Source organism: Rana temporaria, chromosome 1 (genome assembly GCF_905171775.1).
Source record: "Rana temporaria chromosome 1, aRanTem1.1, whole genome shotgun sequence".
Taxonomy (NCBI): domain Eukaryota; kingdom Metazoa; phylum Chordata; class Amphibia; order Anura; family Ranidae; genus Rana; species Rana temporaria.
In genome coordinates, this window is record NC_053489.1 from 616,647,390 (window position 1) to 616,719,478 (window position 72,089).

The following is a 72,089-nucleotide window of genomic DNA, read 5'->3' on the forward strand; positions in this document are numbered from 1 at the left end:
AACCTCGGCCACCCCCCTGGTCTTCTGGGTGGCCTTCCTGCCTGCAGCTGAGGCTTGTGGCCTGGGAGGAGGGGAGAGAGAGACCCTTGGGGGGAGCCCTGTTGGGGGAGGAGTGGGAGGGGCTACCCCTGATGGAGGCCTGACTGCTGCCAGCCACAGGGGCAGCCACAGGGGGAGCCACAGGGGGAGCATCATCCAAAGCCAAAAGGATTTCCCTGGCAAGGTCCATCTGATCATCCCCAACCCCCCCCCCTCCTCATCCTCCTCCCCCTCAACGTCCTCATGATGTGAGGTGTGGCCACTTCCCTCCCCTGAGGACTCCTGCCCTTCTTGGGGCTCTTCTGCAGCCTGTTGTCCGGGGGTTGGTGCAGACTGGCCTGATGGCCCAGCAACCTCCTGGCCATCTGTAGATGACACAAAACATACACAGGTTGGAGGATCCACACACTTGGCACATATTCCCTCCCCCCCCCCCACACATGCTACTCACCAGATAGAAAGAAAAAAAACGTACCTGTCCTCACGGCCTCCTCGGAGTCAAAGCCAGGCAGGCCCACCACTTGTTGGCTGTGGAAGCACCGGGCCACTGCCCACTCCTCCTCAGTCAGCCTGACGAGGCAAGGTGGTCCTCTGCCAGTGCCCGTGGCATGCGCTGTAATCTTGGCCACCTTCTCACGGACCAGGCTCCTGAGATCATTGATCTTCTTAGCGATCCCACTGGGGGTCCTCGTCTCCCCCCCCCCGCATTGATCTCATCAGTAATCTGCTGAAGAATCGCCTTCTTCCTGGCCGGGGTGGTGTCCCGGCTCTCGGGGCCATGCAAATATCGCCCAAATCGGGTGATGGCCCTAGCGAGGATTTGCTTCTCACGCACCGAGAAGTTCAGCTTTCTCCTCTTGGGTGCCATAACACCACACAACAATCAGCACCAAACACACACAAAAATCAGACAGAACAAACAAACACAAAAATACACAGAAAAAACAGAGACAAAAAGACACAGAACAAACAAACAAAAAAAATACACAGAACAAACAAACAAACACAAAAATCACACAGCAAAAAAAACAAAAACAAAAAACTGACAGCTAATACAGACTCCAAAAACCACACAGAAAAAACAGACACAAAAAACACTCAGAACAAATAAACACCTAATACAAACTCCTCTAACACTATCCAATAACTCTTACCTACTACACTCCTACAAAAACCAACACACAGCCACAGACAACAGAGCAAAAGCACCTTGCTTCAGGAAAGGGAACACAGGGATGTACTTTTGCAAAGGAAGGGCGTTTGTGTGGGGCTATTTATACACAGGGCGTATCTCACTAAGTCTGCTTGGCCTATTTCCTATCTCACTGATTGCGCCGAGCCGAGTTCTGATCATGCCCAGTGAGGTGCAGATTCGTGCGCGCATGCGCAGTACGGCGGCCCTTCATTTGCATGGGGTCACGGCTCATTTTAATGGAGCACGCCCACTTCCTTCCCACCTTCAATTACCCCACCTTACGCCTCAGAATTTACGTTACGCTGGCGCAAATTTGAGCGCAAATACTCTGTGGATACGGCACTTACGCCACAAAATTCAGCCGCCGTAACTTAAATGACATGCGTTACGCCGATCTAAATATGCGCCGCTCTACGTGAATCTGGCCCTATGGTTTTATCCCATTTAACATATGGTGGAAACTACAAGAGAGGAAAGAGAAGGACCCGATATCCAGATCTTAAAGGGGAGTAAGGAGGTTTACTGCCTTGAGAGATTAAAGGGTCACTAAAGGAAAAAAAATGTTTTGCTGAAATGACTGTTTACAGGGTATAGAGACATAATAGTTAACTGATTCCTTTTAAAAACGATTAAAAATTGATAAAAATCAATCATATAATGTGCCTCTAGATGCAAAAACGAAACTGAAACTAGTTTAGTCTTTGCATGTTATTTTATGCCTCTGTGCTGGACAGTGCCATAGAGAGTCATGGCTAGGAAATGAAACTAAACTCTCCCATGACTTTTTTCATAAAGAGCCAGACAACCAGGAAGTGTGGAGATCAGAGCAGTTTTACAGCAACATCAGAGCAAAAACGAGCAACAAGGACATGAAACCAGGACTGCAGTAAGGTAAAGGAAGCTATTTAGCTAAAAAAAAAAAAAAAATTCCTTTAGTGACCCTTTAAGACCTGTTGCATGACACTGAGGAGCACATGATTAATGTGTTGGAGGTGAGCAGGCATTTTATCTGGCGATGGATGAGCACTAGTCACAAGAAAGCCTCAGACTTCAAACAAACTTTTCCGTGGATTTTTGTTCAAAGGGTGTTGTCCGTGAACTTGGTATGCATACACACGGCAGGACTTCTTCAGCCAACAAACATGAACATAGTGACGTAATTGACGTACTACGTGGTTTTTCTGCTCTTTAGTGCCACCCTTTGGTCAACTCCTGCTATTGCTGGTTGGTCTTTTGCATTGGTTCTGAGCATGCGTGTTTGTACTTTGGACTTATGTCTGATGGACTTCTGTACACACGATCAGACTTTGCTCCATCAGACTTTTGTTGCCGGAAAGTTTGTCTGTTTGCAGAGCGAACATTTGTCCGATGAAAAAATAAAAAGTTTGTCCGATGGAGTATACACACGGTCAGATTTTCTGAAAAACCTGGTCATTTTGAAGTTTGTTGTCAAAAAGTCAGAACGTGTGTATGGGCCTGAAGAATTGGAGGAATTTTTGTATACACGGAGTACTGGGTGCTGGACTGTTTATTATTTATATTTCAATGTAATCTTATTCAACTTTATTTTATAATTTATGCATGGACTTTGTAATTGTGTTTTATATGAGGAGTGTTGCATATCACTGTATTTGATGATTATGTTTGAACCCTAGTCCAAACCCATGTGAGTGAGCCCACCAAGATGTTATCACTGTACTGGGACAATCATCTGAGGTTTGGGCATGTCCTATTTTGCAGCCACACGTATAGAATCCCCTTGTATATGTCTGGTTGCTGGGTGGATAATGGCACAGCCACAGATGATTAACCAATTACAGTGACAGCTTCCTGACGGGCTTGCCCACATGGGTTGGGATTAGGATCCAAACATGCCCAAGCTCATCATCTCTACTCATAATCAGTAGCAAACTCAGACTACCTGACCTCTCACAGCACGCAATCACATAGCTCCCATCTGTCCCTGATTTTGAGGGACTGTCCCTGATTTCGAGTAATGTCCCTCTGTCCTCCTCATTTGTCCCTCATTTTGGTCTGATCTACATAGATGCATATAAAATGCACTTTTTATCTATCAAAAAGTGTTTTCCAGTGCTAAACCTTTCATCTGATTTCTACATTTCTGCATTTGTAAGTTCTAGAAGTATAAAGGAATAGTAGTGGTAAAAAAAAGCACTTGTGGGTTTAACCAATCTTGTTTTTATGTACAATTCTCCTTTAAGTTGGCGTGACAAGGGGTGTGTCCTATGGCTGCATACTTTTGCTGATAGGTGTCCCTCATTCCCATCTTAAAAAGTTGGGAGGTATGCAATCATTGCCCTCCCTTTTACAGCTCAGAAACAGTCATAAAGGGGACTTTTAAACTGTTCATGGCCAACCTAAGAGTCCCTAATATAGGGTGACCAGACATGCCTGGTTTCCGGGGACAGTCCCCTGATTGAAAACACTGTCCCCAGACCAGCTCTGTCCCTGGTTTTGTCCCTGGATTGGATTTGAACAGGGGCTGGGGCGATTTCAAAGACAGTCAGTGCAGAATTAAAAAAAAAAAAACAGAATTACTCCCCCCCGCTCCACCGCACCTACTAGCTTAGGGGGTGTATTTTTTCCCATTATCTGTGGCCCTTTCTGATGATCATGTGCTGGTCAGAGTGGAGGGAATATTTCTTCAGTTTCGGGTGCATGCACATTCAGCTTCGCTCGCATGTTCATCTGCCTTGGCTCAAGTCCCGGCCAGCCGCCTGCCTGCTTATCTCCTTGCCTTCCCTGGCGGAGTGATCTTTCTCCACTCCCCACCCAGTAGTAGCCGGGGCCCGGAGAGTAAGACTTGACAGGCTGTGAGGCGGGGGGGCAGAGAGTCGCTGATTGCCGCCATTACTAGTAAAAAAAAAAAAAATATGTCCCCGGATTTCATTTAAAAAATCTGGTCACCTTACCCTAAGGCCTCGTACAGACGGGCAAACATGTACGATGAAAACGTCCGCCGGACCGTTTTCAGCGTACATGTCCGCCTGGAGATTTCTGTATGATGGCTGTACACACCATCATACAGAAATCCGCGCGTACACGATACGCGGCGACGAGGTCGCGGCCCTGGCAGTTCAATGCTTCCACGCCAGGGATGGCGGCCGCTCGGACATGTACGGTAAGTCTGTATAGACGACCGAACATGTCCGACGGACAGGATTCCAGCGGGCATGTTTCTAAACAAGTTTAGAAACATTTGCCCGCTCGAAAAAGGCCCGGCGGGCAAATGTACGCTGGAATCCTGTCCACTCGGCTGTACAGACGACCGAACATGTCTGCTGAAACTGGTCCGCGGACCAGTTTCAGCAAACATGTTCGGTCGTGTGTACGGGGCCTAATACGAATCTCTGGATTTTTGGAATCTTAACCCAATGGCCACCAATTTCATTGGAAGATGACACAACAGGAATGCTTGCCTCCTCTCTTTGTCTGCTGCCATGGAAAGTCCAGTCTCTGCCCACTGCTAGCCTGATCCAACTGCACACACTGGAAAGCACACAACACGTGAACGTTTCCATTTAGAGAGCGGATAGTAATAGGGAGTAGAAGTAGGGAATGAAGCCTATAGGGAAATATATGTGCTGGGAGCTGAAAGAAAAGTTTAGGTGAGGGCATACATTGACCTTTTCCACTTGGGTGCCATTGATTGCCATGAGATGGTGATGAAGGGTTAGGGAGTTGCCTTTGTTTATCTACAAAGCCATGCACCACTAGCTCAGTGATGGCATAGTGATTATATGAAAAACAAAATGGGCCAGATTCACGTACACTCGCGCAAAACGTATGACATTTACGTTACGCCACCGCAAGTTTTACAGGCAAGTGCTTTATTCTCAAAGAACTTGCCTGTAAAGTTGCGGCGGCGTAGCGTAAATCCCCCGGCGCAAGCCCGCGTAATTCAAATGAGCCAGGTAGGGGGCGTAGAGCATTTAAATTAGGCGCGTTCCCACACCGAACGTACTGCGCATGCGCCGTCCCTAAAATTTCCCGACGTGCATTGCGCTAAATGACGTCGCAAGGACGTCATTGGTTTCGACGTGAACGTAAATGGCGTCCAGCCCCATTCACGGACGAGTTACGCAAACGACGTAAAATTTTCAAATTGCAACGTGGGAACGACGGCCATACTTAACATTGGATACGCCACCTAGGGGGCATGTTTATCTTTACGCCGCGTATCTTACGGAAACGGCGTAAATTTACTGCGACGGGCAAGCGTACGTTCGTGAATCGGCGTAACGACTCATTTGCATATTCTACGCCGACCTCAATTAAAGCGCCACCTAGCGGCCAGTGTAAATATTGCACCCTAAGATACGACGGCGCAGGCCGTCGTATCTTAGGCATGTTTAAGTGTATCTCAGTTTGAGAATACACTTAAACATACAACGGGCTTAGATTCGGAGTTACGTCGGCGTATCTCTTTGTGAATCTGGCCCAATGTGCTTTTTTCCCCCACCATAACAGTGGTATGACATTAGCCCTCCAGGTTGCCATAATAGATTGAATTTTACAGAAAATGACAGCAGCTGCAGATTGAAATGTAAAGGTAAAATTTAAAATAACATGAAATTACAATATGGCTTGTGGAGCAATTGTATACTATGTATTAATTCTATTAGCTATATTTTTCCCCCATAAACTTAGAGCACAACTTTAAGGTGGAAATATGTAAGGTTTGCTGTCTAGGAGGTTCTTTCACTCACAGTTCTGAGGTTGTTTCGCAGATTTTTGACATGCAAGACTACCTAGTCCACCACAGGAGGGCACCAAACACCCAACATTAAATATGAAACAACCTTTTCCCTGGACTGGACGATTATAATACTTGTGTATAATGGTGGCCATAGACAGGTAGGCCCGCATTCACAAAGCACTTACGCCAACGTATCTCGAGATACGCCCCGTAAGTGTAAATATGCACCGTGCCCATAAACTAAGATACGCCTGAAAATAGGCTTCATCCGACCGACGTAACTTTCCTACGCCGGCGTATCGTGGGCGCATATTTACGCTGGCCGCAAGTGGCGCTCCCATTGATTTTCTATGCGCATATGCAAATGAGGGAGCTACGACGATTCACGAACGTAGTTGCGCCCGGCGCATAATATACGCGGTTTGCGTAAGTCGTACGTCCGGCGTAAAGTTAAGCCCCATATATGAGGTGCAACTCATGCTAAAGTATGGACCAGGGAACACAGCCGTCGTATTTTATGTTGTTTATGTAGTACGTGAATAGGGCTGGGCGTAGGTTACGTTCACGCCGTAGGCCAGGGGTCTCAAACTGGTTTCCCTCCAGCTGTTGTGAAACTACAAGTCCCATCATGCCTCTGCTTGAGGGAGTCATGCTTGTAACTGTCAGCCTTGCAATGCCTCATGGGACTTGTAGTTTCGCAACAGCTGGAGGGCCGCCAGTTTGAGACCCCTCCCTATCTTAGGGAGTAGTTCCGACGTGATTCTGAGCATGTGCACAAGGATGCATCCACAGGACGGCGCATGCGCCATTCATATCTTTATGGCGCTCGGCCCATCATTTGCATGGGGTCACGCCTCATTAGCATGGCTCACGCCCACTTCCACCTACGCCGGATTACGCAGAGGAAACCCAGCACAGTTTGGGAGGCAAGTGCTTTGTGAATTCTGTGCTTGCCTCTGCGCTGCGTCGGCGTAGCGTATATTAGATACGCTACGGCGGCATAAATATGCGCCATTGTATGTGAATCCGGGCCGTAGATTTTATGTATAATTGTATTGTCAAGCAGTTTTCTTTGATTGACAATAGGCAGTAATTAAAATTGTTCAATGAGATCAGACCATATACTTGAAATCAATCAAAAACTATTTTGGAATATTATAATAAATCTCTTTTGGCCATACTTCTCATGTGGGTCACATGAGTGCACTTAGTCATGTGACCCATATTCAGCTGACAGATGGCTAAAGTCTGCTGTCAGATGATGTTGTAGAGTTGGCCCAGGCTTTGAAGGAAACCCAACAATAATGTTGGGATTTGCCCAGATGCCTAACCAGCAGCTGGGCTCAGTCTCTCAGCACATTAAAAGCCTCAGCCCAATGCTACAGTGAGCACTGGAAGAGCCGGGAGCCGCTGACAGACAGTCATTGCTCTCTGTTAAGTGAAGGCCGAGAGTGATCAGCAGTCATCTGATTGCTCAATTCTCAGTCTTTGAGGCAATGGGGGACTGATGCTGCATCCACATAGCTATGTATGTTTTGGTTGTTGTGTGTGTGTGTTTTTTTTTTTTTTTTAAGAGCCTACTGACCCATTCCGATGCTATGTGATATATTCTAATCTACAAAAAAAAAAAAGACGGTATCTATATAATATTGTAAATGTACCCTAGTTTTTATTCCTTCATGGCCAACACCGCGCCATTTTAACCGGCAATTGAATGGTCATTAAACATTGTACACAACTGAAATTAATACCACACCAGCTACTTTCTGGCCGGCGCTGCTTTAAATTTAGAGGGTAGTTTGAGGGTTAGTTGACTCAGACTGTATGTTTTTCACTAAATTTGGGCCTCTGTTCTAGCCACGACTGTACTGTGAGTGACCACTATTGTTGTCTGGGGTGTCGTTATCACTCCAGGCCAAGGGTGGCAGCAGTCAGGTCAAGGTGTTTTGGGTGTTCCCCTTTAGCAGCCAATCAGAGGGAGTTGATCGTCCTGCTGTGCATGCTGGGGAGGAGTACTTAACCACTTCAGCCCCGGACCATATTGCTGGTCAAAGACCAGGCCACTTTTTGCAGTCTGCAAAACTGACAGGATCAAATAGAAACAAAGGGGGGCCACACAAGCAGGACAACCCATGCAACGCCCTACATCAGGGGGTGCCCAACCTTTTGAAGAGCAAGGGCCACTTAAGCGGCTTGGTAACTGGTCGCGGGCTACACTCCGCATATGCAGAATGGACACATGCCACTGGACTCTATGGGTCCTTCGATCCACCCCTTCTGTGTTTTTTTTTTTTCGTGGATCGGATTAAAGGTAGGCGGGTGTAAATGGACACAAGTCTGTTCACATTTGCAGCTCCATAGAGGTGAATGGAGGGTCTAACAGATCATGTGAAAGGGGCCTACACACTGATGCGGTGGTTTACCGACATTGTGAGTGCAGAGCCGTGCACTTGTGGCTTTCCTGCACTTTGACATGGACTTCTATTATGGCTCAACCAGCCATCCCAGAGCAGCAGGTCACGGGCCACTGGTTGGGCACCCCTGCCCTACACAAAGGAATGGGATGCTGTTGGGATGAAATTTACAAGCCTTCTATGTACAATGGTAAACTTTGCCAGAGAAGGGGAGTAAGACAGAAACATCCCTATCCCAGGATTGGAATAAATGCTTATAGAGCGCCGAATGCGAGTTGTGAAACTCGCGTCTAAGCGCTTAACAAGCTGGGAGTATTCAATTCCCAGGAGCTAAGAGACTAGGACATCTAAGTGAAAGAGGTGAATAAGCAAGACGTAAAAAGAAATATATAGGATGCCCTCCAACTTTATCTTGCACAACAGGCAAGGAAGAAGTTTCAGTGTAACATAAGGAAATGATTCCGGACGGCTGCACTTCCAAAAAAAATTGTTATTGAAGTTTCAGATGATAAGTGGAGCAGAAGACAAAGCGGTAGACGCATTTCGTGCCAATGTTGGCACTTTTTTGATCTCACGGAATCACCTGGGCATCCCCAGCTAATATCCATTTCATAGTCCAGGACACAACCCTGTCCAGTGTCCTGTTGAATCTGGATACCAAGAAATCCACAACTGGCATTCCCCGGTACAGGCAAACCTCTGCAACACTATCAACAATCTTTTGACACTTGTTCCTAGTTGACAGGATATTGAGTTGAAAAGCTCTGAAAAGAAACTGGGCATATCAGAACAGCACTGACCTAAGCACTTTAAATTTGTATGCAGTCAGGCAGGGCCTTGCACTACATGGGTATAAAGGTAAACCATAAGAAAATTGTGTATGGCCAGCTTAAAGCAGAGTTCATCACGTGTGTGTGTGTGTGGGGGGGTAAGTCAGCAGCTACTAAAACTAGCTGCTTGCTAGTACTTACTCTCCCCCTCACCCCAAAAGTGCCAATTGTTCAAGAGGGGCAGGGAACAAGTCCTTAAAGCAGAACTTACCTTTTGAATGGAGCTCTGCTTTAAGCCAAGTGCTCTAGACAGTCAACTTCCAAATTTTTTATAAGACCTACATTATTTGCAGGACTTTTTTTTTTTTGGTCAGCTTCTAAGCAGATTGCTCTCCAAGAAGCACATTGGTCATAGCCCATGCCCTCAACCACAGAACTGGGGAAAACACCTTGACACTCAGGGATCCATATAAAGCCCAATAGGCAAGAACACAAACTGGTAAAGCTGGACGGGGGGGGGGGGGGTCATCAGTGTGTAGGTAGGAATTCTTTATATCTACTGACCCCAGAAATACCCCAATAAAGAAAACCACCAAAAGAGGTAGACTCCATTTCTGAACATGTGTACTTTCAAGACCCTTGGACATCAAGAATAGGCTAGATGTCTTCATTTGGCTTGGGAAGTAACAACAGAATGAAAGAGATCATGTAGGGCCGAAACAACTAATCGATTATGAAAATAGTTGTCAACTATTTTCATAATCGATTAATCGGCCAGTTGATTAGTTGGCCTGCATATAGTATGCATTATTTGTTTACAGATCAGGAACTACAGTGCAGCACACGTACAGATCAGTACACCATGTCACTAAGTGCCTGAGAATTTGTGAAAGTGTGAGGAGCAGTGCCTCATGTGACATGTAGTCCTGGAAGTGAGTGGTTCTAAAGGCAGGTTTTTACCTTGCTATAGCGGGCGCTCTATACTATACTTTGCAGCTTGCTATTGAGGCACTCTGAAGGCAGGAGGAGCCAGAAGCATCGGCGAGGGACCCCAGAAGTGGAGGATCTGGGCTGCTCTGTGCAAAACCATTACACAGAGTAGGTAATATGACAAGTTTGTTTAAAAGTCACTTTAAAGACTCTGCAGGGAAGATCAGCATCTGAACCCAGAGAAAGTGGAGGTAATAGAAGGCATTACAACTACTGTAGTTGGTTATTTATATTTACCACTTTGTATAGATATGTAAATATAAAAAAAAGCAATTCATTCTTAAATATCAACTAAATTGTACACCACACTTTAAGATTATCAGATTAGTTGATTAATCTAAATAATAATTGGCTAACTAATCGATTATGAAAATAGTTGCAGCCCTGTCATGCAACATCTTCCAGCAGAAAAACAACCTGGGACATCAGCTTTTACAGAAGTGCAAAAAAAAAAAAAACACATGGGGCCAGATTCAGATAGGTCAGCGGATCTTTAGATCCGCGTAACCCATCTGATTTACGTTACACCGGCGCAAGTTTGAGGCAAGTGCTTTATTTAGAAAGCACTTGCCTCTAAAGTTGCGGCGGATCGTAAATCCCCCGGCAGAATTTAAATTCTGCGGCTAGGAGGCGTGTAAAATTTAAATCAGGAGCGTCCCCGCGCCGAACGAACTGCGCATGTGCCATCCGTAAAATATCCCAGTGCACATGCTCGAATTTCCGCCGCAAGGACGTCATTGGTTTCGATGTGAGCGCAACTTACATCCAGCTCTTTTCTGAATCGACTTACGCAAACATAAAATTTCAAAACTCGCTGTGGGAACGACTGCCATACTTAACATAGGATACCCCTCACATAGCAGGGGTAACTATACGCCAGAAAAAGCCGAGCGCAAACAATGTTAAAAAAATGCACCGGGCAGTCGTTCGTTTCTGAATCGGTATTTGCATATTCGTTGCGTAAAAACCGAAGCGCCACCTATCGGCCGGCCTGGAATTGCTGCCTAAGATCCGACGGCGCAAGTCACTTACACCTGTCGGATCTTAGGGGGATCTATGCGGCACCTGATTCTATGAATCAGGCGCATAGATCCGACGGAACTCAGAGATACGACATCGTATCTCTATCTGAATCTGCCCCAGTGCGTGTAGAAGATATCCTTGAGCACATAAAAGAGTAATCTTTCCATGTTCAGACACAAACTCCTTCAGTTAGAATTTGCCTCCAGATCCAGAACTTGCTTCTCAGTTCCATAAGAACTAGACTCTAAAGTCTTTTAAATAAAGTCAAGGCTTGCTGCTTACAAAAAGGAATATTTCCTGAATTTATAAGGCAGCACCAGTTTAACTTGGTACCTTCTTTAGTTTCACTAACCAGCAATTGAACCATAGGATCCTTCTTACACAGACAAATATGCTCAACCAGAATAGTTAACATATGGAGCTTCCAATATGTCCAAGGAAATTTACGGAGAAATCAGAGGCTCTCAAACATTTCCAGAAAGCAAGATTGCCTGGATCCCTTTTTCTGGAACAAAGCATACTTTGCTCAAACTCCCACTGGGAAGAGTATGCATATACAGACACCATTTCCCCTTAGCACACTGTAGAATGGGAATCCTGCTGAGCCTTTGTATTTTGTCAGCCGGGAGGAAGCCCCACCATCAGAATACACAGATCAGCAAGTCCAGCTAAAGCCTAGTACACATGGACCAAATGCTTGGCAGCATGGGCTGGTTCAATAGAGTTTCGAGTGAACTGCAGCCAGTCAGACAGAGGCTTGTTGATGGGCAGACCTTTTTCAGTCATACCTTATCAGCTTTAAACCAATGAGGTGGATGCTCTGCAGTGACAGAACTTAATAGCAATTGCTTAGCCCTGCTGGGTAAAAAAAATAAAAATTGCGCAGCACTTAAAGCTTAGTACAAACTGTTGGCGCCATTTAAACCAATAAGGCAGGCATCATTTTTAATTTTGAGAAGGTTATGGAATCGCTATACCATCTTTTTTTGCACTTAGTGTATATATTGTATACACCGTTTCACTTACAAAATCTCAATTTCAGAACACCAAGCAAATCCCATTCTCATAAGGAAAGTTGGGCAAAGCCAGCCTATACATTACTTTCAGTACAGAGCATTAGCATACACACAAAATAAATGCAGACATTTGTAAGAACAAAAAAGGACAGCAATTGTTTTATTTATCAAAATTTGTTACAGGTGAGTTGGTAAACATGAAAAGTATACAACTGCCATGTACAAAAATGAACATTTACAATGTTTGTACATTGATTACAAGATTTTAAAAATTCTGTCTAGCTATATGCATTGCCAGCTTTACGGTGAGAAAATATATACACAATGCTGCCAACTATGTACAACGAGGTTTGGTTACAAAATTGCATTTAAAAGTAATCATGCAGAGTATTCGTATGTTATGAAGCCCTCATTTAATGGACCTGCACAGGGTTATTTTAGAAGGTTTCATTTTTAGGCACTAGTTGTGCCGATTGGACAAGTCCCTGGAGCCATGCAGACAAATGCACAAGATGAAACACTGGTACAGAAAGTAAGATATCAGGACCAATATATTAATGCTGTATAGATCCAATATTAGATATTTGCAACAGGTGTGCTTTTTGATAGGTGTAAGAAAGTCTAAAATGTTTGCTCTAGGGCAAGGATATGCAATTAGCGGACCTCCAGCTGTTGCAAAACTACAAGTCCCATCATGCCTCTGCCTTTGGTAGTCATGCTTGTGGCTGTCAGTCTTGCTGGGCCTCATGGGACTTGTAGTTCTGAAACAGCTGGAGGTCCGCTAATTGCATATCCATGCTCTAGGGCAGTGGTCATCAACCCTGTCCTCAGGGCCCACTAACAGGCCAGGTTTGCAAGATAACTGAAATACATCACAGGTGATATCATTTGCTGCTCAGTGATTGCAGTATTCTAGTCTGCATCTCCCCAAGGTAATACATAAAACCTGGCCTGTTAGTGGGTCCTAAGGACAGGGTTGATGACCACTGCTCTAGGGCATGTATTGCAAATGCTGGTGACACTTATTTTGTAGTAAACTTTACCTTCTAAATGAGCGGGTGCCCCGATATCTGCTTTTTTGCCTTGCTTGCCTTCACAGGGCTGCAGCTGTACACTAGGCCCTGTCACATACATTTTTCCTGCGTTTTACCTTGCAAGGGGAGGAAAAATAAATAAAAAAAAAGGTTTCCCCTTAAATACAATGGGACCATTCACACCATTCCATTACTGGTGCAGTGCGTTTTGACGAGTCCTGCATGCTGCACCTTTGTTGTGGTTTTGAAAACGGCACCAAGAATGCAGCTTCCCATTGAAAGGAATGCAAATTGTGGTAAAATCGCACTACAATGAGTCAGGTGCAGGCAACTGAAAAACACATCAGAAACAGCAAAATCGTGGTAAAAATGCATATGCCAGCAGCACTAATCTGTATTTCGATTGCAGAAAGTCACCACCTGGACACAATAGCTCAGCAGGGAGGATTCCGCTATACACAGCAAGCGATGATGGGGAATTGGGTACATTTTTGTTCAACACGCTGGTTATAAATAAAAAAAAAAAAATTGATATGCACAGTGCTTGTTCCAACTGGAAACACCGCAGGGGTCATCTTTGGACAAGGCAAAAGGTTTTGGGAGCAAAACACAAAACAAACTAACATGCAGCCAACATTGATTGACTGGGAAGCCAGGAAGGGGTCAGTGATAAATACATTGAATAGCAAATACAGTTATGGAGAGCCTGCAGTGCAGTCACAGAAGGAATCAATCAGGTTCATGTGCATGTTTATGCCACAATCGTTGTATGGGACTTTAATGTGGCAAGTCTTTAGCTACCACCTTTCGAGCCATAGGTTTTTGTTTTAGATGGGGGGGCGGAGAGAATCGACACAACCATACTACTCCGTCCAAACAGTCCGAAACCTTACTTTTCTTAACCATTGGGAACTACATAGGAATGTAATGTGTTCCTGTGCGATTCACATGCAATTTCAGCACATTCATTCTGAATAGGCCAAAACTGCACAGAAATAGTGCTTGCACCATTTTGGAGATGCGCTGCAATCGGATTGCATGGTCCTTCACTACCATGAGATTTAGTTAGGGGGGAAAACCTATTGCAGATTGAAAGGGCAGCATGTTCTGAAGGCGATGCATGAAACTGCACAAAACTTTGTTGTTCAGCACCCTTCTAGTGTAAACGGGCCCATAAAAGGATAGGCGTTTTGAAGACAGGTGGAGCGATACCAATATTTAAATATAAATAAAAAAATTTAAAAAAAAGAGAAACCCCCACACATTTAGAACATCTCTGCATTTCCTAAAATGTTTAAAGCTAAACAGGTTTACACAGAATGCAATCCCCAAAAAATGCTGCGTGTCATGCCTTGCTGTATGCAGTTTTAATCAAATAATTTGTGAACCTTACGTAGAGATCCTGCCAAAAAACAGCAATTCCTGTTTCAAGCCAACACTGAGCCACTACCCCACAATTAGCAGTGTTGCATGAGCCTTTAGATGGCTACTGGGCTGCACATAAAAAAAAAAAAAAAAAAAAAAAATAGCCCAATGGCCAACTGTACTAGGAAGCATGGGAGGCTGGCAGCATTGCCTTGCAAAGGCAGAGACTTGTTGGCAGCAACAAAAATGGCGATACTAAGCAGGATCTCCAGGTAAGCTTTGAAACAGATTACGAATCTGTTTAAAGCCCAATTCCAAGCTTACCTTCACAGGTTTCCCAACATGCAAACAATAAAGCTCCTCGAGAGGACTTCACAATTATGCAATCACTCCCATATTCTACAAATCATTTATATGCCAGAGGAAATCCAGCTCCTGTTGTACTTCCTGGCCACTTCGGCTGCAAGTAGAAAAGGAGAGCCGGTAACGCTGTAGTCCTTACTCAAAGTTTATTGGCTACATCATATCATAAAACAGTTGACGCGTTTCAGCAAGAGCCTTATGCCTCGTACACAATCCGATTATCATACGACGTCTTGTTCGCATTTTGTTGCAGAAAACGAATATCAAATACAATGGTGCAAAATGGGCTCTATGAAAAGTAAGCTTTGTCTACAATTCTGGAAAAACCTTCCAGTGAGCATAGCTACGCATCTGAAATTATGTCAAATATGTGACCCCTGTGCCGCTCTGGTTTATTTTCGTGTTTCCGATCATGCGTGGCGTTAGTCGCATACCCATAGCAGACGCATACTGTACCAATTAAACGATTGTTGTACGATGGGCCGTCGTCCAAGCAAAGTTTTCTTGTTTGTCGCTTCTGATTTTGTTGGACGGACTGCCGCAATTGGTTGTTGAAAGCTGTGTAATAACGATCAGCTTATCGAAGATCCGAAAGATTTTTTATCATCCGATAATCGGATCGCGAATATGAGGCATTAGTTGTAGCACGAAGGCTCTCGCCAAAAACACATGAGCCGTTTTATGATGCTCTGATGTAGCCAATAAACTTGGAATAAGGACTACAGTGTTGCCGGCTCTCATTTTCTGCATCCAGAGTGGCAGGACACTGAGCCTCGGCACCTGTGTTGTGGAACACACACCGAGATTAGGTAGTCTCCTGTCGTGAGTGCTACACTCCCCTTACCGGCACTTCGGCTACAAGTTTTTCAGGTCTCAAACCCCAGAGCTATGATTTCTGTCCCCCAACCAGTCACAAAATAGCCAAATTCAGTTTGGTTAATGGAGAGGGAGAATTTGCAACCATAGCGCTGGGGTCTAAGGTCCCTGGCTTGAATAGGAGCAGTAAGGTATGAAAGCATTTGCAGAGCTTTCAGCAAGCTTTGTCGACGTTTTTCAAATACCAATCAGCTCCAGTTTGTAAATGTTCTACACAGATCCCAATGGAAGAGCCGATTGCCACTTTACAACAAGCTAGCAGGATTTAGCACTTCTTGAAAGCCTGCTAGCAGCTTGATTAAAGTGGCAAACAGCTATCCCCTTAGGATCTGTGTTCAACTTTTACAAACTGGAGCCGATTGGTATTTGAAAAAACTTTGACCAAGCATGCTAAAAGCTCTGCGAATGCTTTGTCAAAGCTCGCTCTTCACACTGCTCCAATGCAAGCTGAAATCTGTAAAACAGGCCAAAGACCTAATATCATACAGCCAGTACAAGATCAGCTGGTCTTGCAAAATGTAGTTTTTATGCAACAGGAAACATGCCTGCATGGCAGTGATGCCCTCCTGAGGAATGAGAATGTTTGTCAGCTGGTGAATGAGTTCAGCTTTAATTGTATACAGTGAAACATTACAAACATTCTGAAATACAGGTTTTAGATTTACATAAATTTCAAGGCCAACGGAAGCTGAAATCTGGCCACACAACACTAAATAGCATTTATAACCATAACTCAAAAAATTATTAAACAGAATAAAAGTCCAAGTAAAACCAAAAACTTAAATGCCATTTTCATGAGCTCCAGGAACTGTGCCACCTTAGACCAGTGAATCCAGCACAATAGTACAATGTTTCCAGTAAATAATTGGCCAGGCACAGCTCTGCTGTTCGCGCATCAAGTGCTTCTATAATATGTAGCTGCCAGCACCAGTATTGCGTATATATTATGTGGCCAACAAGTCCATGAGTTTGCAGAATAAACAGCGGGGAAACCTTCTGCCTTCACAGAGCAGATAAAAAGATCCCATATATACAGTGCATGAAACCCGCTGGGAGGAAAGCGGAGAAATAACTCAATCGCACATGATTTCCAGGTCCAAGCCGTTTTCTGCTTCAACTTTCCTGATCTTGGTTGGGGTGCCTTCAAACTGAACAGAACACAAAGTGTCAAAGCACAGATCAAACATTACATCCAGCATCACAGAACTTTTCACTTTTTTCTCCATTACCTGCAGTTTTGCACCACTTTTTTAGACTAAATAAACCCATCTGCATTTTTGAAGAAGGTTTAACCAGCTGCTGCCCACTCACAGTATATTAACTATGGGCAGGCCATATGGGCATGCTGGATCACGTGTAGGTCATTTTCCTGCGACAGCCGTGTCCTCTGGACACAGCAGATTGCAGGGGCCCGGGTATTATGTGATCCAATGTACACTGTTATGAATAGGTTTTCATAATAGCATATAGCATTGTGATGCTGTGATTGGCCCACCATGGTAATCACAGCTGTTAAGAGGCGCCCCTTTTACTCAGTTGTGACATGACTTTTATATCAAGACAAAATATATAGAAAAAATAAAGCTTGTTTTGCTCAACTCTTAAACCAAGGTTTTAAACCACACACGTACGTTTGTAGATGCTATAACTTTCACACAAATCAATATACACTTGTGATTTTTTTTTTTTATTTGTTTAGCCAAAGACCCGTAGCAGAATTTTTTTTTAGCCTAAATTTGACAGTTTAATGCTGGGTCTTTTGTTTATATAGCAAAAGAACCCCACTGAGCAAATATCAAAAGAAAGCTTTACATGAAAAAAAAAAAAAAAACACACACTAGTTAAAGCAGCACAGTGCTGAATAGCAAAAAAAATACCTGGTCATGAAAGGGGTAATTTTCTGGTAGCCAAGTGGTTAAACCAAGCATAACCATGTCCTGTTCAAGGACCATGGAAAACCATGACAGAAGAATCTGCAGTACTTACCAAAAGGTCTTCAGGTGTATCTTCTGTGGAGACGATGTCCTCATTACTGTAAAGATAAAGAACCATCTTTGAGAGGCTGAACATGGATTTGTTAAAGAAAAAACAGAAAAGTAAAGCCGTGACCCTCCCCTCCTGTACCGACATACAGCAAGGCAATCCATGTTGCTGCAACATGACACCAGCTAGAACAGTTGGGCTCAGGCTTGCTGCCTCAAACCATTTTAAGTTTGGATACGTCTCTTGCATAAAATAGACCTATCTGCTTGCCAAGTCTTTAAAATGTTTACATTCCGGCACAGATCAGTGGTACACTGGCTGACCCCCTGATGAATGCGCCATTTCATCCTGCTCGTCTAACAAAGGCCAACTCGGCGTGACACCCAGAAGCTGGGTAAAAGCAAGTGACATTGAAGGAAAGTAAACGCAGACTTTAGTTTCTCTATGAAAAGGAATGGTCACTACAAAAAGGGCAAAGTCCAAACTATCACAACTTGTTCCCCCTTCCACAGCAAACCAAGCTTGATGCCATCACCATATGGTTATAAGTGATCACGCACAAAGCATAGAAATCTGTACAGGGATTGGACTTACAAGGGCTGCAGTTCATCGCCTTCTTCAGTAGGAGCGTCCCATGCATGTAGAGAAATTCGCCAAATCTTGATTTGTTGGTCCCATGACCTGCGGCTGTACTTCTTGAATTTGTTAGGTGTGCGAGGATGAACACCTGGCTGCCTCATGTGTCTAAAGAAAAATACCAGAGTAAAAAATAAATTAAAAAAAAGCCACATATGACCATAATGCACGCACCATTTTAGTCTGGACAGACCTTTCACACTGGCAGCATCCTGCCGTTAAGCCGCTCTTTAGCGCTGCCCGTCCCCCCTCTAAATTGCATCTCAGGCACTTTGGAAGTGATGTCCATTCATCGCAATGGGCAGGGTGTTTTGGGAGTGCCATTTACAATGATCCCAAACCACCCCAAAGATGCATGAAAAGTCACACTGCAAATCATGAGGTGGTTTTCAGAGGCAATTTCTAGCACTAAAGCACCTGAAAATTGCCATGAGCGAGTGTAACCTCAGAGCCCTTTCACACTGAGGCACTTGAAAACCACGAATGCTTTTCAGGTGTTAATGTTTTTTTTGAAGGACATGCTACTTCAGAAGTGCTTAAAAAACATTTGAGGCACTTTTGAAGAGCTTTTTAGGCTCTTCCTATTCATTTCAATGAGGGGTGCTCCAAACATGCTGCTTGCAGGTTTTCACCTTCCCAGTGTGAAAGCACTATTTAATGGAAATAGGTTTTTGTGAGCTTTTCAGGTGATTTTTTTTTAGCACCAAAGCGCCCGTGTGAAAGGGCTCTTCACGTAAATTCGTCCAAACTACTATACATTCCATTTAGGATGTAAAATTTGGCAGGTTAAAATAGGTTTGTGATCACTGTTCTTACTTTGAGCCTTAAGGTGGTGCTCTGCCTCATCCAGGTTGTGGATACAATTATGAAAGAAGCCTTTACAGAACTCACAGCAGTGACTTCGGCTTTTAGAAAGCTCATTTCTCCGTTTCCATCATACCAACCAAGCGCTGCTGCACTGTCTCCCAAGATTTCTAGCACTGTTGGGACTCTTAGCAGGGCCATTAGACATCATGGGGCCCCTGTACAGCCTAGCTATTCACAGGATGTGAACCAAGCCTAAAAAGGGCGGCTCCAGGCACATGAACAAACCACTCATCCATGCAATCAGAATACCTGCAAGAATTTTTTGCTCTGTGGAGGTTGGGGAAATATCAGGGGCCCAAGACAGACACCCAACATCTCACTTTTGAGTCAAAGATTGAGGACAGATTATGCAATCTGCCATCACACCCACGCCTGCTGCTGAGCCCCCTCTGTTGAACTTATTAGGCCTGTACAAGAGGGCAGGTGCTTCCCCCTTAGAAGCCCTGACTTTGTAATGTATACTTAAACACAAAATTTACATCTAACGTAAACCATTTTAAAAACCAATACAATGGACCCTACACCACTAGAGGTTCCATTTTAGCTTGCCAAACGTTAAGATTAGTATGAAGGATTAGAAAGAATCCCTTAAAAAATGTATCAGATGGCGGTTAGTAAATTATCCATTTAAAGTTAAAAATCTGTATATCCAGCTTCCACTTTTCAGATTGCACTATAAGCAAATTAAATATGCTTCATCATTGGCAAACACCTTCAAATTCAATAAACTAATGCACATACACATGTAAAATAGACGCACTAGACCGTCACCACAACAATCATTTTAACAATTCTTGGGTTTCATCTAAGAAAGCCTATGCCACCATCATGGAAGGCACTGGGCTGTGCTAGAGAATGGACTCTAGAGTGGTCAAATTGCACACAATGCAGGTATGCATGAAAAATTACCAAGCATATAAAAAAAAAAAAAATTGCACTTATTAGCAATATTTTTTTTATTTTTAGTCAGGGTCTCAAGTAAATCAATGATTTGGCCAGAAAGGCTGGTTTCTCTAGCTACAGCAGTCCTTATGGTCCACTTTATACATATTCGAGAGAAACCACTTTGGTAACTTTCTGGACATGCCAGATTTGGATAAACGGTTTTGACATCCATGACTCGTTAGATTAGGGTGAGGAAACCGTTCAATGTCCGGAAAATTCACTACTCCCCCTCCATCAATCAGAGACATGTCCCCATTGAAGATTTCTCCTTCTATAATTTGGATTTGCCTCACTTTAACTCTTGTGACATGAGAATCTCCCTTGCTGGGATACATTCGACATTAGAAAAGGAGAAATAAAGTTTCATTTAGGTTAGGTGAACATTAAGAATCTGCACCATTGTGTTTACACCTATTAAAACCACTAACAGTGCTAAACATTTCATATAGTTAATATTTTAGAGCCAAGGTAGGTTTTATATAAAACTCTATTGCATTATGTTGACACAAATCATACCTTGGAATATCTGTTGTGTATCTGTCATAGGCGATTGTGTTTTTTCCATAGTTTATCTGCTTCTGTCTTCTGGCAAGAACAGACGAGTCTGTTTCCATTTCACCATGAGTGGAGGAATCTTTGGAATCAGAGCTGTGAAGAGAGGAAACCTTATAGTAAAGGTATGTATGAAGCATTGATTAAATAAAGCCCCATTGTAGTTCGTAATGCTCTCCCATTTGCCGCACTGTGTGGCCGCACCAGACTCATCTGCTGGTCAGAGATGTCAGCAGATAGAGTCCACGGTACCCACCCCAGCAGAAGTGGTTTAGCACCCATCCCTGACACGAAAGCATCAAATCACTACTAGGTACATGATCTGGCACAAAACGCCCGCCCTGCAGTATGTGCGGTGGGTGGATGTGAAGCGATTTTTTTTAATCAAAGCAGATGCTATGTTTTGTGATGTTTAAAACAGGCAACCAAATTAGAAAGTGTAGAAGATGCAGACTAGAGAACAGCTCAATTATACAATCCTGTAAGAAGATCAAGTCCAGAAAGGAAACTTCACCTACAAACTTAAGCGGAGGTTCACCCTAAAAAAACAAGTTTCTACCATGCCATCCAGCATATTAGCGTGAGCTACAGTATGCATTTTTTATTTTTTTGCGCCATACTCACAGTTTAATCCATTAGTTTTGTTTCAGACTCCCCGCAGGAAGTAGGCGTTCCTATGAAGAGGGGAACATGATTGACGGCCAGCTATGGCGCGTTACGCTTCCCGAAAATAGCCGGCTCTACACAGCGCCTGCGCACAGACTAGGAGCTGACTGTGCAGGCGCCGTGAAGAGCCAAGTCCTATTTCGGCTATTTTCGGGAAGCGTGACGCGCCATAGCTGGCCGTCAATCATGTTCCCCTCTTCATAGGAATGCCTACTCCCCTCGGGGAGTCTGAAACTTAACTAATGGATTAGGGTGAACCCCCGCTTTAACATGAGAACCATGGAGGCATCCACCAGTGACCTACACCACCTTTAATGCTTGATGGGATCTTTACCTGCTGTCATTTTAAAAACATAGGGGCTGTGTGGGGCCCCACCCACATCATACATTCAGTTTCCTGTGAATGAATGTCTATAAATATTGTCAGCCGATGGCTTGTAATTCTCAAACAATGGCTCTGGTAGTTCAGCAAATCTTCCTGGCCACATGATGTACAGGCAGATTGGCTCCTGCAGACCCTCAGGATTGTTAATATTGCACTTGTGATCTGCCGATCAAAGGTGCAATGCTCTCCAGGAAAGAAAAAATAAATCCTTTAAAAATCTCTACAGATCCAAAAAGAATGTATGCCAATGTTCACCTATAACTATAACACAAGTCATTTTCCTTATAGAAAGCCAAGTCATTTTTTGCAGGACCAAGGCATTTATTCCACAAAGTGGAAAACTTTAAATAGTTTACCATATCACTTCTAACAATCTTTGAATTACCTTCCAGAAGAGAATCTTCTTTCCCTTGGCCCAACGTCGTTAATAAGAAGCTTTCTCCTGTACCTGAAAAGAAAGAAACACTTTAATACCAAAATGTTAAGACACACACACACACACCTACTAAATGTGCCAAGATCTGTTCACTGCTGGGGAGATCATTTAAACAGCACTGATCACAGAATACTATACATTGGATTATAAGTGCTAATGAGCAGGGCCCTCCGATTCCTACTGTATAAAAGTATTGCATTTGTACTGTCTACTTTTAAACACATCATTTTGTACGATTTGAAAAACTTTCCAAAAACGCCATTTTGAAAATAAAACATCTTCAGGAAGACCAGCACTGCTGCCTCACCATCAATAAGCACTTTAAGGGATGCAAACTAGAGTCAGTGAAGAACCGGCAGTCATTTAGGCCTGGCTCACACCTATGCGTGTTTGCTTTTGATCCGTTTATGCAGTGCTTTGTATTTTTCAAAAATGTATTTATTTATTTTAAAGGAAAAACAAAGGATCGTTTTTGATGCATCTCGCATTATTTGCTTCACACAATGCATTTCTACAGTGTCCATTGAAGTTTAAAAAGTGACCCTTTCCAAAAATGCAGCAGCTGAAAATTGCTTAGATGTGAACTTGTCCCATAGGAAACCATGTTAAAGGATTGTAGTGAGTTTCTGCAAAATGCACAGGTGTCAACCAGGCCTTCTAGCCAACAGATTGTAACACACACACACACACATAAATGTTTACAAATTACAAACAGAATGGATTGGGGAAGCCACATTCACCACATATGCAGGTTCTGCTTCCTACTCCAGTTCTACAGGGTGCCATGGCATGGTGCCTTTCAAGCCAGGTTGCCATGGCAAAAAACCTAAAACATGACACAAGCTGCACAAAAATTGTGTACAAGCCAGCAGGTGGATCAAGACTGCCTTTGTTACACAAAACCGAAGGTTTCCATTGTGAAAATTAGTGGGCACAATGTGGTCCGGCATCCTATACACAGACATCATTGGTTGATGAGGATGTCAGGTACCTGCAGAACTACAAGTCCATCTGCTGCAGTGGCAGAAAGCTTGTAGTTGACTCTCAGAACTCTATGGGTGAGGGTTGGGGGCATTATCTACACGCTACATCCGTAACATGTTGCTAAAAAGTGAAGACAGCCTTTAAAGACCTATTGACAGTACAAGCTGCATGTCACTGTGCAATTCACATGGAGATCTGTGCAATGTGATTTCAGCCCATTCATTTTGCATGAGCTGAAATTACACTGCACCAAAAGTATGGCATGCACTTGTATAAGGATAATATGATCATTACAGGATCATACATCATAGTGCAAAATACATTTAGAGCCAGCATTATATGCAAAACACATACTAGCAGAAGGGCTAGTTTATTATATGAAGTGTGGCTATACAATATAGATACTAAAATGGCGATTATGGATTTTTGTGCATGCCATATTACCAAGTGCTTATCTTAAGGTACCATACCAAGGGGACACGGGTCAGCATGGTACTGTTCTGCGTGCGGGCTTATGCGACTTTCTGATAGGACATCCCACAAAGAGGGGATATTAAGCTGCATTGCATTCAGACCATACTATGACGGCCGTGTGTGTATGCGCTCCGTAATTATGTAACAAACTATAATTTGGAATTTTCAGTCTCAGATAATATCCCCATTTTGGTGCCATTTGACTCACACTAGCTAATGTTACCGATCTTCACAGCCCCATAGTGGCAGACAAGATGAGCTCAGGTGAGTGTTTCCCCCCCCCCCCCCCCCCCCACATAACATGCGCTTGTGGGAGCTGGGGAGAGTATAGTGATATGCAATGTTAAATACGTGTATTTAACAGAACCCAGACGAGAAAGTATATACATAAGACTAATAGTTTTATCTGTCCCTGTGTGTCTTCTCAGTCTATTTTATGTGCTGCTTTCCTCCTACTAACTACAGCTGTGTATGGGTTCCTGCCATTAGGGTTGCTTTCACCTCAAGAAGAATTAGGTCATGCTACCTTAACGGTTGGCTGGTCCAACGAAGGAGCTATAATTGTGTAAATGATTGTGAGTGAGACAGGTCGTGGTAAGTGACCATCTTGCTAAGCAAGAGAGTGATTGACAGAGTTTGTCTAAGTAAAACGCAGTACTAACCATAACGATACTTCTGTCCTTATCCGTCTTCAGCTTCTGGGACTATCTAGAGTTTCACTTTCATTTTTTGCATTGATAACTCCAGGCTTCGCTGGGTCCTAAAGAACCTTGTTTAAGGTTGAGAACACTGTCCTGACAGTCTCAGGAAAAATCCTCACAAGGAGTGCAAAGGTGAAACGTCAGTCTTAGCAGACTGTTCAAGTGGTGGACCGCTAAACACCAATTGACTAATCTGAACTTGTTCCAAGACAGGGCTTGACAAACTTGCTTGGAATCTAGGAGCCAGGAACGTGCACCGTCCCACCAAGCTCACGCATGGAAGCGAATGCATACGTGAGTAGCGCCCGCATATGAAAGCGGTGTACAAACCACATGTGAGGTATCGCCGCGATTGGTAGAGCTAGAGCAATAATTCTAGCCCTCCTCTAACTCAAAACATGCAACCTGTATCATTTTTTAAACATCGCCTATGGAGATTTTAAAGGTTCAAAAGTTTCTCCATTCCACGAGCGAATGCAATTTTGAAGCGTGACATGTTGGGTATCAATTTACTCGGCGCAAACAATCTTTCACAATATTAAAAAAAAAAAAATTGTGCTAGCTTTACTGGTGTCTTAATTTTTTAATTATAAAAGAGTGCTTGTAAGACGCTGCGCAAATACGGTGTGACAAAGTATTGCAACGACCGCCATTTTATTCTCTAGGGTGTTAGAATAAAAAAATATAATGTTTGGGGGTTTAAATAGAGGGAAGGAGATGGCAGTGAAAGACAGGGGAAGCTCTATTGGCATTGCTGGTTGTGTTGCCATACCAATGGCCACCACAAAATGGCACCAGATCACAGAAGGAAGCATAGGCCTGCAGAAGGCTGCAAAGCTGCGGCCTCAATTACCAGCCGGCGCTGCCCGACGCGATTGCGCACGGAGACACAGGATACCCCAGCTGTGCCAGATTGACAATTCTAGTCGCAATTGCAACCTGGCACCCAGGATTTGTCAAACCCTATTCCAAGATTAAAAAAGCAATTATGTCTTAGCTTGTGCACCCCTAAACCTATGAAGCTGATCAATGTAGCGGCTAGAGGGATACAGCCTGTCGCCTGTGACACCTGAGTGGTGGCAGAAGGATTGGGGACAAAAAAAAAAAAAAAAAAACACGTTTGCCGCCTCCTCTTTACTTTCCTGTCACTATCTGGCTTTCATACTACATTTTTAAGTGTTCAGTGTTAACACCCTACCCACACTAGCTGTGCAGATGTACTAACAGTGACAACCAAGTCTGTTTAGATGCATAATGACTTAATCGATACCGTTACATAGTGACTTTATTTGAGTCTGCATAACCATAAGATGTATAATGCTATGCATATTTTTCCTATAATGGCCACAGGCAAGTTGAGGCAAAGCGGACAGTAACATACAATTTTCAATGAATACTACTTGTCACATACCATTGAGGACTTGAAATTATTGTGGCTGTATGGGGAGCTATTGCCTAGATATTAGCAATTTTTTAGTATTTAAAAGCGGGAGTTCACCCATTTGTAAAAAAAAAAAATTTCTCCCCTTAGATTCCTGCTCGTTCGGTCTAGGGGAATCGGCTATTTGTATTAAAATATGAGCAGTACTTACCCGTTTTCGAGCTGCATCTTCTTCCGTCGCTTCCGGGTATGGGTCTTCGGGAGCGGGCGTTCCTTCTTTATTGACAGCCTTCCGAGAGGCTTCCGACGGTCGCATCCATCGCGTCACTCGTAGCCGAAAGAAGCCGAACGTCGGTGCGGCTCTATACTGCGCCTGCGCACCGACGTTCGGCTTCTTTCGGAAAATCGTGACGCGATGGATGCGACCGTCGGAAGCCTGTCAATCAAGAAGGAACGCCCATTCCCGAAGCCCATACCCGGAAGCGACGGAAAGGATGCATCTCGTAAACGGGTAAGTACTGCACATATTTTAAAATAAATAGCCGATTCCCCTAGTAAAAACGAGCAGGAATCTAAGGGGGAAAAGTGCCCTCTAAGGGTGAACCCCCGCTTTAAGCAACGATTGTATCCACCCTGTGTCTGTGACCCTGATTAAGTCACTGATAATGAGGGAGGACAGTATGTAAAGGTTGCAAACTTGACCCATGAATCCAGCCAATGCAACTCCATGTTATCTTTTGTACCATGCAATCCGGTGTCGGCAAGGTGACCTGCACCTGAAGATGGCAAGGGTCATGCGATTTCAATGTAATAAGGGAAATTGGCATGAAATGTTTCCTGCATGGCATTCTAGTGTTAACATGACCCAAAAGTACATGACAATGCGCACTCCTTTAGGCTGGGTTCACACGAGTGCGAATTGTATTTGGGTTTCCCAATTGGCATGACAGGAGATTATGACCGGCTTTCTATTAAGCCGGGTCACATATCGCCAGGGTGGCTGCAGAGTGGATTGCACAGGAGGTCATGCGTGTCAGACTCCATTTTAGGGCCAAATTAAGGCAAAAATTCTGCCCTGAAACTGAGGACAGGGACACACCGGACCCCTGCTGCGAGCCATATGCAGCTTAAACGTGAATCCAGCCTTAAAAACTTGTTCTCTACTACCTTCACATTCGTTTAAAAAAGGAAAAACCATGACCATCTTAGTTTCATTAATAAGGTTGCCTAGAGTGCAGCAAGTGTAGGTCATCCATGAGGGCAGAGCTTGCACACTGAACCCACAGAATGGAAACCGAAAAAAAGCACTTCTGTTTCCAATTTAATTAGATTACCTGGATAATCAGGACAAAATGCCTTGACAGCCAACTAAAGTACTGTTGAACAAACCTATTAGCATCATTTTTCATCTGCACAGGAAAGGAATGTTTTCCTAAAGTACCCGATAACCAGACATACCCGACACTATCAGGGAGTTTAGATTTTTTTCTCCTTACCTGGCCAAATCTTTTTCTACAGATTCTTTCAAGACTTCTTCTTCCTCCACCGCTGACCCCCAGTCCTTACATCTCGACACAGGTCTATGGCTTTCTGGGGTGGTGAAGCTGGTAGGAAAGGAACGTCGAGAAGTCAGCCTAGCAGAACAAGCAAATGAGGGAGTAATGTACCCCTTTCTGAGCTACACTTTCAGTCAGTTGTATCACTGAGCAATATTTGAAGGAAAAACCAATCTGAAAGTCTTTTAGCCCTAGTTCACATTGAATGCAACTTTGAAATCGTGCATCGTCAAATTAAATTAAGCTGCCAGTCAGTGACATTCTGCATGCAACTAAGGACATTTGTGTAGCTTCATATACAGATGTATATGCAAGTCGCACCTGAAAAAGTCAAAATTAGTTCAGGAACTACTTTTTCAAATCGATGCGGCACCCCAATTTGAACAGTGCCACTGCTGACAGTAGGGTGTGACTTGACAGATCAAATCACATGACAAGTTGCTACAATGTGAACGAGGGCCTAAGACCAACCAAAACCTGCAATAAGGGTTAAAAACAGCATGACAGAAGTCAGAGGTACTTTTTGTCCTCTAGAGAAGCCAATCTGCAAATACTGATGCTGAATATATATAAATGGTGTCTTTTAGCCATTCTCGTTGATTTGCAATTGCTGCAAGGGCAAGCTTAAAATCTCAAATGATGGAAACAATTGGATTAGTATTGCGATCGGTTTTCGGACACACATGCAGATAGTCAATCGGAAGCAAACGCTAAAATTCCACCATCAAGGCTTACTAAATGTTCGATTTACAAATCTTATTTAGCTTGATCATTTTAACATCATAGTGACACATGCAGGGTCACCTGTATGCAGCTAAAAAACAATTCTATGCATACAACATGACCAACCATTTAAGTGTTCCTGCAGTCATCTTACAAAGTAGATTGAACCATCCCATGTTTGCATTTGTTTTTCACAACAGACAAATGAGGACTTAAAGTGGAACTTCTCTCTCCCATCCAACATTGATTTTTTAATCCTTATGCTTTCAGAATTTCATTTTTTTTGTATATTTCTTCAGTTACTTCTTAGGCAAATTATGTACTTTCCAGGAGTCTTCAGGAGAGAAGAGGTTTTCTTAGCCAAGTACAGCCTCCTGCCAGCATGCCTGAGTCAAGGGCAGATGTCTTCCAGAAAGTGCTACATGAATCATTTGCCATGGCCAGAAATGCTAGGGGCGTTTTCTAAAGGGATTTCACAACAAAATAAAGCACAGACATGGGAGAGTTTGCTTTGAATATTAATTTTTATTGTTTTTGGTGCTCAGATGCAGTGAAGATCTGTTTTAACTGTGTTAAATTATTTTTAATATCAAGATTAAAGTCTCTGGGGTTTCAAGTTCAACAAAAAACATTTTATTTGGAAGGACAGAGCAGACTGAACAGGAGTCAGGGACTCCATAGATGAAGGCTTCCAAGACCTTCCCCGTGTTCCTCAGGCATCTGGTTCTTGCCAGTTTTATACCCCAGTATGCAAGATAAACCATTCCTTTATCACAGTGGTTCTCAACCTGGGGGTCGGGACCCCCTTGGGGGTCAAATGATGATTTTCCAGGGGTCACCAATTCCTGGGCTGTTCCTGAAGCCTGCACCTCTCTCCCAGCCTTTTTGCGGTCACAAAGCAGGGCTGTCCCTGGAGCCCATGGCCACCCAGCATCTTTGCAGCCGCCCATTCAGTTTACGGTATGGCTGGGGGGCAGAGACTAGAGGTCAGATGACTGGTGAGGAATGTGAAGTGGGCGGGGCTGGAGGAGACCCTATCTCCTGATTTCGGCATAGGTGTCACTGCTACAAGACACCACAAATTCAGAGACACAGTGAAGCCCGAGACACAGTGAGTAACAAATCCTGTGATTATAGTTCCCATTAAAAGTCCCCACTACAGTTCTCAGATCAGCAGATGACCTTGATCAAGAGCAACTAAGTTGGCAGATCAGAACTTCCCCCAGCAATGCCACTGATCACAACCACCGCCCCCCACCCAAGGAGTAAGAGAAGGAATAAAAATAGAGAATACATGGAAGGGTGAAGAAAAGAGGTGGAGGGACAAAGAAAAAGGAAGAGAAAGAAAGATGGCTAGTGCGAGGGAGGGGGGGGGGGGGGGGGGGACAAGAATTTAGGATAGAGTAGAAAGATAAAAGGGAATGAAAGGAGAACAAAGAGAAAGAGGTACATCCTAAAATGTACCATAAGGGGTTGTAATACTGTATGAGTGGAAGGGACTCAGGGAGCGCTAAATGTCCGTGGGTTAGGGGCGCGAATTACTTGTCTTGCTTTGGGTGCTGACAACCCAGGTTACGGAAATAATTTTACTGTTAGGGGTCCCCACAACTTGGGAAATTTTATCAAGAGGTCACGGCACTTGAAAGGTTGAGAACCACTGCTTTATCAGGCTCAGATCAAGGTGGAGTCGGCCTTCAGACAGTTACTTATACATACATGTAAATGGCACAGGACATTTTATGTTAGACCTCTTTGACACTGATGCAGTTTTCAGGCATTTTAGCACTAGAAATAGCACTTGTAAAGTGCCTGAAAACTGCCTCCTATTCATTGCAATATGCGCTTTCACACCCAGACTGGGCTTGTGGGACATTAGAAAGTCCTGCAAGCAGCATCTTTTGGGCAGTTTGGAAGCACTGTATACATCGCTCTTTAAAACGCCCCTGAAAGGGAAGGGCAGCTCTTTCAAAGAGCCTGAAACACACTGCGGTAGCACTGCAACATGGGATTTTTTGGGGGATTTAATGCGTCCCGATAGCAGCCAAAAAGCTTCACTTAAAGCAGGAGTTCACCCATTTATTAAATTTTTTTTTTTCTCCCCTTAGATTCCTGCTCGTTCGGTCTAGGGGAATCGGCTATTTGTATTAAAATATGAGCTGTACTTACCCGTTTTCGAGATGCATCTTCTTCCGTCGCTTCCGGGTATGGGTCTTCGGGAGCGGGCGTTCCTTCTCGATTGACAGTCTTCCGAGAGGCTTCCGACGGTCGCATCCATCGCGTCACTCGTAGCCGAAAGTCGGTGCGGCTCTATACTGCGCCTGCGCACCGACGTTCGGCTTCTTTCGGAAAATCGTGACGCGATGGATGCGACCATCGGAAGCCTCTCGGAAGACTGTCAATCAAGAAGGAACGCCCATTCCCGCAGCCCATACCCGGAAGCGACGGAGAGGATGCATCTCGTAAACGGGTAAGTACTGCACATATTTTAAAACAAATAGCCGATTCCCCTAGAGAAAACGAGCAGGAATCTAAGGGGAAAAAGTGCCCTCTAAGGGTGAACCCCCGCTTTAAACAGCAGTAAAGTGTCAGTAAAACAAGTGGCGCTTTACCACGAATGCACAGGTTGCCCCAGTGTGAAAGGGGTCTTACAACCAACTCAAAACTGACAACATTCAAGCCATACTGTTGTCGGGCACAATAGACTGTATGGTACCTGTCAGGACGCTTGTCTTGGGGAGGTTTTTCATCAAATACAGTGGAGTCTTCATCATGTCTTCTAAGGTTACCATCAGATCGGCGTTTGCGTCCCTGAGACCAGCGAGATGGTGGTTGAGGTCTGAAAAAAAAAAAAAAAAAAAAAAAAAAAAAAGAATATAAATAAAATCAAACAAAGCAAAACATCTGATGCGTAGCAAAAGCAAGTCAAGTCACCAGGGAACTAGAGGGAAAAAAAAAAAACGAAAGCTTTAAAGAGTTATGAATATAAGGTAGGTGATCACATCCAGGTGCAAATAAAACACATTTTACAGCTACTTATGTTAAATAGCATAGTCAGAGGTGAAAGAATATCAATGGCTTAAAGCAGGGATCTTCAAATTACGGCCCTCCAGCTGTTGAAGAACTACAAGTCCCATGAGGCATTGTAAAACTGACAGACATGACTAGGCATGATGGGAATTGTAGTTCCTGAACATCCGGAGGGCTGTAGTTTGAGGACCCCTGGCTTAAAGGCATTGTTCACCTTTGGGACCATGTCACACCCACCCTCAAAACTGAACTCCGCCCCCCCAACCCACAGGATCTTATCCCATCACGGTGGTGTGACCTTTGTCTGCAAAGCGTCATCATCCATTCATAGGATCTGTGATTGGCAAGACTACAAGTTCCATCTTCCACTACAACAGAGGGTCTCGGGTCTACTCGGGCACAAGAGCAGCAACACAAGAGCAGTGACACAAGCTTGTCTTCCATTGCTTACTTCCTTTAGTAAGCATTATGTACACACAGACCAGAGGCTGGGATGTAAACAATGTACAGCACCACAATACACTGTCTGCATTGAATGCAAAGGAAATAAAAAAAACGTGTTTATTCATGCGAGTATTGCACACAGAATGCTCAAATGTTCTAATGTGTAACTGCAAAAGCACTGGGCGTAGCCATACCTGCTCATATACACTCATGTGCTACCCATCCAGTTTAGAGGTTTTACAATGGTTTCTATTCCTCGGCAGGACAGCCCTCTACTGCTATACTGAAATAAACCTCTAGGTGGCTTATCCTGTAAGCAAATATGTCTAGTTAAAGATTGACAATGCCCACAAAAATATTTCACTGCACTAATTAAGAACTCCCAATACAGGGTGGGTAACACTAAAGCTGGCCATACACAGGCCAAAAAGAAAAAAAAAAAAAAACACGAATTATCACATTGAAAAGAAAACAATTGTTCAATATTCAAATCAGCGTGCCAACACAGCAAAAGCCAATTTTGGTGCAGACATCGAAAGTACTGGAAATGAAAAGAACAAACCATTTTCTAATGATGCATAAGACTATCGCTCAGCGTCAAAGGAGAACATTTGCATGAGCAGAAGCATTCTCTGCCACATCTCATTTTGATGACCGTAGCGTAGCGCGTGTTTTTCTATAGGAAATACGTTTGCAGCCACTGGAGTCGGTGTTCCATATGAATTGCGTTCCGTCACTTCACTGTGGCGGCCATCTTGCTACACCCTGCACTCGGCCGCAGAGAACCTGCAGTCAGAAGCAGATATCTTCACACCCAGCCAAGACTTGCCTTTCACAGTTATTTTTACCAGTAAACTGAGCTTATATAGTGAAACACCGTATTTTGAAATCCACGACACCATTTTAATGTTAAACTTTAAACGCAGCGGCAAGCCTGCCGATCTGACAGAACACCATTTCTAAAAATCATCAAAACCGGCTGATGGATTTTAAAATACTGTATTTCACTATACAAGTTCAGTTTACTGGTAAAAATAAGTGGGACTTGCAAGACTTGGTTGGGTGTAAAGATACGCTGCCACCTTCTGACTGCAGGCTTACTGCGGCCGTGTGCACCAAGATGGCCGTCACTTCCGTTACCCAATCTGATGGGTTGCTGATTCTGATGGAACACCAGCTGTTAGGACCATTTCCCACTGGTGCACATAGATCCCATGTGATTTGCACACAATGTGATTTCAGCCATACAGCTAGTATGACTGAATTTGCATTGGTGTTCCACTCATGATCAGATTCCTGCCCGAATTTGCAAACCGATTTGGGGGGTCATTAACTTTCAATTGACACTCCGAGCAGTTCACATAGGCCCAGTGTGAACTGCCGCCGGGAGACATGTGATGTGGGAACCCGCATGGGGATTCTCATGGTTCTCGCATCGCTGCAGTGTGAACCGGCCCCAAGCGACCAGAGAAAACATTTCACACATTGCAGCCTTGTAATCACAACATGGAATCCAGATAGATGGGGCCGGAAGTATGTGGAGCAAAGCCATTTATAATAAACCCACTGTCATTTCAAGCCCCAAAAACACATTGGGTGTTATTTACGAAAGGCAAATCCACTTTGCACTACAAGTGTACTTGGAAGTGCAGTCACTGTAGATCTGAGGGGGACATGCAACTAAAATAAACAGCATTTTTGCTTGCACATGATTGGATGATAAAATCAGCAGAGCTTTCCCTCATTTCAGAGCGTCCCCTCTAGATCTACAGCAACTGCAATCACAAGTGCACTACAAGTGCAAAGTGGATTTGCCTTTCGTAAATGACCCCCCCCCCCCCCCCATTGCATCATTAATAGTTGGTAAGGTTGAGAACAAAACTATCCAGTTCAACCTGGAGATGAAGAAAAAAATAGTTTTTGCAGTGACATGTCAGAGAATTGATGGCACAATAATAAGAAAGAAAAGAAACGGACGAAAATTAAAATTTTCATTTAATGGATCATTTGCTTCTCATCTATGGCCTGTCTGATAGTTACAGACGCTGCAGAAAATAATGAAATAGTGTACATCTATCCACTTTGCAGGTTAGACAGATGCAGCAATTCTCAGACTGGCAGTCATTTCAGGGTTTAGGTTGTTTCCAGAGGCAACAAACCCCTCAGAATAGGCTTGCATTGTAAAACCCATCATCTACATCGGGGGTCTCCAAACATTCTAAACTAAGAGCCGGTTTATTGTCCTTCAGACTCTTGGAGGGCCAGACTTTGGCCAACGGAAGTGGAAATTTTCCTGGCATCGGTGGGAGTAAACATCTGGTATTGGGGAGGGAATAGTGCCCCATTGCTGGTATCATAGGGAGGAATAGTGCCCCATTAGTGGTGTCAGTGGGAGAAACGGTGCTCCATTGTTGATGGCAGAATAGTGTCTTATCAGTGGGAGGGATATTGCCTCAAGGGCTGGATAAAAAAGAGATTTTTAATACAGCTTACCTGTAAAATCTTTTTCTTGGAGTACATCACGGGACACAGAGCGGCATTCATTACTATATGGGTTATATGGAGTACCTTCAGGTGTAGACACTGGCAATCTCAAACAGGAAATGCCCCTCCCTATATAACCCCCTCCCATAGGAGGAGTACCTCAGTTTTGTAGCAAGCAGTATGCCTCCCAAAATGGTCCTCAAAAAAGAGGGGTGGGAGCTCTGTGTCCCGTGATGTACTCCAAGAAAAAGATTTTACAGGTAAGCTGTATTAAAAATCTCTTTTTCTTTATCGTACATCACGGGACACAGAGCGGCATTCATTACTATATGGGATGTCCCAAAGCAATGCTTACAATGAGGGGAGGGAGAACATCTCCAAGACAAAAGGATTTAATTTAGAGATATACTCAAATCATAATAAATCCAACTTAGTTGAGAAAAATAAAATTTTTAAATTTAACTCGAACAAGAGGAGCCCCCGGAATCCGAGGGTCTCAAACTGCAGCCTGCAGCACTGCCTGCCCGAAGGCAGTATCAGTATTCCTTCTTACGTCCAACTTGTAGAATTTTGTAAACGTGTGGACAGAAGACCAGGTTGCCGCCTGCAAACTTGAGCCATAGAGATCTGGTGGTGTGCTGCCCAGGAGGCGCCCATGGCTCTAGTAGAATGAGCCTTTAATGATACTGGAGGAGGCAACCCTTTCAAGCCGTAGGCCTGAGTGATTAATTGCTTAATCCACCTAGAAATGGTGGACTTTGCAGCTGCCTGCCCCTTCTTGGGCCCATCCGGTAGAATGAACAGCACATCTGTCTTCCGGATCTTCTTTGTAGCTTTAAGATAGGCCTTCATGGCCCTGACAATATCCAAGGTATGCAGCAACCCTTCCTTTCTGGAAGTAGGTTTAGGGAAGAAGGATGGTAATACCAAATCCTGGTTCAAATGAAAACTGGATATGACCTTCGGAAGGAAGGAAGGATGAGGGCGGAGAACGACCCTGTCCTTATGAAAAACAAGATATGGTTCCTTACAGGATAAGGCTGCCAGCTCCGAAACTCTTCTTGCGGAAACTATGGCAACCAAAAATACTAACTTCCTTGTCAGTAGAACCAAAGGAATATCAGCCAACGGCTCAAACGGTTGTTTCTGTAAACTTGACAGAACAAGATTTAAATCCCACGGACAAAGCGGGGATTTAACTGGAGGTCTAATACGTAAGACCCCTTGAAGGAAGGTCTTAACCAGCGAGTGGGTGGCCAGCGGCCGCTGAAACCACACTGACAGAGCAGAAATCTGTCCTTTGATTGTGCTTAATGCCAATCCTTTATCCACTCCTAGCTGGAGAAAACTTAATACTCTATCGATGGTAAATTTGCGAGAAAGCCATCGCTTGGACTCACACCAGCCTACATAGGCCTTCCAGACCCTGTAATAAATCACCCTAGAGACCGGTTTCCTGGCTCTGATTAGGGTAGAGATTACTTTCTGAGACAGACCTCTACCCCTGAGAATCAGGGATTCAGCTTCCAGGCCGTCAAATTTAGATGCCGTAAGGCAGGGTGGAGGATCGGACCTTGCGATAGCAGGTCTGGCCGTAGAGGAAGAGTCCAAGGGTCTCCCACTACCATCCTTAAGATTAGTGAGTACCATGCCCTTCTGGGCCATGCTGGAGCTACCAGGATGACTGGTATGTGCTCCACCCGGATCCTGCGCAGCAGGCGGGGTAGTAACTGGAGCGGGGGAAACGCATAAAGAAGTTTGAACTGATGCCAAGGGCAAACCAACGCATCGGTTCCGCAGGCCATCGGATCCCTTGAGCGGGACATGAACCTGTCTAGTTTCTTGTTGAGTCTCGATGCCATGATATCCACGTCCGGCACTCCCCATCTTTGGCAGAGTGCTTGAAGACTAGTGGATGCAGAGACCATTCCCCCGGCCATAGAGTCTGGCGGCTTAAGAAGTCCGCCTGAAAGTTGTCCACTCCTGGAATGAATATTGCCGATATGCAGGGCACATGAGCCTCTGCCCATAGAAGAATCAAGCTCACCTCTCTCTGAGCGGCTTGACTCCTGGTTCCCCCTTGGTGATTTATGTGTGCCACGGCCGTGGCATTGTCTGATTGAATTCTCACCGGGAACCCCTGCAATTTTTGACGTCCAAGCCCTGAGGGCTAGTCGAGCAGCTCTGAGCTCCAAGATGTTGATGGGCAACTGCTTCTCTGGCTTTGCCCAAGTACCTTGGCGAGTGCAACCATCCAAAATTGCTCCCCAGCCCGTCAGGCTGGCGTCTGTGGTCACTATCTTCCAAGCCACTGGGCTGAAAGACCTCCCCTTCAGTAGATTCTGAGGGTCTAACCACCAACACAGACTTTGTCGGACTCTTGATGAGAGCGGCAATGGGATATCCAAGGCCTGTGGCCTTCTGCTCCATGCTGACAGGATGGCTGCCTGTAGGATGCGAGTGTGGCTCTGGGCGTATGGTACCGCCTCGAATGTGGCCACCATCTTGCCTAGTAACCTCATACATAGGCGAATAGTCGGTTCTTTCTTGCTTAGAACCAGTAGGATTAATTCCTTGATGGCTTTTACCTTCCTCAGAGGTAGGAACACTCCTTGTTGTTCTGTGTCTAATCTCATGCCGAGATATTCCAACTGCTTTGTGGGCTGGAAAGCTGACTTTTCTCGATTTAGGACCCAGCCGAACCTCTCGAGGTATTGGACCGTGAGGGCCACTGCTCGCTCCAAGCCGGGAGACGAGTGATCTATGACTAGGAGGTCGTCCAGGTATGCTAGGATCGTGACCCCTTGGATCCTTAGTTTGGCTAGGATTGGAGCTAGGACCTTCGTGAACACCCGGGGGGCCGTAGCCAACCCGAAGGGAAGCGCCACGAATTGGAAGTGACGCGAAGCCACCATGAAGCGTAGATATCTTTGATGTGGCTGATAAATTGGAACATGAAGGTAGGCATCCTTTATGTCTATGGACGCCATGAAGTCGTCCTTCTGGAGTGTGGCAGCTGCTGACCGCACGGATTCCATCCGAAATGAGCGGATCTTTAGATATGCATTTACCATCTTTAGGTCCAAAATTGGCCTGACATCTCCATTGGATTTTGGGATGATGAATAGGTTGGAGTAGAAACCCAGCCCCTGTTCCAGGACTGGTACCTCTACTATTACTTCCTGGGAAAGTAGATGATCTAATGCCGATCTTAATGCGGCTCCCTTTTCCGGATCGTTTGGAATCCTCGACTTCTGGAAATGAGGAGGAGGAAACCTTAGGAAATCTAATTTGTAGCCTGTGGCCACGGAAGACCGTACCCACTCGTCGGGAATGCTGGCTTCCCAAATCTCTGAAAAGAGTCGCAGCCTTCCCCCCACCTTCGTGGGTGGGGGCGCCCCTTCATAAGGTTGGCTTGGGGGCTGGTTTTGCTGGTTTGCGAAACCACTGCCTTTTGCCTCTAACAGCCTGTCCTTGTGATCTGCTGTTGAAGCCGAAGTTTGCTTTTGCAGGAGGCCGTCGATACTGCTTGGCATTAGAGGGCCCCTGCCCAGGGGAATACTGTCGTTTAAACGCAGGTCCCTGAACCTTCTTCTTAGTTGGCAAGAGAGTACTCTTGCCGTTTGAAATGGTCTGAATGTATTTATCTAGGTCTTCTCCGAAGAGTCGTCCTCCATGGAAGGGGAACCCTACCAGGAGCTTCTTGCATGGGGGCTCAGCCTCCCAGCTTTTTAACCATAAGAGTCTTCTCATATGGATAAGGGATAACGATAAACGTGACGCTTGCTGGATAGAATCCTTGATTGCGTCTACCGTAAAACATATGGCCTTAGGGACATCCGAAAATTTTTCTGCCTGCTGGGCCGGAATAAGTTTAAGCATCTGCTTAAATTGATCCGATAATGCTTGAGCGACCCCAATCGCAGCCACAGCTGGCTGTACTACTGCCCCTGCAGTAGTGAAGGAGTTCTTAAGTAGTGCTTCCAAGCGCTTATCAACTGGATCCTTGAACACCTGTATGTTTTCTACAGGGCATGTTAACGATCTGTTAACACATGAGATGGCTGCGTCCACTGCAGGAGTAGCCCATCTTTTGGAAAAATTTTCTTCCATAGGATATAGGACAGAGAACCTTTTAGGTGGTAAGAAGATCTTATCTGGCTTGTTCCAATCTTGGAACAAAATTCCCTCTAATAGAGGATGGATCGGAAACACAGCATTGCTTTGAGGCGCCCTCAGTGAGCCCAAAGCTGAAACCGTCGATACCTGGAGATCTGGTACTGGCAAGTTGAATGTCCTATGGACCAAGTCCGACAATCCTTGAATCCACCAGCTCTCCCTCAGGGAGACTGCCCCAGACTCCTCTGTATCCGGGTCTTCGATCCCTGAACCTACTTGGTCCGTGTCCAAGAGGTCGTCCAATTCCCCTGAGGAAAGGACCTCCTCTTCTGAGGGTCCGCGCTCGGGCGACGGAGATCTATTCCGCTTACTGCCCCGCATAGCTGCGGATATCATTTTTCCCATGCTTTTCTGCATCTCTTTTAAAGAGGTGAGTAATACCTCCTCCGTGACCATCTTAGGGTTGGACTGACCCGCGTCAGCTCCAGCCCCAGATCCCGATGGCCCCAAGGCTCCCTGTAGGGAAAACAGCGGCATACCATGGTACAATACCGAGGTACACCTGCTACCTATTGGTATTTGGAACTATAAAAGTTAATTGTCCAAACACCTGTTTGGGGGATAAAAAAATGCTTCCTCTCCCCTAGATGACTTTTTTTTCGTTTTTGTTTCAAATCCAGGAAAGAAAAAACATTCTGTCCCCCTGAGTAGTATTGCAAAGAAAAACTATGAGATGGAAAAGAAACAGCCTATTTCTAGGCTTGACAAAACAGTCCTCTGAAGACTGCAATATCCTTTCTGGCCACTGTGTGTCCTCGGCGCCCCGTGCTGCCGCTCTGGTCTTTCTCCTCAGTTCCAAAGTATTGATGGAACAAACAAGGAAGGGCCGCCCCTTCCTTTAAGCCACTGACCCGCCCTTCCCCCCCAGCAACCTCAAACAGGAAATGCCCCTCCCGACAGGGGGAGGGGGGGGGATTTTGGGAGGAAGGGACCTCTCTGTTCCAGCAAACTGCAGCCTGCAGCCTGGAACCATGAGGAGGTCAGCGTTTTGCCTGCTTGCAGGCTCTGAGGAGGAAGACTGAATGGAGCATCGCCTGGAGGCCTGCAGGTAAGCAAAGCTCTCTGACACACACATATATTTTTATATAACACAGGCCCCACTCAATGCTTTTCCAACACTACAAGGGAGGTCACATCTTATGGGGAATAATACATAGAGAGCCATCCTATCTTTATGATATGTGACTAGTTTGCCAGATGCAGTGCATAACTTTAGGCATGTCCCCTGTGACCCCCCAGAAAAAAACCTGCTAAGAACCAAGTTCCGCAAGTTTTCCCCTCACTTACCTGCTCCATGCCGCAGGACTTTGCCAAGCAAGAGGCCCAATCTTCCCCCATCTCCGTGGGGATGTCTAGACCTTCAGGCCCTGGGTTCCTATGAAGGATCCACTGTCCTGGGCCCATATAGCACCCTGGCAACAGAAAACTTTAGGTACCCAAAGGTTTCTAAGTTCTGGGCCCAGGGTCCAGCTCTCTAAAAAGAAAAGCATTATGGGCTATACCCCAAGGGTTTGGGGTCCGGTTACTGACCACTTTAGCGCTGAGGCTTTTTTGGACAGAACCGGTAGCTCACCTAATCCCAAGGATGCGGAGGCAAGCTAAACCATGACTAACACCTAAGACACTGGCGTAAAAACTGAGGTACTCCTCCTATGGGAGGGGGTTATATAGGGAGGGGCATTTCCTGTTTGAGATTGCCAGTGTCTACACCTGAAGGTACTCCATATAACCCATATAGTAATGAATGCCGCTCTGTGTCCCGTGATGTACGATAAAGAAAGCAAGCAAAGGGCCGCATCCGGCCCTTGGGCCACAGTTGAGACCACTGATCTTCATGATTGTGCAACTCATATTTTCAACCAGCATTCAATAATATAACTGATTGGATGAAGACAATCCACCAGCATGTCACACTGCAGACAGAAGCAGACTTTGAGGTTGTCTCAATGTCTACACTGAAAAATGAATAAAGTCACCTCAAACGTGTCTAGTAATGTCTGCTATCCGGCCACACTGGGACAGCCATAGACAGCGCGTGCAGAGAAATCTACAAGATGGAGTGTACAGCGATAGCTTCCTCTTATCTGGAAGGGGAGGTTTGGAGATTCTCAGACAAAACATGCCCCCAATTCTGAGGGCAATGTACAGGAAATGAGCAGATGGCCAATGAGAAATCAGCTATGGGGGACAGCATGGCTTGGGGGAGGGGAGGCCTAAAGCCTTTAGACAGCCGCCCCCCTCCCCCCAATCCTCCAGAGTAAGACAAACCATAGATAATGCAATTTTCTTTCATGCAACAAAAATCGCTCAATTCCCTCTATCAGTGTCAATTGGGGAATCCCTCAGAAGTACACAATGATTACTGCTGACGGCTACAGCCGGTATCAAATGCTAAAAAACCCAACATGCTGGTTGTACCCGAAACGATAAAGGCATAGTGGCAGCTCCTCCAGTTGCACATATACCACCCACACCTTTGGGGGGTGATTGTAGATATCGATTACTACCAAGTACAGGGAGCACACAGCTCTTCCCTCCTATACAACAGCATTGGTACTTGGCAAAGCGCTGTCACATGGGGCAGAAGTTCACAGCCCCTTGGGCCATCATGGGCCCATGGAGGACAGAGACCCAAGCCCTTTGTCCCAGGAATAGAGTCCACAGCCACATGGCCAACACAGGGCAGGGGGTACACAGGTACCTGGCTCAGGACATGGGGAAGCAGGGAATCCTGAGCCATACATGGGAAAGGAGGGAGGGCCGGAGTCCTCAGCCTAGTGTTGGCCTATTGGGAGGAATGGTGTTTGGCAGTGGAGTCCTCAGCCCTTTGGACCTGCACAATCATAGGCGGGCAAGTCCTCAGCACTTTATAAGCTCTTTGGGCTTGCTCACACATGTGGCCATTATTACCACCCTCACAGGATGTTTGACAACGCCGCCTCACCACCTGTTGTATCACTCAAAGTTGCAGCCCACATTGCAGCACAGCCCTATTCACTTTCAATAGGTTGCCCTCAGTTGTGTTACTGCCTGGCAAACATGCCAAGTTTACAGCACCGAGCAGCTGCATTTTTGCAGCATGTGGTAAAACAGCAACTGTTACTGACCCCTATGACGGAGCGCTTATTACGGGGGGGGGGGTATAGTCATCACAGGATGCAAGGAGAGAATCTAGCCATCACAGACAAGGAGGGGGGGGGGCGCGCCAAGGCATAGGACAACACAAGAAAAGGATCTAGTTATCATGGTAGGACACAAGGGGGATGGTGGGCAATCTAGTCAGCACAACAGCCCAAGAAGTGGGGGAACCAGTTATCGCAGATGACACAAGAGGGGGCTCTAGTCATCACATGGGGGGGTCCAGGAGATCTAGTTATCACAGGAGGATGCAAGGGAATTATGTTATTGTGACAGCACAAGGGAGGGGGATCTAGTTATGGAAAGACAAAAGGGGGAATCTGGTTATAACAGTCAAAGAAGAGGGAAAATAGTTATCACAGGAGGACACAGAGAGGGCTTAGATGTGATGGTACAAAGGGGGGGATCTAGTGATGGTAGGACACAAGGGGCAGATAATCTAGTTATCACAACCGTATGCTGGGGGGGGGGGGAATCTAGTTATGCTAAAGGAGGTGGGGGGGGGGAATCTAGTTATGCTAAAGGAGGTGGGGGGGGGGGGAATCTAGTTATGCTAAAGGAGGTGGGGGGGGGAGGGAATCTAGTTATGCTAAAGGAGGTGGGGGGGGGAATCTAGTTATGCTAAAGGAGGTGGGGGGGGGGAATCTAGTTATGCTAAAGGAGGTGGGGGGGGGGGAATCTAGTTATGCTAAAGGAGGTGGGGGGGGGGAATCTAGTTATGCTAAAGGAGGTGGGGGGGGGAATCTAGTTATGCTAAAGAAGGTGGGGGGGGGGGGATCTAGTTATGCTAAAGAAGGTGGGGGGGGGGGGAATCTAGTTATGCTAAAGGAGGGGGGGGGGGGGGGGGAATCTAGTTATGCTAAAGGAGGTGGGGGGGGGGATCTAGTTATGCTAAAGGAGGTGGGGGGGGATCTAGTTATGCTAAAGGAGGTGGGGGGGATCTAGTTATGCTAAAGGAGGTGGGGGGGGATCTAGTTATGCTAAAGGAGGTGGGGGATCTAGTTATGCTAAAGGAGGTGGGGGGATCTAGTTATGCTAAAGGAGGTGGGGGGGGATCTAGTTATGCTAAAGGAGGTGGTGGGGGGGAATCTAGTTATGCTAAAGGAGGTGGGGGGAGATCTAGTTATGCTAAAGGAGGTGGGGGGGGGATCTAGTTATGCTAAAGGAGGTGGGGGGGGGGGGAGAGATCTAGTTATGCTAAAGGAGGTGGGGGGGAGATCTAGTTATGCTAAAGGAGGTGGGGACAAGTTATCACAAACAGCAGAAGGGGGGTTCAAGTTAGAATGGCTAGACAAAAAAAAAAAAAAAATGGACCTAGTTATAAGTGCCCAAGCAGAGGGGGGACTAGTTATGACAGGAGGAGACCAGAAAAGGGCCTAGTTATCACAATGGGGGACAGTTATCTCATGGTAGGACACAAGGGGGACTAGTTATCGGAGGAGAACACTAGGAGAGGATCTAGTTTTCCTGACATCACAGGAGATAGAACTAGTTATGGTGGGACACAAGGGGGGGGGGGACTAGTTACCACAAGAGCCCAAGAAGAGGGGAACTAGTTGCCTGATCTCACACTGATAATACAGATCGGTGTCCTCTGCGCCACTCTTAGTACACAGGCCTCAGTATCCTCGCTCTCCCTCCTCCCCCCACTGTATCGGGTGATGTGGGGCCCGTGTGAGGAGCGGACGGTATGTAGCAGGACTTACCTTGGCTCCTCAGTACGGATGTTGCAGTGATGAGACATGATGACACCGAGTTCTTTTTCTTCTCCTGCCTCCGCTCTCCTCCTACTGAGCTCAGCGCGCCACAACCTAAAACCTTATCCTGGACTCCCGCCGCCGGACCGCCCCACAGCCCTGAAAAAGGGGTGGCCAAATCACGACAAACACACCCGTCGCCCCGCCTCCACCAACTGCGCCCCCGCCTCTCCTCTCCGCTGTCAGTATAATCCCCACTCTTATGGGGGCATACAGAACTCGGCGTACAAACCGCTTTAGCTAAATATAAGTTTTCTCCCGATTATAAATCCTCCCCTCCTGTAGCGGCTGTCTGTGGAACCTTCCACTGTGCGCCCGAGGATTGGTAGAACGGGGTCACATGCAATCAGACGATTGGCGAACTGGAGATGTCAGTCAGGGGCGGGGCGGGATCTTTGAGCGCAGCTCGTGCATTTGATTGGCCGCCAGCTGTCCGGACTTCCGAGATGCTTTGAATAGAAATTCCGCGCCAAAGTTTCTCCCCCTCACACACTGGGGGCGGGGGGTGTTTTGGCGGAAAATGAAGGGAGGGAAAGGTGATGGGCGTGTCCTCATCTACTCTACCATGAAAACCTGAACGATGAGCACACTTCTTATTAGCCAATAGAATTGGGTGAGGAAATAAAATGGCGTCCTTCATCAAAAATAACCAAGGGTCGTCGTTTAAGCATAACCAAAAGCAAAACTTTTATTTTTTTGTAGTTTTGGATAGATTGGAGAGGGAATAGAAGGCATGTACTGTCTGTGTCCTCCATTAGAGAGAATCACCCTCTATTTGTTTTGTTTATTACCAAAAGTGAAAGAAAATCCCAAACTTAGGTTGTCACCAGAAAAGAGGGGAAATCTTCCAATGGGGACACTAGTTCTGGTGACAACCCTGCATTGCCGCAGGTGGAAAGAAAGAAAATCGCTCAGTTACGATCAAGGAAAAAAATCCTTCCCCCAGCGCTATTGTGTTCTGCAGGGGGGGGGGGGGCTTTTCTGTCGGCAGAACACAATAAGTGCTTCTGACTATAGCCGGTGACACTGATTGTTTGGGAAAAACCCGACAGGCTGGTTGTACAGAAGCTAATCAAAATATTGAATTGTTTACAACCAGGGTGCTCATAACTGAATCAAAATTCAGTCGTTCCCTGCTGAACCGCCTGAATTTCGATCCGGGTATGGCTGGCTCAAAGCTGAGTTCCGCCTGGGAAAAAAATATAAAAGTCAACAGCTACAAATACTGTTTCTGCTGATTTTTAATATATGGACACTTACCTGTCCTGGGAGCCTGTGATGGCGGCACCCAAGCCGATCTTCGGATTGACTCACAGGTGCTGCCACTGCCATTCCTGTTAAGGGAACCAGGAAATGAAGACTTTCGGCTTCACTCCTGGTTCCATACTGCACATGTGCGAGTTGCACTGAATGTTCTGAGTGGTCCCTGCTGTCTTCTGGGATATGTGTGTCGGGGGGGGGGGGGGGAGTAGTGGCCGAACATGGCATAGTTTGCCGCAGAATCATAGGTGTATTTTAAATAATAGAGACAGAATATCAACCAAAAATCCAGAAAAAACACATGACACAAATGTTATAAATGGAGTTGCAGTTCAGTGAGTAAAATACGTATTTGATCCCCAAGAAAAATATGACTTAGTACTTGGTGGAGAAACCCTTGTTGGCAAGCACAGAGGTAAGACATTTCTTGTAGTTGGTTACCAGGTTTGCACACATCTCAGGAGGGATTTTGGTCCACTCTTATTTGCAAATCTTCTTAAGCCCAGGTTCACACTGGGTACGATTTGGTACGATTTGAGATGCGATTTCACATGTCAAATCGCATCTCAAATCGGCGGCAATTGTCGGCAATGACACTGTCCTAATCGGTGCGGCGCTGCACTGATTTCAAAAAGTAGTTCCTGTACTACTTTTTGCAATTTCAGGCCCCGATTTACATTGAACCCTGCACAGATGTCTCTTATATCGCGGCAAAATCGCAGGCGCTAAATCGCTGTAAAATCGCACTTTTACCGTGATTTTGAATTTGCAGCAGTGTGAACCTAGCCTCAATGTCTTAAGATGTCATGGCTGTTGCTTGGCAGCTTGAAGTTTCAGCTCTGTCCATAAATTATCTATAGGATTAAGGTCTGAAGACAGGCTAGGCCACTCCATTACCTTAATTTGCTTCTTCTTGGGTCATTGTCATGCTGGAGGACCCATCCACGACCAATCCTCAGTGTTCTGGCTGAGGGAAGAAGGTTCTCATCCAAGATTTTACAATATATGGCCCTTCAGGGTGGCAAAGTCAGCCTGTACCTTTAGTAGAAAAACAGCCCCAAAGCATAATGTTTCCACATCCATGCTTGACTGTAGGTATGTGTTCTTATGCTGCGTACACACAACCATTTTTAATGTCATGGAAAAAACAATGTTTTTCTTGACGTGATTCTTGTCAAGCTTGCCTTGCATACACACAATCGTAAAAAAAATCGCAGTGACGTACAACACGTACGATGGCACTATAAAGGGGAAGTTCCATTCGATTTGTCGACACCCTTTGGGCTGTTTATGCAAATTTCCCTTCTCATAACCTGCTTCTGAGCATGCGCGTTTTTTTCCCCGTCGTTAAAGCCTACACACGACAGTTTTTCACGACGTGAAGAAAAAATAGAGCATGTTCTAAATTTTTAATGCCCATTTTTCACGTCTAGAAAAATGCTCTGGAGCCTACACACGGTCATTTTTAATGACCAATTTAAAAAATTGCATTTTTCTCGTCATGAAAAACGGTTGTGTGTACGCGGCATTAGGGTCATAGTCAGCATTTTTCTTCCTCCAAACACGGCGAGTCGAGTTAATGAAAAAGAGCTCAATTTTGGTCTCAGCTGACCACAGTACTTTCTCCCAATCCTTTTCTGAATCAAAATTGAGCTCTTTGGCATTAACTTGGCTTGCCGTATTTGGAGGAAGAAAAATACTGACTATGACCCTAAGAACACCATCCCTACAGTAAAGCACGGATATGGAAACATTATGCTTTGGGGCTGTTTCTCTGCTAAAGGTACAGGCTGATTTTGCTGCATTGAGGGGTCAATGGACGGGACCATGTATTGTAGATGGGTTCTAGATGAGTCTTCCAGCATAACAATGACCCAAAACATACTGCCAAGGCAACACAGGAGTGGCTTAAGAAGAAGCACATTAAGGCCATGGAGTGGCTTAGCCAGTCTCCAGACTTTAATCCTGTAGACATTTTTTGGAGGAAGCTGAAACTTCGAGTTGCCAAGCGAGAGCCAATAAAACGTAAGGATTTTGAGAAGATCTGTAAAGAAGAGTGAACCAAAATCCCTCCTGGGATGTGTGCAAACCTGGTAACCAACTACAATAAATGTCTTATCTCTGTGCTTGCCAACAAGGGGGTTCTCCACCAAGTACCTAGTCATGCTTTGCTTGGGGATCAAATACTTATTTTACTCACAGAACTGCAACTCAATTTATAATATTTGTATCATGCATTTTTGGTTGACATTCTGTCTCTATCATTTAAAATACAACTATGATGACAAAAATCATAGACCCGTTATTTTTTGTTTGTAAGTGGGCAAACTTACAAAATCTGCAGGGGATCAAATAAATATTTCCCCCACTGTACATACCAAAGCCAGTTTTTAGACAGGAGCTAATACACCTACCAGCATGTGTCTGGGGTGTGGGAGGAAACCGAAGTACCCAGATGAAACTCACGCAGGGGGATTAGTTCACCATCCGTCTGGTGGATGAGATAACAGTTGGATGGAAATGGACAGGCAGTCCGTTTCCAACCGACCACCCATAGAGGAAACCGGGCTGTGCCTGTGTACATGAGTAGAGCGGACGTGGACCTGTTATTTTCCTGCTCAGTGGGGATCAGCAGACAGATTTCCCACTGAGTAGGCGGATCCACTGGCAGAGTCTGAAAGGGGCCTTACTCTGCTTTACCCCATGATCTCTTTTAGAGACCAAACAGTATCTTCACACAGTGGAATTATGTAATCTTACTATTTTTTTGAATAAGACACCCTTGGTTGTTTGAGGCCATTGGATATGACAAGGCAACTAGACATCTACTGACAAAACCCTATGCACAAACAGTTGCCACAGGGTGTTTGCAGAGGGGTGCGGTCGGTTATGGGCTCTATAGACTGCACTTAAATGAGCAGGGTGCAGCTCTGTTGGGAAAGAAAATTGCAAAAATGTTAGATTTTTTTTAAATCCACCAAAATGGGATGTTCACATTCAAACTCCGCCAGAACGGGACAATCACATTGAGGCTACACCAAAATGTGTAATTCGCATTGATACGCGACCATAATGTGACATTCACATTGAGACTCCACAAGAATGTGATGTTCACATTGAGAGTTCATCATCATGTGCTCCCTCTGCAGAAGAATCCCCAGTCAAACCTAGGCAAAAGAAAATGAATCAGAAAAAGAAACACACCAAAACAAGGCAAAACACAGCTTAAGACCTCACCAGAATGTGACATTCACATTGAGACTCTACCAAAATGTGACGCTCACATTGAGACTTCACCAGAATGTAACATTCACATTGAGACTCCATCAGAATGTGACGTTTACACTGAGACTCCACCAAAAAATAATGTTTACATTAAGCCTCCACCAGCATGTGCTCCCTCTGGATAAGAATCCCCAGTCATCCATGGCAATAGAGAACAAAACAGAAAAAGAAACACACCAGAACAAGGCAAAAGACAGATTGACACCACTAGAATGGGACGTTCACATTGACACTCCAACCAGAATGTGGAAGTTCACATTGAGACTCCACTAGAATTTGAAGTTCCCATTGAGACTCCAGCAAAATGTGATCTTCACATTGATACTCTAGCAGAATTTGATCTTCACATTGAGACTCTAGCAGAATGTAATCTTCACATTAAGACTCCACCAGAATGTGACTCTCACATTGAAACTCCACCAGAATGTGACTTTACCATTGAGACTCCACCAGAATGTGATGTTCACATTAAGACTCTACCAGAATGTGATGTTTACATTAAGACTTCACAAGAATGTGACATTTACATTGAGATTCCACCAGAATGTAACATTCAGATTGAGACTACTACTGAATGTGATGTTCACATTCAGACTCCACCCGAATGTGATGTTTACATTGAGACTCCACCAGAATGTGACCTTCAAATTGAAACACCACCAGAATGTGACATTCACAGTGAGACTCCACCAAAAAGTCACTTTTAAATTGACTCTCCACAAGAATGTGATTATCACATTAATACTTCACCAGAATGTGATGTCTGTAACAATATCACCTACTGGACACACGAAAAGCAGTAGATAGTGACCATGATGTTGGAGAACCTTACGGCAACCATGACAACTTGGCTAACAGTTAAGCATTGCAGTAGAAATCTGAACCCCCTCCCTCCTCCCTTATTTCCAGGAATTAATAGGCTTATACTTCAAAATAATTGTTATCTCAACATAGAGAAGCAAACCCAGGCTAGGTCTGTAAAAACAGCTAATGTCGGCCTGACAGGATGTCCAGGCCTATTGTAAAACTGTCCCCCTTTCAATCCAGAGAACCAACAGATACCGGTTGTAAATACCTTAATGCACATAAAGCTTAAACAGTTGGGATAGTTATGAAATTTTAGCATGTTTCATAACTTCCAAATTAATAATAGCACATATGGACTTATTTAGTCTCCTCAGATAATTTGTAACATTTAAAGTACAGACACCCCTATGTCAAATCATATGGGAAACCACTGGCACCCCTTATGTCTCCTTTTACCATCCAAGCAGGAACATCTGCCAAGTTTGAGAACCGATTACCCAGCTCATCGATCGAACTCTGATCAACCTTCGGACATTATTTGCAAGTATTCTTCCTCCCCAATTCTACCTTATTTCTTTGTGGCTATATATTTTCTTTGTCTCTTTAAACATCTTTTTTTGTAAATATTTTATTTGCACCAACTTTGACCTTTTCATATTAAACCCTTATGTTAAAAAGTGTTAACCTTGTCGTCTCTACAGCTCTTAATGCAAGCTATAATTTTTTTGCAGGGAAGACTACCAATAGTGAAGCAATTAGTCAGAACCCCACATACCAACATAGTGGGCTCAAAAACAATTCAACATTTAACCACTTCCCGCCCGGCCTATGGCCGATTTACGTCCGGGAAGTGGTTATGAAATCCTGACAGGACGTTCTAGAACGTCCTGCAGGATTTCATGCCGCGCGCGCCCGTGGGGGCGCGCATCGCGGCGATCGGTGATGCGGGGTGTCAGTCTGACACCCTGCATCTCCGATCTCGGTAAAGAGCCTCCGGCGGAGACTCTTTACCACGTGATCAGCCGTGTCCAACCACGGCTGATCACGATGTAAACAGGAAGAGCCGTCGATGGCTCTTCCTCACTCGCGTCTGACAGACGCGAGTAGAGGATAGCCGATCGGCGGCTCTCCTGACAGGGGGGGTTAGCGCTGATTGTTTATCAGCGCAGCCCCCCCTCGGATCGCCACACTGGACCACCAGGGATGCCCACCCTGGAGCACCAGGGTGGGAAAAAAAAAAAAAAAGGGCAAAAAAAAATAAAAAAAAAAGCATAAAGAAAAAAGATGCCAGTCAGTGCCCACAAATGGGCACTGACTGGCAACCTGGCAAAAATAAGTGCTGCCACCCCAGTGTCCATCAGCGCCACCCCAGTGTCCATCAGCGCCACCCCAGTGTCCATCAGTGCCACCCCACAGTGCCCATCCATGCCCAGTGCCCACCTATCAGTGCCCATCTGTGCCACCCATAAGTATCCATCAGTGCCGCCCATCTGTGCCGCTTATGAGTGCCCATCTGTGCCGCCCATGAGTGCCCAGTGCCGCCTATGTGTGCCCATCAGTGCCGCCTATGTGTGCCCATCAGTGCCGCCTATGTGTGCCCATCAGTGCCGCCTATGTGTGCCCATCAGTGCCGCCTATGTGTGCCCATCAGTGCCGCCTATGTGTGCCCATCAGTGTCGCATACCAGCGCCGCCAATCAGTGCCACCTCATCTGTGCCCGTCAGTACTACCTCATCAATGTCCATCAGTGCCATCTCATCGGTGCCCATTAGTGCCGCCATATCAGTGCCCGTAATTGAAAGAGAAAACTTATTTACAAAAAAATTAACAGAAAAAAATAAAAACGTAATTTTTTTTCCAAATTTTCAGCCTTTTTTTAGTTGTTGCGCAAAAAAAAAAATCGCAGAGGTGATCGAATACCACCAAAAGAAAGCTCTATTTGTGGGGAAAAAAGGACGCCAATTTTGTTTGGGTACAGTGTAGCATGACCGCGCAATTGCCATTCAAATTGCGACAGTGCTGAAAGCTGAAAATTGGCTTGGGCGGGAAGCTGCGTAAGTACCTGGTATATTAATCCCAAAAAAGGTATGAACCATCATATAGAAGTTTTCAAAACCATGGTACAGGACGATGTTAGAGATATGGAGATATCTCAACATACATCAAACTGACACATCTGGCAAGGGATCAAATCTCTAGAAGAAAACAAACAAATAGTTATTAGACCAGCCAACAAAGGCGGTGGACTAGTCATACTAACCAAAGTATATTACTATTTAGAAATGCAGAGGCTATTGGAAGACACATCCACGTATCAACTAATAAATGGAAACCCTACAGTATGTTTAAAAAAACAACTCCTTGATTCAGGGCCGATCCTAGGCAGGGTGCATGGGGTGCTCCGCACCCAGCGCCGCAGAGGTGGGGGTGCCAAAGCTCCAAAGTGCTCCGCTCCCTCCTCCTTTTCTGTGTCCAGAGGCAGAGGGCATGCGGTTCCCCATCCTGCTTGCTCTCTTTGCTGGCAACTGACAAGAGCGCATACCCCCCGCTGTCCCCGGAATCCGGACTGGGTACCACTAGGCTCCACTAATTAATTCTGTCCGGTGTGCATGGAGCAGTCTCCTGTCTGCCCCGCCCCCTCTGTGTGTGCCGGCTCTTCTCCCATAGGCGGTGTGATGAGAGGCTTCTGGGTTGCCCGAAGCTGCTGCAAATCATCCCGTGCACTCCCAGAAATGCTCTCCGAGTGTCACCCTCCAAGTATCCAAAGATGCCACGTATGCCCCGTCCCCTGTAAAGTGCTTCTGCTCCCAGGGCGCCTAAGCTACAGGGACCTAATGGACAAGTACTGATCTATGGGGACACCTGATGTGGGGGTAAGATGTCTAAGCCCATGTGGGGCGCCAGAAATATTTCTGCACCCAGGCGTCTGTGACCCTAGGATCGGCCTTGCCTTGATTGGATAAATGAAGGATTATCTCAGCGAATTTTGAATCAAAAAGAAGCTGGCTATTTAATGATTCATGCTCCCAAAGTACCAGTGATGTATATATTACCCAAAATCCACAAAAATAGAGAATGTCCTTCGGGACGGCCTATAATTAGTGGCATAGAATCTCTTTTTTCATGGGTGGGTGAATATCTACATAGCTATTTCAAAGAACTGGTTCCATTAAGTCCCTCCTATCTAAAAGACAGCAAGGATCTTATAGTGGCACTACAGAAAATTCCAGCTACAGAAACTACAATTTTGGTAACAGTAGATATCCAATCTCTGTACACAAATATTAGACACACAGATGCACTTGAGGCAATAAAATGGGCCCTGACCAAACAACATTCAATCAAAAAAACCCAGATAAGGTTTTTGATCAAGGGCCTTCAGTTGGCCATGACCAATAATTTTTTCTGGTCTAATAATCAGTACTACAACCAAACAGGAGGTGTAGCCATGGGAGCCAGATATGCTCCCAGTGTGGCTAATGTAGTCCTAAATAAATGGGAACATGAAAGTGTGTTTAACAATCAAAACCAATCTCTGTGTTTCTATCGAAGATACATAGATGATGTGATACTATTCTGGGAAGATACAGCTAAACATTCTTGGTGCATATGAATGCAAACAAATATGGCCTGAAGTTCACAGCCGAAACCAGCCTGAAGGCAGTCAACTATTTAGATCTCACTATTAGTAAAAAGGGAATAAAATTTAAAATCAAAACATACTTCAAAACTACAGACAGAAACGGGTTTGTGCCAACTACTAGTTGCCATCGTCCTCAATGGATAGGAGCCAATATATACGATTAAGGCGTAATTGTGCAACGAGAGAGGATTTCACTGACCAAGCTGATATACTAACAAATACATTTTTGGAGAAGGGGTATTCCAGAAAAACTCTACACAAAGTGGTAACCTAAGTTTCCCAAATGGAAACTGAGTCTTTGCTAACTACCAAGCCAAAAAAAACATTTGAAGGCCAAGTGGCTTTTATCTCAGACTTCCATCGACAGTTTCGACAGGTAGAAACCATTTTTAAGAAACTGGCCGCTTCTGCTAAAAGATCCAGATCTAAAATCCACAATTACATCAAAACCAAAGTTCATTTATAGGAGGGCCCCAGGCCTTAGAAATCAGATAGCTCGGAATGTACCGGACCCCCCCCCCCCCGGAAAACTGGGTACTTTCCTGTATGGGTCCGGGTTCCATCATTGTACACGGTGCAAAACGTGTCACACTACTAGAAAACCAGAAGCTACTAAGAAAAAAACGCATCTCCAGTCTAATGTTACTAGGGAACAGTTTAAAATTAAACCTTTGATAACATGCAATTCAGATCATGTGACCTATGTCTTGAAGTGCCCATGTTCACTCCAATACGTGGGTCGAACCACACGTAAACTCAGAGCGAGAATTAATGAACACCTCGCCAATATTAAAAAAGGGTTTCCAAATCACAGTGTGTCGAGACACTTTAAAAAGTATCACCAAAGCGATCCAAGTTTTTGCAAGTTTTATGGAATAGACAAGATTTCCAATCATTGGAGAGGGACTCCTATGAGAAGAGCGATCTCCCAAAATGAAACAATCTGGCTGTACAAACTAAAAAGTATGCAGCCGCATGGTTTAAATATAGAGCCCGTGATCGCGGGCAATCGCGGGTGTCCGGCGGACATCCCGGCTGCCGGGCACCGGGTCCCCAGCGATGCCACGCGCCCCCCAGGCGGCCGCGAAGCCCAGCACGGGAAATCCCATCTGTGGACGTTATATGACAATGGGCGGGTAGGGGAGTGGTTAAAAGAGGTGGTGATATGTCGACAAGAAAAAAAGAAGGGGGGGCATACTCTATGGACCACGGGGTCATTTTTCTGCAGTCGCACTTCTATCTCTCCTATCTGCCTGTCACCTGCCCTCTGAAGAGCGATCACTTTTCAGAGGGCCAGCAAGGTCTCGTGTCGGTGCGAGCGTAGATGGGTTTTTCAGAGGCCTTTTCCACATGTTTGTACCCATGACTTATAGTACAGGAGTGAAATCCCACTTTTTATCCCTATAGACGTTTAACCACTTAAGGACCGCCTCCTGCACATATACATCGGCAGAATGGCACGGCTGGGCACATGCACGTACAGGTACATGCTGTGCTATTGTCCAGCCGTGGGTCACGGGCGTGCGCCCGCGACCCGGTCCGAAGCTCCGTGACCGCGGGACCTGCGGAAACCCAATCGCCGCTGGAGTGCGGCGATCGGTCCCCGGAGCTGAAGAACGGGGACAGCTGTGTGTAAACACAGCTTCCCCTTTCTTCACTGTGGCTCCGTCATCGATCGTGTGATCCCTTTTATAGGGGGACACAATCGATGACGTCACACCTACAGCCACACCCCCTTACAGTTGTAAACACACTTCAGGTCACACATTACCCCTACAGCGCCCCCTGTGGTTAACTCCCAAACTGCAATTGTCATTTTCACAATAAACAATGCATTTTGAATGCATTTTTTGCTGTGAAAATGACAATGGTCCCAAAAATGTGTAAAAATTGTCAGAAGTGTCCGCCATGATGTCGCAGTCACAAAAAAAATTGCTGATCGCCGCCATTAGTAGTAAAAAAATTTTTTTTATAAAAATGCAATAAAACTATCGCCTATTTTGTAAACGCTATAAAATTAAGTGGTTAAACCAACCGATAAACGCTTATTGCGATTTTTTTACCAAAAATAAGTAGAAGAATACATATCGGCCTAAACTGAGGAAATTTTTTTTTTTTATATATATATATATTTTTGGGGGATATTTATTATAGCAAAAAGTAAAAAATATTGCATTTTTTTTCAAAATTGTCGCTCTATTTTTGTTTATAGCGCAAAAAATAAAAACCGCAGAGGTGATCAAATACCACCAAAAGAAAGCTCTATTTGTGGTAAAAAAGGACCCCAATTTTGTTTGGGAGCCACGTCGCACGACCGCGCAATTGTCAGTTAAAGCGACGCAGTGCCGAATCGCAAAAAGGGGCAAGGTCCTTTAGCTGCATTTTGGTCCGGGTCTTAAGTGGTTAAGGCCTTGTTCACATGTCGTACTGACAGTGGAAGTTTAGCCTATTCCCAACTAAGCTTAACCACTTCAATACCAGGCACTTTCACCCCCTTTCTGCTGATTGGCACTGGTGTTGGCACTGATTGGCAGTTTTAGGGACACTGACAGGCGTTTATAGAGGGGGGACAGGCTGGCTATGGGCACTGATTGGCAGCTGATGGGAACCTTTTCATGGGAGCTGTGCTGATAATCAATGTGCGGATTATCAGCACAGCCCCCCCCCCCCCCCCCTAACAGGGAGAGCGGCAGATCAGCTCTCCCTGTCAGCGTAAACAAAGGAAAGCCGCTAACTGGCACTTCCTGCTGGTTCACGCGATGATTAGCTGTGATTGGTCACAGCTGATCATGTGGTAAGAAGCCTCTGTTAGAGGCTCCATACCACGATCGGAGTGACACACCGCTAGGGTGACCACATTTTCAAACTACCATTCAGGGACACCTTCCCTTTCCAAAAATCAGCTTGTGATTGGACACAAGAGGCAGGATTTGTGATTTTCACACAATTTTGCATGTCACGCATAGGGCAGCCCATTTACTTCTATGTGCATTTGTCACCCAAAAAGAAGCTCCTGCTCCTTTTTAAACAACAAGCTTACAGCAATTTTTAAACTCACGTTTTGCTGCAATGATTCTGTCGAGCAACAATTGTGCCAGAATGGAACTGTGTTTGGAGTCCCGATAAAGAATAGTGGTACTCAAACACGAGTCTTGTGTATTCTACCGCCATCTAAAATTCCTGAAAACAGACATTAAGCCCCATTCAGATCTTGCAATTTCAAATCATGGGCAGAATCTAAACGAGGCCTAATGCCGCATACAGACGATCGTTTTTTGTGATGAAAAAAAATTACGTTTTTGAAAACGTCATTTAAAATGATAGTGTGTGGGGAAAATGTCGTTTTATGTCTTCAGAAAAACGACCAAAAAAAAATTCGAACATGCTCGAATTTTTTGTGTCGTTTTTCAAAATGTCATTTTTTGTGTCAATGAAAATGATAGTGTGTGGGCAAAACGACGTTTTTAAACCCGCACATGCCCAGAAGCAAGTTTTGAGACGGGAGGTAAAACTACCATTCATAATGGAGTAAGCACATTCATCACGCTGTAACAGACAAAAAAGCACGAATCATCTTTTACTAACAAGTAACCAGCTAAAAGCAGCCTCAAGGCGAATAGAACTTCCCCTTTAGAGTGCCGTCACTTTGTTCATCATTTTTCAAAATGATGGTGTGTATGCTCCATCGTTTTTGAAAATGAAGTTTCAAAAATGTCGTTTTTTTTCATCACTTCAAACGTCATTTTTTTTTCATCACAAAAAACGACCGTCTGTATGGGGCATTAGGCTGCATTCACACCTGAGTGTAGCCTCTTTGAGCATTTCTCAGCTTATTTTAATGTGCGATTTTGGTGTGTTTTTATGTGCGATTTTGAGCTTTGGTGTTGTTTTATTAGCCAGTAGAGAAAACTATCATCTGTTGCATCATTTGTTGCTAGGTATTTCAGTTTTATTAGCTTCTCAGATTTTATTTATTTTTATTATTCTTATTATTATTCATGTATTATTATATATTTTTTAAATGGTAAATCTTTGTCGCAAAAGTAAAAAAAGTATTTCATTGGTTCCTATAGTAACGCAAGACATGTGCAAGATCTCAGAAGAACTCGATCGCTCCAACTATATTTATAATAATAGCGAGTGTTCCATTTGTTTGTTCCCGTTTGTCGACTTTGGAGCCTCGCTTCAATCTAATTTGATCCCGAAAGCAGGCACATCCTTCACATTAAATTTAAAATAAATATGAATGTAAAAATAAATAAGTTGTGCACCACAAACATTGTGTGCCGTGAAAATTTGTAGCTCTTTTTTCGGTGCGCCGCAAGACAAAAAAGTTTAAGAAACACTGAGTAAAGCCTCGTACACACGATCAGATTTTCGGACGACCGTTCGTACATTTTTGGTGGCATGCTAGTCTCATGTCAAAAGTGAAGAGGTTACTCACCATACGAAAATTCTCGTACATCAGAATGCTACTTCTGAAGTGACGTCATGTGTTGAATAATTTTGTAATGTTTTTTTTTTTCGTTTCTGAGCATGTGTAGTCTTGCTCTTTTGATTTTTTTCAGATGAAAGCCTAATTAAACAAAAATCGGACATTGTGTTTACATCCGACACAAATTTGATAGTCTGCACATCCAGATTTTGTCGTACGAAAAAATGTAATTGGCTGTCAAAAGCACCATACTAACCATCCGAAAATCGGCAGATCGTTCGTTGAACAAAATTTTACTTCCGATTTTTGCATCTTGTGTACTGGCCTTTAACCAGTTCCCGACAGAATGGCACGGCTGCGCATATGGGCGTATATATACTTCCCTTTTAAGATGCGAGCCGTGTGGTCGCTCGCAACCCTGTCGCAAGCTCCGTGACCATGCCTACAGGACCCGATCGCCGCCGGTGTCCCGCGATCGGCTCACAGAGCTGAAGAACAGAGAGATGTTAGTGTAAACACAACATCTCCCCGTTCTGCCTAGATGACACTGTCACTGATCGTGTTCCCTGTCGTCGGGAACAGCGATCAGTGACGTGTCACGGCAAGCCACACCCCCTAACAGTTAGAAAACGCCCTAGGTCACACTTAACACTTCAGCGCCCCCTACAGGTTAACCCCTTCCACTGCCAGTGTAATTTTTACAGTAATCAGTGCATTTTTATAGCACTGATTGCTGTAAAAATGACAATGGTCCCAAAATGGTGTCAAAAGTGTCCGAAAAACTATCCCCTATTTTGTAGACGCTATAACTTTCATGCAAACCGAGCAATAAACGCTTATTGCGATTTCTTTTTACCAAAAATATGTAGAAGAATACGTATCGGTCTAAACTGAGGACAGTTATATTTTTTTGGGGATATTTATTATAGTAAAAAATATCAAATAGCACCAAAAGAAAGCTCTATTTGTGGGAAAAAAGGACATCAATTTTGTTTGGGAGCCACATCGCAATTGTCAGTTAAAATGACACAGTGCTGAATCGCAAAAAGTGGCCCGGTCATTTGTTTGCATAAACCCCTACAGACCACTTTATGCTACAGGTAAGCCTATAATAGGGCTTACCTGTAGCTACCCAGGATATCTCCTAAACCTGCACAGTTATCTCCTGTGCCCTGCATGTGCCGATGTCATTGGCACATGCGCACTAGGGAAAACTAAAGCAATGGCTTCTCCAGCGTTTTGGAGCTTCAAGCTACAAAATTAATGGGGTCTAGCTGTCTATTTCAGGATGCTCGTCAGGCTGTCTGCTAGAAGGATCTTCAAAACATCAAATCTGAAATACAGTAATAAAAAATATGGCACAGCAAGTGAACCAACATTTGATATGACATATAAATGTAAATTCAGTTAAAGGTTATCATAACAATTACAGGTTTATAGTTTCCATTTAAACTTTTCAGGAAGTTATCACGTAAAGGTGTAAACACCACCTGTTTATTAGCATCTCATCTAACTTTATTCATGGGGTCCCATTACAAAACATCAGTGGAGTTTATAGCACGGCCATCGTATTCACACACAGTTGCAAACTATGCCTTGCAGTCCTCCTTTTGGCCATTTCAATGCTAATGAAAACCTATTGTTATATAAGCGATGGGGGTTTACTTATTGGCGGAGAATGCACAGTAACCCATGGCAACCAAGAAACAATTTGCTTGATCTATCCTGCACTAGTTAAGGTAACCATACAATACAGTAACCACAGGGATTTGTTTGCTTGGTTACCGCCCTTATTCATTTTTGCAATGAATACAAGGCAATCTCTGATTGGGCAAGGTGGAGGAGAGGGGTGGTGACCTTGTCTGTCCAATCAGAGAACATCCTATATTTCTTTAAATAAAATACTGTAGATAGTGTTCAATACAAATAATTCCTGGGGCTTAGTTTTACCAGTTTGTAAATAATGAAGAAGGTAAAGCGGAGCTATATAGTGCCTTGAAAAAGTATTCATACCCTTTGAAATGTTTCACATCATGTTACAAAAACATACATGTATTTTAGGTGATAGACCAACACAAAGTGGCACATAATTGTGAAGTGGAAGGAAAATGATAAATGGCTTTAATTTTTTTTTACAAATAAATCTGAAAAGTGTGGTGTGCATTTTGTATTCAGCCCCCCTGAGTCAATACTTTGTAGAACCTCCTTTCACTGCAATTACAGCTGCAAGTAATTTTGGGTATCTCCCTACCAGCTTTCCACATCTAGAGAGTGACATTATTGCCCATTCTTCTTTGCAAAATAGCTCAGGCTCTGTCAGGTTGGATGGAGAGCGTCTGTGATCAGCGTATTTCAAGTCATGCCACAGATTCTCAATTGGATTTAGGTCTGGACTTTGACTGGGTCGTTCTAAAACATTCTAAAAAATGCCAGATTTGTTGAGCGCACAACTAATAGTTGTCCTGTGGACAGATTCTCCCACCTGAGCTGTGGATCTCTGCAGCTCCTCCAGAGTTACCATGGGCCTCTTGGCTGCTTCTCTGATTATGCTCCCCTTGCCCGGCCTGTCAGTTTAAGAGGACAGACATGTCTTGGTAGGTTTGCGGTTGTGCCATACTCTTTCCTTCTTCTTCTGATGGATTGAACAGTGCTCCATGAGATGTTCAAAGCTTGGGATATTTTTTATAACCTATCCCTGCTTTACACTTCTCCACAACTTTATCCCTGACCTGTCTGGTGTGTTCATTGGCCTTTATAATGCTGTTTGTTCTTTAATAAACCTCTGAGGGCTTCACAGAACAGCTGTAATTATACTGAGATTAAATTTTATCTATTTACGAATTAGGTGACTTCTGAAGGCAACTGTTTCCACTAGATTTTATTTAGAGGTATCATAGTAAAGGGAGCTGAATACAAATGCACGCCACAACTTTCACCTCTTTATTTGAAAAAGATTTTGAAAACTATTTATCATTTTCCTTCCACTCTACAGTTATGTGCCACTTTGTGTTGGTCTATCACATAAAATCCCAATAAAATTCTTCAAGGCACTGTACTCACCTTAGCTCCAGTGATGTGGCATCCAAGAGCTCCCTGCCGGCTGCTGACATCTTTGGGGGGCCGGCTTCTGGAAATTGATCTTTGGACGCTTTAATTGGCTGAGCCGAGCTGACGGTACTCCAATGCATGCATGGGAGTTCAGTCAATCTGGCATTGCCAAACTTGTACAATGAGCTACACATGCAAAGCTCTCTGTACAGGGTTGGACGGGCAGTTAAAGCGGAGTTCCATCCATTTAAAAGTCAGCACCTACAAAAAGTGTAGCTGCTGACTTTTAATAAACAGACACTTACCTGTCCCACGGTCCAGCCATGCGGGCACCCGAAGCCTCGCTCCTCTCCCCCTCCTCTCTGCGGTGCCAGCATTGTAACTGTGGGCGCCCATCTGTGGCTTCACAGCTGGGCGCGCACTGCACGTTGCGAATGGCTGGGCAATCTTCTGGGACCTGTTTTTTGTCCCAGAACATTGTAGGGAGGGGAGGGAGGGGGAGAGATGAACTCCCGTTCTGTGTTGTGGCACCAGGAGACAAAGTGGGAACTGGGTGCCTGTCAAAACTGGGTACCCCCCCCCCCCCAAATGTCATGTCAAAGGGTTACCAGTACATAAAGTGGAAGTTCCATTTTTGGGTGATGTTAAGTAAATTTATTGGAAAACTGACGTAGCATGTCTCTTGATTAAAAATCCTGTGATTATCATAATGCTAATGATCACAGTGAGATGCTACTTTACACTGCATTTGGGGGAGCAGTAAACATGTGCAATGGAGCTGCACTTTTTCCGCCCCCCCCCCAGTCAATCCATTTCCTGTCCAGCGATGTACCAGTACGTTGCTAGATTGGAAGGGTGTTATCTCATCGCTTCAGCAACGATCGGGATATCATTTTTTGGTCCCAGCGATTCTACACAAAGAAAAAGTATTACTTTAACCACTTGCTTACTGGGCACATATACCCCCCTCCTGCCCAGGTGAAATTTCAGCTTCCGGCACTGCGTTGCTTTAACTGACAATTGCGCGGTCGTGCGACGTGGCTCCCAAACAAAATTGACGTCCTTTTTTCCCCACAAGTAGAGCTTTCTTTTGGTGGTATTTGATCGCCTGTGCGGTTTTTATTTTTTGCGCTATAAACAAAAAAGAGCATAAATTTTGAAAAAAAATACAATATTTTTTACTTGTTGCTATAATAAATATGCCAATTTAAAAAAAAACATTTTTTTTCTCAGTTTAGGCGGATACGTATTCTTCTACATATTTTTGGTAAAAAAAAAAAAAAATCGCAATAAGCGCAAAAGTTATATCGCCTACAAAATAGGGGACAGGATTATTATTTTTTATTATTTTTTTTTTTTACTAGAAATGGCGGCGATCTGCGATTTTTATTGGGACTGCGACGTTATGGCGGACACATTGGACACTTTTGAAACATTTTTGGCGCCATTTACATTTATACTGTGATCAGTGCTATAAATATGCACTAGATTGATAATGGGGAAGGTAGTGCTGCGCTAATAGGTGGTGGATGGACAGGTGTATGGGCAAGTGAGGGAAGAAAATGGAAGATGCCCATACACCTGTCCATCCACCACCTATTAGCGCAGCACTACCTTCCCCATTATCAATTACGTATGGTTTGATACACCTTTCAGTGCCGCAGCTGTACCCTCACCCCTCCTCACCCCCTTCCCCCCCTTCTTTCTCCCCTGATAAGCGCGGTAATATTAACTTTTTCATAAATATGCACTAATTACAGTATAAATGTGACTGGCATTGAAGGGGTTAACACTAGGGGGTGAGGAAGGGGTTAAATATGTTCCCTATATAGTGTTCTAACTGTAGGTGGGGGGGTGACTGGGGGGGGTGACCGATCTATGTCCCTATGTACAAGAGACACAGATCGGTCTCCTCTCCAGAGACAGGACGCTGTCTCTGTGTGAGCCGGCAATGAGAGATGATCTCATATGTTTACATATGAGATCATCTCTCATTGGCCGCACAGATCGCATCGCAAACGGCCACTCTGATTGGCCGTTCGCGGCGATCTGTAATTGGCTGTGTCCAAGGGACACGGCCAACACAGAGTTTCCCCGCTGCGCGCTCTGGAGGTGGAATGCCCAACGGGGCGGACGTCAATTGACGTCTAGTTGGATTTTAAGATCCGCGCTGTAGCCGTCATTCGACTATAGCGCGGGTCTCAGGAGGTTAACTGTCAGTGGAAGGGGGTCCCACCACTGCCTTTATTGTTTTTAAGACGCGACCAGTAACATCTGGTTCATGGGACACAGTGAGAGGGATGGATGTCATTTCTCCCACTGTGTGATGTCAGAAACCAGAAGTGATGAGGATTTTATCACTTCCGGTTTTGGTCTCATGTAAGCAAGCCAATACTGGCTTAGAGACCTAAAAGACCACATATCTCTCCATAAAGAGGACATGTCATGGCCCATGTTATCATAATGGATGTGGTTCATTCCTTGTGAAAGCAAAAAATAAATAAATATATATATATATATATATATATATATATATATATATATATATATATATATATATATATATATATATATATTTTTAAATGCAGTGTAAAATGTTTATTTTTAATAAATAAAATTGAAAATGGCTCATTTGTGCTTATGCGCAATTGCGAACTCACACCTTGGCCCTGCATACATATGTAAATGGCAACAAACCTGTATTTTTTTTCGAGCCGGGGTCAGGGGTGGGGCAAGGGCGTGGTTGAAGAGGGCCCTGTCTGGTAGGCTGTACAGGGGGGGCCCCATGCATACTTACAATAATCCAAGCTAGATTGCATGTTCTTGCTGTGCCTGCGGTGGTTTCCTCCGGGTACTCCGGTTACCTCCCACACTGGTGGTAGGTTAATTGGATCCTGTCTAAATTGGCCCTAGTATGTCTATGTCTGATTGTGAGTTAGGGACATTAGATTGTAAGCTTCTTGAGGGCAGTGGTGATGTGAATGTACACTATATATGTGAAGTGCATCATAAATTAACAGCGCAATATAAGTACCTCTAATAAATAAATAAAATAAATTGATGCAAAAATGAGCTTTGAATTCAATGAATGCATCTGGTGATAACTGTCATGTTTACTAGTTTGCTGGGAAAACAGTAACAACATCCTATTTGTCCACCAGTGAAGACCTTAGACCAGCCTTTCCCAACTAGGCAGAGCCAGCGTCACAACACCAACAATCAAAGTGAACAGCCCATTTGCCTAAGCAAGGATTGCAGAAGTGGGAGTTGGTAACAATAAAATTGGTTACTCGCTCACCCCCCTCCACACCAAAAAAACTGTAAACCAGTTTGTTTTGAAGACTGATAAATAAACTGTTCAACCCACATCCTACTATGTCCTCTTTTTCTAACCACGTACAAATATTTTAGTCTGGGATGTGAGCCAAGGAATTGGCGGAGCAGATGGTTTGATGTTCAGTCTTCTGTAAAACGTAACCTTTCTCTGTTTGCCATCTGATGGTGCGTCATGCTGAGAAATGACATAACTTGCTAGTATATGAAAGTCTGACTTCTGACTTGACTTTCTTTTTCTATTTAACTTCAGCCTAGTTGCGTAGTGTAATGCTTCCTGCTGCGCACGCATCAAAAAAGAGATTTTTAATACAGCTTACCTGTAAAATCTTTTTCTTGGAGTACATCACGGGACACAGAGCGGCATATTCATTACTATGTGGGTTATATGGAGTACCTTCAGGTGATGGACACTGGCAATCTCAAACAGGAAATGCCCCTCCCTATATAACCCCCTCCCATAGGAGGAGTACCTCAGTTTTGTAGCAAGCAGTATGCCTCCCAAAATGGTCCCCATAAGAGGGGTGGGAGCTCTGTGTCCCGTGATGTACTCCAAGAAAAAGATTTTACAGGTAAGCTGTATTAAAAATCTCTTTTTCTTTATCGTACATCACGGGACACAGAGCGGCATATTCATTACTATGTGGGATGTCCCAAAGCAATGCTTACAATGAGGGGAGGGAGAACATCTTCCAAAGACAAAAGGATTTAATTTAGAGATATACTCAAATCATAATAAATCCAACTTAGTTGAGAAAAAATAATTTTAAATTTAACTCAAAGGGGAGCCCCCCGGAATCCGAGGGTCTCAAACTGCAGCCTGCAGCACTGCCTGCCCAAAGGCTGTATCAGTATTCCTTCTTACGTCCAACTGGTAGAATTTTGTAAACGTGTGGACAAAAGACCAGGTTGCCGCCTTGCAAACTTGAGCCATAGAGATCTGGTGGTGTGCTGCCCAGGAGGCGCCCATGGCCCTAGTAGAATGAGCCTTTAATGATAACGGAGGAGGCAACCCCTTCAAGCCGTAGGCCTGAGTGATTAACTGTTTAATCCACCTCGAGATGGTGGATTTTGCAGCTGCCTGCCCCTTCTTGGGCCCATCCGGTAAAATGAACAACACATCTGTTTTCCGGATCTTCTCTGTAGCTTTAAGATAGGCCTTCATGGCCCTGACAATATCCAAGGTATGCAGCAACCCTTCCTTTCTGGAAGTAGGTTTAGGAAAGAAGGATGGTAATACCAAATTCTGGTTTAGATGAAAACTGGATATAACCTTCGGTAGGAAGGAAGGATGAGGGCGGAGAACGACCTTGTCCTTATGTAAAATAAGATATGGTTCCTTACAGGATAAGGCTGCCAGTTCCGATACTCTTCTGGCGGAAACTATGGCGACCAAAAATACTAACTTCCTTGTCAGTAAAACCAAAGGAATTTCAGCCAACGGCTCAAAAGGTTGTTTCTGTAAACTTGACAGAACAAGATTTAAATCCCACGGACAAAGCGGGGATTTAACTGGAGGATTAATACGTAAGACCCCTTGAAGGAAGGTCTTAACTAGCGAGTGGGTGGCCAGCGGCCGCTGAAACCACACTGACAAAGCTGAAATCTGTCCTTTGATTGTGCTTAATGCCAGTCCTTTATCCACTCCTAGCTGGAGAAAACTTAATACTCTATCGATGGTAAACTTGCGAGAAAGCCATCGCTTGGACTCACACCAGCCTACATAGGCCTTCCAGACCCTGTAATAAATCACCCTAGAGACCGGTTTCCTGGCTCTGATTAGGGTAGAGATTACTTTCTGAGACAGACCTCTACCCCTGAGAATCAGGGATTCAGCCTCCAGGCCGTCAAATTTAGATGCCGTAAGGCAGGGTGGAGGATCGGACCTTGCGATAGCAGGTCTGGCCGTAGAGGAAGAGTCCAAGGGTCTCCCACTACCATCTTCAGGATTAGTGAATACCATGCCCTTCTGGGCCATGCTGGAGCTACCAGGATGACTGGTATGTGCTCCACCCTGATCCTGCGCAGCAGGCGGGGTAGTAACTGGAGCGGGGGAAATACATAAAGAAGTTTGAACTGATGCCAAGGGCAAACCAGCGCATCGGTTCCGCAGGCCATCGGATCCCTTGAGCGGGATATGAACCTGTCTAGCTTCTTGTTGAGTCTCGATGCCATGACATCCACGTCCGGCACTCCCCATCTTTGGCAGAGTGCTTGAAAGATTTGTGGATGTAGAGACCATTCCCCCGGCAACAGAGTCTGGCGACTTAAGAAGTCCGCCTGAAGGTTGTCCACTCCTGGAATAAATATTGCCGATATGCAGGGCACATGAGCCTCTGCCCACAGGAAAATCAAGCTCACCACTCTCTGAGCGGCTTGACTCTTGGTTCCCCCTTGGTGATTTATGTATGCCACGGCCGTGGCATTGTCTGATTGAATTCTCACCGGGAACCCCTGCAATTTGGACGTCCAAGCCCTGAGGGCTAGTCGAGCAGCTCTGAGCTCCAAGATGTTGATGGGCAACTGCCTCTCTGGCTTTGCCCAAGTACCCTGGCGAGTGCAACCATCCAAAATTGCTCCCCAGCACGTCAGGCTGGCGTCTGTGGTTACTATCTTCCAAGCCACTGGGCTGAAAGACTTCCCCTTCACTAGATTCTGAGGGTCTAACCACCAACACAGACTTTGTCGGACTCTTGATGAGAGCGGCAAAGGGATATCTAAGGCCTGTGGCCTCCTGCTCCATGCTGACAGGATGGCTGCCTGCAGGATGCGAGTGTGGCTCTGGGCGTACGGTACCGCCTCGAATGTGGCCACCATCTTGCCTAGTAACCGCATACATAGGCGAATAGTCGGTTCTTTCTTGCTTAGAACCAGTAGGATTAATTCCTTGATGGCTTTGACCCTTATCAGAGGTAGAAACACCCTTTGTTGTTCTGTGTCTAACCTCATGCCGAGATATTCCAACTGCCTTGTGGGCTGGAATGCTGACTTTTCTCGATTTAGGACCCAGCCGAACCTCTCGAGGTACTGGACCGTGAGGGCCACTGCTCGTTCCAAGCCAGGAGACGAGTGATCTATGACTAGGAGGTCGTCCAGGTACGCTAGGATCGTGACCCCTTGGATCCTTAGCTTGGCTAGGATTGGAGCTAGGACCTTCGTGAACACCCGGGGGGCCGTAGCCAACCCAAAGGGAAGCGCCACGAATTGGAAATGACGCGAAGCCACCATAAAGCGTAGAAATCTTTGATGTGGCTGATAAATTGGAACATGAAGGTAGGCATCCTTTATGTCTATGGATGCCATGAAGTCGTCCTTCTGGAGTGTGGCAGCTGCTGACCGCACGGATTCCATCCGAAATGAGAGGACCTTTAGGTATGCATTTACCATCTTTAGGTCCAAAATTGGCCTGACATCTCCGTTGGACTTTGGGATGATGAATAGGTTGGAGTAGAAACCCAGCCCTTGTTCTAGGACTGGTACCTCTACTATTACTTCCTGGGAGAGTAGATGATTCAATGCCGTCATTAATGCGGCTCCCTTCTCCGGATCGTTTGGAACCCTTGACTCCTGGAAATGAGGAGGAGGAAACTTTAGGAAGTCTAGTTTGTAGCCCGTAGCCACGGAAGACCGTACCCATCTGTCGGGAATGCTGGCTTCCCAAACCTCTGAAAAGAGACGCAGCCTTCCCCCCACCCTCGTGGGTGGGGGCGCCCCTTCATAAGGTCGGCTTGGGGGCTGGTTTGCGAAACCACTGCTTCTTGCCTCTAGCGGCCTGTCCCTGCGATTTGTTGTTGAAGTTAAAGTTTGATCTTGCAGGAGGCCGTCGATACTGTTTGGCATTAGAGGGCCCCTGCCCAGGGGAGTGCTGTCGTTTAAACGCAGGCCCCTGAAATTTTTTCTTGGTTGGCAAAAGAGTACTTTTGCCGCTTGAAATGGTCTGAATGTATTTATCCAGGTCTTCTCCGAAGAGTCGTTCTCCATGGAAGGGGAACCCTACCAGGAGCTTCTTGCATGGGGGCTCGGCCTCCCAGCTCTTTAACCATAAGAGTCTTCTCATATGGATAAGGGATAACGATAAACGTGACGCTTGCTGGATAGAATCCTTAATCGCATCTACCGTAAAGCGTATGGCCCTAGGGACATCCGAAAATTCTTCTGCCTGCTGGGCAGGAATAAGTTTAAGCATCTGCTTAGTTTGATCCGATAATGCTTGTGCAACCCCAATCGCAGCCACAGCTGGCTGCACTACTGCCCCTGCAGTAGTGAAGGAGCTTTTAAGTAGTGCTTCCAAGCGTTTATCAACCGGATCCTTGAACACCTGTATGTTTTCTACAGGGCATGTTAAAGATTTGTTAACACATGAGATGGCTGCGTCCACCGCCGGGGTTGCCCATCTCTTGGAAAATTTATCTTCCATAGGATATAAGGCAGAGAATCTTTTAGGTGGTAAAAAGATTCTATCTGGCTTGGTCCAATCTTGGAACATAACTTCCTCTAGCAGAGGATGGATCGGAAAAACTGCGTTGTTTTGAGGCGCCTTTAGTGAGCCCAAAGCTGAAACAGTCGATACTTGGAGATCTGGTACTGGCAAGTTGAATGCACTATGGACCAAGTCCGTTAAGGCTTGAACCCACCAGCTCTCCCCTTGGGAGGCTGCCCCAGACTCCCCTGTATCCGGATCCTCGATCCCCGAACCTGCTTGGTCCTTGTCCAAGAGGTCGTCCAATTCCCCTGCGGAAAGGACCTCCTCCTCTGAGGGTCCACGCTCGGGCGACGGAGATCTATTCCGTTTTCTGCCCCGCATAGCCTTGGCTATCATCTTTTCCATTCTTTTTTCCATCTCCTTTAAGGAGGTGGACAGTACCTCGTCCGTGACCACCCTAGGGTTGGACTGACCCGTGCCAGCTCCAGCCCCAGATCCCGATGGTCCCATCAAGGCTCCCTCTCGGGAAAGCAGCGGCATAACTTTGTCCGAGACCTCAGACTCTCTGGGGGAATCCCCACCTCTTGTACCCTCTGAACCAGACGCCATGGTACAATACCGAGGTACGCCCGCTAACTTATTGGTGTTTGGAACTATAAATAGTTATTGCCCAAAAACCCGTTTGGGGGATACAAAATGCCTTCTTTCCCTTTAATGTTTTTTTTTTTTTTTTTTTTTTATTAATTTTTTTTTTTTTCAAACCCAAGAGAGAAAAAACATTCTGTCCCCCTTAGTAGTATTGCCAAAAAACTGCTGAGATAGAAAAGAACAGCCTAACTCTGGGCTCCAGGACAGTCTTATTGAAGACTGTAATATCTGTTTCGGCCACTGTGTGTCCTCGGCGCCCCGTGCTGCCGCTCTGGTCTCTTCCTCTCTCAGTTCCAGCATACACTGAGCTGGGAACAAATGGAAAGGCCGCCCCTTCCTTTAACATGCTGGCCCGCCCTTCCCACCTCAGCTAACGGCGCGAAATTGCGCCCATATCACGGGTACGCGCGCGCGCGCCGGCGGGGGGGGGGTGGGGGGAAGGAGACCACACGAGGAGGCAGTTTGTCCTGTCTCCAGGCTAGGAGGAAAAACCATGGCAGCAATCGCCTGGAGGCTTTGCAGGTAAGCACAGCTCTCTTTACACACACACACACACACACACACACACAGACACACACACAGGCTTCTTTCTCAATGTTACAATACTACCAGGGAGTTCACCTTTTATGGGGAATACACATAGAGCCATCCTATCTTTAAGACATGTGACTTACTTTGCCAGATGCAGCGCATAACTTTAGGCATGTCCCCTGTGAACCCCCCAGAAAAACCTGCTAAGAACCAAGTTCCGCAAGTTTCCCCTCACTTACCTGCTCCATGCCGCAGGACTTTGCAAAGCAAGAGGCCCAATCTTCCCCCATCTCCGTGGGGCATTGACCTTCAGGCCCTGGGTTCCTATGAAGGATCCACTGTCCTGGGCCCATATAGCACTCTGGCAACAGAAACATTAGGCCCCCAAAGGTTTCTAAGTTCTGGGCCCAGGGTCCAGCTCTCTAAAAAGAAAAGCATTATGGGCTATACCCCTTTGGTTTGGGGTCCGGTTACTGACCACTTTAGCGCTGAGGCCTTTGGACAGAACCAGTTAGCCCACCTAATCCCAAGGATGTGGAGGCGAGCTAAACCATGACCAACACCTAAGACACTGGCGTAAAAACTGAGGTACTCCTCCTATGGGAGGGGGTTATATAGGGAGGGGCATTTCCTGTTTGAGATTGCCAGTGTCCATCACCTGAAGGTACTCCATATAACCCACATAGTAATGAATATGCCGCTCTGTGTCCCGTGATGTACGATAAAGAAATGTAATACAGGTTAGCTCAAAGGGGTTGTAAAGGTACATTTTTTCCCCCTAAATAGCTTCCTTTACCTTAGTGCAGTCCTCCTTCACTTACCTCATCCTTCCATTTTGCTTTTAAATGTCCTTATTTCTTCTGAGAAATCCTCACTTCCTGTTCTTCTATCTGTAACTACACACAGTAATGCGAGGCTTTCTCCCTGGTGTGGAGTGTCGTGCTCGCCCCCTCCCTTGAGGGGGGAGAGTTAGGACGCTCACTAACACACAGCTCCTTTCTCTATCTGCAACGTAGAGAGCGTCCTGACTCTCCTGCTCGCCCCCTCAAGGGAGGGGGCGAGCACGGCACTCCACACCAGGGAGAAAGCCTTGCATTACTGTGTGGAGTTACAGACAGAAGAACAGGAAGTGAGTATTTCTCAGAAGAAATAAGGACATTTAAAAGCAAAATGGAAGGATGAGGTAAGTGAAGGAGGATTGCACTAAGGTAAAGGAAGCTATTTAGAAAAAAATGTTTTACCTTTACAACCCCTTTTTTTTGTTTACAAACATTTATTGTAATAATAATGAATGGTTGCACAAATATAATGAGGGCCATATTCTTGTACTTTATAGGCGGGCGTCGCGTAAGCCATTTACACTACGCCGCCCCAACCTACAGGAGCATGTGCTGTATTCCCCAAACACTTGCTCCGTAGTTTGGGGCGGCGTAGTGTAATTGGCACGGCGTATCCCCGCGTAAATCCAAGGGGGCGGCTTGTATTTAAATTAAGCGCGCCCCCGATTCGAACGAACTGCGCATGCGCCGGGCTTAAAATAGCCCAGTGTGCATGCTCCAGTTCTCGGCGTAAAACGTCAATGACGCCGACGTGTGCGTCATTGACGTAAAGTCGTATTCAAGAACGACTTAGGGAAACGACGTACCCGACGGGAAAAGACGACGCGGACCCGACGCTATACTTAACATGGCGTACGTGGGACTGGTGTAAGGTTACCCCTCATATAGCAGGGGTAACCTTACGCTAACGCAAACGACGGTTACGCGACGCAAATTCGTTCGGGAATCGGCGTATCAGGCTCATTTGCATAAACAAATGAGACCTGAACGTAAACGCCACCTAGCGGCCGGCTGGGTAATTACATTTAAGATCCGACAGTGTAAGTGACTTACACATGTTGGATCTTAAGCGTATCTATGCGAAGATGATTCTAAAGGTTCGTACACACGGTCGGACATCCAACAAAATTTCCCTTGGATTTTTGACTTAATTGATTTGTCCGATCACACCCATAGCATACACACGCTCGGACTTTTCTGCAAACTTTTCTAACACTTTCCCAACATCACGTGGTTTTACTTGCTCTTTACCGCCACCCTTTGGTTAACTTCTGCTATTGTTGGTTGAGTTTAACATTGGTTATGAGCATGCGCATTTGTACTTTGTCCAAAAGTCCGATGGTTTGCTGTACACACGGTCGGACAAGGCACCATCGGACTTTTGTTGCCAGAAAGTTGGTCCGTTCGCAGACCCAACTTTTTGTCCGATGAAAGCCAAAAAAGTTGGTCCGATGGAACGTACACACGGTCGGACAAATACGAAAAGTGCCGGATTTTGAAGTTGGTTGGGCAAAAGTCCGACCGTGTGTACGGGGCTTTAGAATCACTTGCATAGATACACGGGCCAAAAAAGAGAGATACGACGGAGTATCCTGAGATACTCCATCGTAACTATACTCAGAATATGGCCCAATGTAATCAATAAAAGAAAGTCAGTAGAATTGTACATAGTATATCATTCAGTCAAAGTAATTATTGTTATACAATAGTAAAGGTAATAATAAACAGGTAGCAGTATTTAAATATATTGTAATCTAGTAATATCTTATTTGGTATGGGTAGTGATGGTTAGGAAAAGGGGAAGGGAGAGGAGAAGAATATTGAGTATCATGGTATGTTCCAATTCGACCATTTAGAGTTATAAATATGGAGGCTGTCATTTAAGGTATGACATATTTTCTCAGAAATTTTATAAACCTCCATTCTCTCCAATACTTGTGACCAAAGGATAGTATTAGATTTCCAATTAAGGGCGATCATCCATTGGATCGAGCTGCATAGGGAATGGAATAATCTCATGTGTGAAGTTGGAATATCTGGAATTGTTGCATATAAAAGACAGATTTGTGGGGTTTACAACCCCTTTAATAATGAAAACAATGATTTGATGGCACAGAGATTATGACCAGATAGATTATTTCCGGTGTCTCCGCCTTATCACACATCTGTATAATCTCCATCCTTTTAGCCTCAATATAATCCACCTGCAGGCCGATTCTTCGCCTGTGTCTTTGAGTCTCTGGAGCCGCCATCTTGGCTGTGACTTCCTGCTGTTTCACAGCCAGCTCCCCACTGTGTATGCGGAAAATATGGTGTGCTTGCAGACTGGTCTCCATTAATGTCAGGGGGTGGGTGTTTAGGAGGATGAGGGAAACTTCCTATTTTAACTAAAATTCTGCTTTAACGGGTTGAGACAAATCCATTTAGGGGTGTCAACCTTCCAAATTCCCCGCCCAAGGGCGGAAAACATGTTGACTTGCAAAGTGTCCCGGTCTCGCCGATGATAGCAAATCATGCCCGCTGCAGATGCAAAGCACATTTCCAAAGCACTTGTGAGCATTGATTATGTAACATCAATGGAGACAAGCTCTAAGGGGAGAACTATTTTGTGTAGAGTCTTTTATTAGGTGCCAGCCAGAATGTTCTGCATGGCATAATGCTGTTAAGGGTAAATCAAAACGATAAAAAACGGAGGCGATCAAATATTAGTGGTT

General features: G+C 45.0%; 1 protein-coding gene across 2 annotated transcripts; it reads right to left on the reverse strand.

The window, feature by feature from the left end:
• Window positions 1-16,391: 16,391 nt before the first annotated feature.
• LOC120924357 (stem-loop binding protein) lies at window positions 16,392-43,294 on the reverse strand. Of its 2 annotated transcripts, none has more exons than XM_040335271.1 (8): window positions 43,073-43,294; window positions 30,808-30,930; window positions 27,312-27,449; window positions 22,225-22,287; window positions 20,753-20,884; window positions 18,383-18,532; window positions 17,792-17,837; window positions 16,392-16,953 (listed from the first exon to the last, which is right to left on the reverse strand). In XM_040335271.1, the coding sequence occupies exons 1-8, from the start codon at window positions 43,108-43,110 to the stop codon at window positions 16,879-16,881; spliced, it is 765 nt and encodes a 254-aa protein (XP_040191205.1). In that variant the 5' UTR covers window positions 43,111-43,294; the 3' UTR covers window positions 16,392-16,878. The 2 variants fall into 2 exon arrangements, with proteins under 2 accessions (XP_040191205.1, XP_040191206.1); XM_040335272.1 differs by having other exon boundaries at window positions 27,312-27,419; window positions 43,073-43,263.
• Window positions 43,295-72,089: the final 28,795 nt, after the last annotated feature.

Excerpts from the sequence above, each read along its gene's own strand:
- LOC120924357 (XM_040335271.1), bottom strand. The coding sequence starts at position 43,110 with ATGTCTCATCACTGCAACATCCGTACTGAGGAGCCAAG. Across the intron at positions 27,450-30,807 it reads CAAGACAAGCGTCCTGACAG|GCTGACTTCTCGACGTTCCT; the intron begins GTACCATACAGT and ends TTGTTCTGCTAG. Across the intron at positions 18,533-20,752 it reads TACACAACAGATATTCCAAG|ACACATGAGGCAGCCAGGTG; the intron begins GTATGATTTGTG and ends ATTTTTCTTTAG.